Raw genomic sequence first — 72,089 nt, 5'->3', positions numbered from 1 at the left:
ATCCCACCTATAACACCATCTTATTCCAACATCTATCTTTCTCTCTCTCCCTCCCTCCCTCCGTTCCTTCCTCCGCCCCCTCTCTTTCTCTCTCTCTTTCTCTCTCTCCATCTCTCACGCACACACACATTGTTTGCGATATTTTGTTTCTCTCTCTCCCCCTCCCCCCCCCCTCTCTCTCTCTCTCTCTCTCTCTCCATTCTCTTCCAACCATAGACACATCTTCCATAACAAATCCCGTTCTTTTCCCTCTCCGTCGAGGAAAACTCTTGTCCAACATTGAGTTAAAAGCAACAACAAAATCAAAGGAATAGATTAAGAGGTTTGTGGGAATCTGACGACTAATGAGAACACTTTATTTTATAGCTCGTGATCTGATGGAGATGGATAGTTGTCGAGAGAGAGAGAGAGAGAGGAAGAGAGAGAGAGAGAGATAGAGAGAGCATTAGAGATCCTTGTTTATTTTAAAGATTTTAATCGAAGCAACATATTTCCTGGCAATAATACAAATTAGTCGTATGCACTTTCTTTCTCTTTCCTATATACATGTATCATAAATAAATATGACGACACTCAAATTGATCAGTAAGGTGTTAGGAAATGGGATCAATATCAATGATAAACAACACTTTACTCATTTGAATACAATAAGTCTATATGGGTTCATGTAACCATGCAGTTGCGCGGAAGAATGGATCCTGACTAGAGAGAGAATCGAAGAGGGGGGGGGGGGGGGGGTTACATTCATTTTCTACATATTGACTATAATTATATACTATATCCTTGATTGATAAATATTGTTCATCAACAGAATATCGTAGTGACGCTACACGAGTGTACTATGCAAGAATCCGAATCTGCATTTGAACACACACACATTTACATATATACATATTTCTATTTGTCTTTATATTGATATACTATCAAATTGGTTGAGCCCCTAATCCCCCTCTAGAACCACTAATACAACCCGCTTTACGCTCTTTTTTTCCTACGGTTCTTTTCTTTCCTCTATTCGTAGGGGCAGGGGGAAAGTCAGAGCTCCGTAAATAATTGTATGGGCATACAGGCAATACTTTGATCAACATAATTATACTTACGTTAATACATGTACAACCAATATAACCATTAGTGGTTTCCAGAAAAGCGGTAGTAGTGGTAGATCCATAATTGTCGTATTCAATAATTGGATGTGATAATCGTGTATTTGGGAAATGTTGAAGCTGTTGATTTCGTTAAAACGTTTATTACAAAATACAAATGTGTATAATCTAAATGCTATAAAAATAAATACAATACTTATAAAACATACATATCAAGTTCACTCCTTTTTTGTCATTCTCATCGGCTTAATACAGGTTCCACGTCGGGAATGGATTATAATGCACAATCTGTGATATCAAAAATATTAAGGTTACTCTATAGACCAGTTCGTACTTTAATAGCACATGTTCAAAATAATTACCCCGAATATCCTCAAATATTTTAAACACGGAGAAGTCCCACTTTAGTTGTGCATTTTAGAATAATCACTGCCAAAGTGACAAAGGTGCTTCTGAATACATTTTGTTTGCCCTCTTGAAAAGAATACGTGCTGTCGGTACATCGATGATAACATAACTTTCATGACTACGAATCCAGTAGCTTTATTTGCAGGTGCGCAGATTCTTTCTACAAACTAGTTCATTAAATTATAAGAAAACAGAGATCGGTAAAATGTGAAAACAATTCATCGATACAACAATCTCACTCATGTATTGTAAATTAGACTTCAGTGCTTATTTGGTTACTTTTTCGATGAGGGTATAGAGGAAAGGATTGATAGAGGAATTGATGGGCAGAACAAAGACCACCAACCAAGCGTAGATATTTGATGAGAGAGTGATGACACCAGCTTGGGTGAAGATCCCCATGATAATGATAGGCATCCAGCAAAAGAAGTCGGTCCCAACGATGAAAAACAGCTTGCGCGCCATCTTGATCTCAGTGGCCGACTTCTTTCCTGCCGCCTTCCTGCTCGAGCGAACGCTGAAGAAAATGGCGACGTAGCAGCAGATGATGACCAGGAAACTGACGAGGTTCACTCCCAGGTAGATGGCAATGGAAAACTGCCAGGTGGGGGACGTTCCAGAGGCAAGAAAGTTGAAGGTGGTGAGGCCGTAGCGAGTCAAAGTGTAGCTGTCCACCTCCGAGTATACGGAGGAGAACTTGCGGATGAGCGGAAGTCCCACGCAGACATCACTCAAGCCGTGTGCGTCAGATTCCAGCTGGTTCAGGAGGAGAGAGACAACACTGAGGATCAATGCCAGAAGCCACGCAATCGCCGCAAATACACGGGAGGACTTGACACCCAGACGATTCTGACTAAACGGGAACTGGATGACGATGAAGCGATCAACGCTGATCAAGGTCAACAAGAAAACCGATGCCTCGGTGCTGAGGAATGAGACAAACCCAGCGATTTGACAAGCATTGCTGGTCCGCCACTCGTTCCCGATGCCATCCCAGAAGTACGCTTCACCAATGTACAGATCCATGACAGCAATGATCAACATGTATATACCCATCAAGAAATCCGACACGGCAAGGTTGCTGATCAAGGTGGATTGAACAGAAGCAGTGGCTGTTTTCGGTTTATCCCGCAATCTTGTGAAGATGACAAACCCATTACCAAGCAAGGCACTGATGCTAAGGATCCAGATGAACACTTTGATGGTCATATTTTGGAGGAATGTCCTTCGACATGTGAAGAGCGGATGTGGCAGTTCTCGTGTTGTACACCCGAAGCTTTCTGGAATGATGCAACAGACTCGTTCGTCTCGAACAACTCTGTAAAAGACAGACGAGACGACTAATACACACTGAAGCATTAATTTTCACTGAAATAGTTGCCAAATATGACCAATAGTCTCACTGCATAATTTACGAAATGTGCTGTTACAGCAGACTCTAATAAGTGAGTTATAAAGTGACGCTTCGAAAATGTTAGTCACTGTAAATTAAAAATTAGCATGGTCTTATATTTGGCTTTCTGATCATTATTGCGTTTTACTCTGATGTGTGCAAGACGACAAAAGGCTTATCCCTCCATTCTACTACAAGTTATTGAAAATCATATTTACTATTATTCTTCCATATTTATGTAAATGCCCGCTAATTTGTAAACATAAAAGAATGCAACTTTGCTTTGATCATGCTATCATAAGGATGGACACTGTCTTGTACACCCGTCGGACACGAGGCGTCATTTCTCTTGTGATATAACCTTCACCAATCAGAGCAGTGAAGGCGGTAATTGCAATGACTGCACCATTCATCCTGTCCTAACTGTTTGCTTGTGAAGAGGTGTCGTGGTCTAGTGGATAAGTCGCCGTCCTGTGGATTGCATGGTTCGCGGCTCGAATCCCTCCGCGGTACTTAATAATTGTCCTTTGGCAAGAGATTAATCTATATTTGCCACTGTCCGCCCAGTTATTAAATGGGTACCCGATAGGATGCGAACGTTAATGTGGTTGGATTGGCATGTGTGCGCTTGTAAAATGGAGCCTGCCCGGAATAGTCCCCAGGGAGCGGAACGAGTGCTCTATCATGTTGCGGATTAGCAATTGAATACAATGACCGGGGTAATAACAATTATAAAGTAAAGCGCTTAGAAACGTTTTTTGATACTTTTTTTTATTATTACTATTATTGCTATTATCATTATTATTATTATCATTATTACCATTATCATCATTAGCATTATTATAGCAGTATTATTATTATCTTTATTATTATTTTTATTATCATATTAAAAAAAAATATTATTGCTATCATTATTATTATTATCATTATTATCATTATTATAATTATTATTATTATTATTATTATTATTATTATTATTATTATTGTTATTATTATTATTATTATTATTATTGTTATTATTATTATTATTATTATTATCTGTTAATTACTGGCACATGGATAATTAAATTTTCACCCAGTCACTGACATGGTATTAAAGTACAAGTCCACTCAAAAAATAACCCTACTTTCAATAGAAGCAAACAAATCAGATAAACCAGTCAAAAGAAGTTTGAGCAAAATCGGATAACTGATAAGAAAGTTATGAACTTTTGAAAAAATATATAAAACTATGGAACAAGTGAAATCCCTACACAAATTGCCAATTTGGTTATCAGTTTGTGACGTATTGTCCTCACTTTATATCAATTGCTTTATATAGTTTAATCCCATTAATTTCCCTTTTTAATCCTCCAAAACTTTATTTCCCCATGCCTTTGCCAAGGTTATATGATTTTTTATCATATTGCGTGCATGACATTTCACAAGATCTTTTATGAACTTTGAAGAATTGATACTATTTTCTGAATATTGTGTATATTCATAATTATTGATTTTTTATCAAAATTAACATTTTTCATGATTTAACTGAAAAAATTACCCTATATTATTGCATCCACACAAAAAACATATTACTATCAATCTAACTTGGATGCTGGTGAGAGGAAATACGATTATTGGGGATATCCCTCTTCCCTCTCCCACACTGAGCGAAATATCGGTCGGCTCGATTTTCAATTTTGAAATACCCTCCCGGAAAAATTCTTGCGTACGCCACTGCGAGGGCATCATACTTCATTGAAGTCACGCGGATCGGAACAGGATAACACTGAAAGAATCGAACAAGAACAAGTCGGTGCCAACTTCAAAACATGTAAAATGAACTCGGGATTCTGATAGCTGTAAGTCTGTACTTACAATAACTCAATCTTAGAAGGGCCAACAAATGTATTTGGCTGAAGGCGAATGCTGTCAGAAGAAAGAAGTCGCCTGAAAATAAAGCAAGAAAAGTATGATAAAGAGTTATTTTCGAGGGCTTATATTGTAGGGAAATATTCGTCACAAGTTCGCAGTTTTTTTAAATGATGATTTAATTAACCTTTTAGATACTATTTCGCTTCTTCAAAAGAATTCCCGTCCTTTCAAATAAAACGACAACCTGAATTTAAACGCTGTCATCACGTTACACATAATTAAGTGGAGGCAGCTCACATGCCTTAGATTTGTTTCTATAGCGTTGTTGATATTTTCATGGCTTTCAAATGAAGGCGATGGATACCCCAGTGCACATTTGGTCATCGAGGCTATAGACAACAAAAATGCTTTCCTATTTCAGAATATAATCTGTGACAGTGTATATAAGCTTACGATATATTTTCCGAATTTCTCATCAATTTTCCAGCATGTGCTCTAACGTAACCTATCGACAACCATTTCGCAGATTTGCCGACATCAATACATGTCACATCATCCTCTCCCGCTAGCAATTCAGTGGCGATTTAATTATTATTATTATTTTTATCAGATGGTGTCCCCCTTTTGCAAATACCCTGGATCCGTCATTTAGAAACTCCCTTGTGTTCATTTAGATGACCCAAAATACTCACACATCCCTCAACGTAGGCAAACCATTCAGAGCACCAGGTTCAATGGTAGTGATCGGATTTCCTTGGAACGACCTGGGGAGAAAAAAAGTACACGTGGTAAAAATCCATTTTTTTTTGTTGGTGATCCGACATTTGCCTCGGTGACAATTGCTCCATAATATAGTCCTTCAAAAGTTTAGAGGTAAACAGGTTGCGATTTTCTTTTTTTTTGGGGGGGGGGGGGGGGGAGGTGTTAGGTCAAGGGTTGCGTTTAGAGTTAGGGTCCAGTTTGTTCGTTCGTACGTAGAATATCAAGGAGTACATCATCTAGATATAGGAAGATCCTTATTTAGCCAACTGATTGTCCCATCATCGAGCTCTCGAAGTCCAGAAGCACCGTGAGGGGATTTGCACGTGATCCATAGTTGGATCTTTCCACAGGCACAGTTTGGCGATGGATCAGCTCCAATTTTATACATTAAATCCAGTTCAGCGACTGAAGTTAGAAACTTGTTATTGTAGGAAATTTAACGCGGAGAAATAATATTTTTCAATAGAATAAATTATGTTGTAGAATCTTTTATTAACCACAATGATTTGGAAATGAAATCATGGCGGATCGTTGAACAGTGAAGGATTAAGACAAATGACCGCCAGACTGCTAGAGTGTATTCGCAGACCGTTTTGGTATGAGAGAGCGAGGGTGAGGGAGAGAGAGAGAGAGAGAGGGAGCAAAGCTCCTAAATATCTGGACCGCCACTCTTTACTTACGCTAAGTCAAGCTTATTGAGCCCGTAGAAAATAGATGCATTAATAGACGTCAAATGATTATGGGTGATAATCCTATATAAAATGAGATAAAAGATGCAAATGAAATCAATTATTTACTGATTTAACCCTTATAAGGCGGGGGGGGGGGGCATTCCCCCTCCACGATTTTCCGATTGCTCGGGAACGCATATGGATGGTGCCCCGCCGCTCGCTGACTTTTTTCTTTCGAGTCTTGCGCATCTTCAAAAAAAAAAAAATTGAAAATCGGACCTACAGTTACAAGGTCACGTGACCTTTTGTCTTTGCATGTCAGCCCGAAAATCGCTCATTTTTGTGATTTGTGAACAAAACATACGGAAATGTCATTTTTCCTAAAAATAGATTAAACATTGGTTATTGGGTCTTGTTTAAAGTTTAGGTGGTTGTTTTGGGAGTCGAAATAGTTGAATTGTAGTAAGAAATGAAATAAAAACAACAAAAACAATAAAATACATAAGTTAAAAAAACAATGAAATACATAAGAAATTATCAAAACAATAAGCTGGCTCTTCCAATTTTTTTGGTCATATTTTTTATTCAAAATGGTCTTGGTCAAAATGAATATATGTAGAGAAAAAGAATGCTTAAATATGGATAATATATGATCTATGGGTAAAAATGTAGTTTTATGACCTTATTTGCATAAATTACCATAAATATGGAAATAAGTGAGTTAAAAAAAAATGAAATTATCATATTATTCTATACACTTCACTTGACATGCATGCAAATTTTTGCGGAGATCGGTCACTTCACGGCCGAGATCTTAAGGGGGGCCATAATGCCCCCCCCCCCGGCCGTCCTAAGACCTCAAATAGCCCGGCCCTTTTAGGGTAAAGACAAATATCGAAGAAATTTAAAGATTGATTGTCATAATTGCTGGTTGATCAACCAAAAAAGAGGGGGAAAAAGTCATTGATTTCACAAATTAACTACTGTAGAAACAGGCCTTCAGCATAATTAAACGGTATTAGTATCAAGAGGCTCCAACTTTACCTATAGCACTGTCGAACAGAGATTACAGAGACAAAGGCAGAGGTTTCTTTTTTCGAAAATCAATTTAACATTAAGTGGTTGCATTATTCAGTTATATTCCAAGAGCGTCAAGTACTGCGCCTTGATAAATTATGTGCAAACCAACACGACTATATTTAGAATTAGAATCACTGCATGCATGTGGTACAGTGGTACAGTATCTTGACTCCCGCGCAAGACAAGATGGTTCGTTTATATTCTTAAACAAGGTGTTTTCTCAATATTTATCCCACTCGACCCTTGCTGGTGAAGTTGGAAATTAATGCTGAGGTAATGATAAATGAAAGGCCCTCAGGGATAGCAGGAGTAATACCTATGAGGCCATCTTGGATAGACAAGACCTTACTATTCCTTAACAAGCTCACAATTGAGTGGAAATACACTGTTGCCAAAATAGTTGGTAAATCAATTCTTTCCTATTATCATTCATGCTTCGAAGTATACAGTTTCCCAGAACTTTATCCATCAAGAATAAACCATATTGTCACAATCATTTCATAAAAAAAAGGTAAGAGCAAATATATGGCAACAGCGTAGTAGTATGTTAACATTAATATAATCATACAATCATGTCAAATAAAATATTAATGATGAAGCTTACAAACTGTCCAATGTCTGCCCCACATCAAAAAATGCACCGGATGGGATAGTTGTCAAATCATTGAATTCAAAATTTCTGAAAGAGAAATAATAATGTAGTCATGGTAATACATTTGAGAAAAGTTCATATATACAAATGTAGCACTAATGTAGCATTAATAGTAATACCCGTTTTTAAATAAAATTGTGCATATCATATAGACAGTTAGGATGATACAGCATCATACATTCCATAAAGCAGAAAAAATATGATTAAAAAAAAAAAAACATACACACAAACAATAACAGGGAGATTGAAAATAAAGTTACTAATTTGTGGATTGGATACGTATTGATAACTGTCAACTGCAGGTTATTCGGCAAATCATTGAAGTAATGAATTATGAATCTTATTCGTACCAAATACATGGCGATGAGATTATTTATATTTTGCTAAAATACACTGGATTATGTAATTATGTTAGTTTTAAGTGCATTGAAGGGCGTTCTATTTTGTGTGATGTACACATTACTTTTTTCTTCTTCTAAATCTCGTTCACGGCATAGTGAAGACTGAAGAAAAGCCAGAGGGTGCAATATATTTTACCGTGTATAAATACGATACCAATGAAATGAAGAAGGTACAAAATCCTATAAGCCTACAAGTGCCTGTGTGGACTACGCCTTTCATTGTTGCCAGTTCAAAATATGGTTATCTGTTTATTTTATTTTTTTAAACATGAATAATCTACCTGTCTCTAAAGTATCGACCTACTTACATGAAGTAAAGGCTATCAAGACCTCTAAAGCAGCCTTCGTACAATCGAGTAATCTTGTTGAAATCCAAACTTCTACATGATGGTAAAAATAGACAGTAAAAACATTACCTTTTCATTTATTGTTAAGTAGTTTTTTTCTTCTCGAAGAGAGTTCTGAGACACATCAACATTTATTACCTGTGTCACGATTTCGGTGTTTAAGTCCAGACATCTTTCTCAAACGTATTCTGGCAGACTGAATATAGATGCTAGTTATTTTCGTGCCGATTTGTCGATCGCCACGTCGCGTCAGGGAGCTTCAGTCTGTCAGTGCATGTCTGATAAAGGTGTCATGAATTGGTCATAACAAATGTCACACAGGTAATTAAATTTCGAGGTGTCATGGAACTTTTTTCATTATTATCTTAAAGCCCGTCTGCACTAGTTTTGCCAGGAGGGATTAGACCACCCTGCTGGTGACTGACAGGTGGTTATCTAATCAACTCAGCTCTCAATTAACATAAGAAAAAGAGGATCATCGGGACCAACGGGCATCGCTAATGGGGCTTTCACATATACACTCCGGGGCCCGTACGGCGAGTAAAAACAGACATTTTGGGAATTTTCGGCCGGTGTCCGGCCGGTTGCCGTAAAGTTCCTACAGGCGCCGGGACAGTTTTTTAATCCGTACGGGCGCCATGGTGCTGAGTTGGCTGCTCCCGGCGTTTTTATCTGACCGTTAGGTCGTAGAAAGCCCGTACAGGGTCCCATGTGGGCTCTGGACGTTGCCCGGACTGCCCCTCACGATTTTAGGGGTCAATTCTCATGACAAATCTTTACGGGCGCCTTGCGGTGCTCAAGGGTTCCGTACGTGTACCCTACGGCGCCCTCACGGCCCCTCAAGAGCCCCGGGTGATATGCACAACAACAGGCGTCTGCCGTCCGGGGGCAATTTAAAATGAATATTGCCCGTGCGTGTCCCTCACGGCGGCATCTCGAAATGTACAACGCAGTTTTAAATACCGGAGGTGCGGATACCAGAGGACACATACAGAGTGAATCAGAAAAAATGTCCCACTTTTTAAAAGTTCTATTGTTTGAAGTATGAATATTTAATCATGAGGTTCATGATATGTCTTGATAGAGTTATCCTCCCAGTACATTTAGGTACCATTTTCATTTGAATCTCTGCATGCATGACTGAACATCAGACAATCTTTACAAGACTGCCAGATCTCACTTGCGCCAAGTTGCTAGGTGAGGAATAAAATAATATTTTGAACAAAGACAATCAGTTTTTTTCAATTATCCAATTAGCCAGATAGACAAAAACACACAAACACACGCACACGCACAGGCACAGACACACGCACACAAATGAGCATTCCATTCCCGACAAGGCCCACCCAAACTCTTACTTTGTGTCGGGAATTCTTCTTATCGTACGAAAAGTTGAGTGGCCGCTGTCCTCTTGGTGCGTATTGGTGGATGTTGTGCTTCATGATGATGATGATGATGATGATGATAATGATGATGATGATGATGATGAAGATTAAGATGATGACAATGATGATGATGATGACATGATGGTGGTAGTGAATGTGTACAGAAAGGGAAAGATTTATAGGGTTATGCCACTTAAACATTCAGCGATCTTGATAAAAATCAACGCTCAATCAGAAAAGGGGTAATTATGAAACAATTGTCACCATGTGTGTTGTGTGTGCGTGTGTTTGTATGTTTGTGAGTGTGTGTGCGTGTGCGCGTGTCTGACTGTCTTTGTTCAATGCACTGTTTTATTCCTCACCCAGTAACTTGGCGTAAGTGAGATCTGGCAGTTTTGTAAAGATTGCCTGATATTCAGTGATGCATGGAGAGATTCAAATGAAAATGGTACCTAAATGTACTGGGAGGATAACTCTATCAAGATATATCATGAAACCCATGATTAAATATTCATACTTCAAACAATACAACTTTTAAAAAGTGGGACATTTTTTCTGACTCACTCTGTAGTTCAGTGCACCGCACGGCACCTGGCCGGACGCCTTGAGGACCCCGTCCGGCCCCCGGCAGGGCACCTTCCGGGAGACATCGGTACACCTGCTCATCGGACGGAGCCCGTAAGGTTACCGGATAGCACTCGGCTGGCACCCTGCCGGCACCCTTACGGGCGCCTTGCATTTTACACGACCAATTTTCTCCGGGCACCCCCCGGGCGCCGCAGGGTAGGGAAAATCGTACGGGGCCCGGTTTATATGTGACCTAGGCATAAGGCATTGTTTTCTATATAGAGGAAGCAAGTAGCTACAAGTAGTGCAGTGGAGCTTTAACCATAATATACTGTTACAATTATACCTGGAACGATTTATTGTTTTTCTGAAATACAATTTTTTTTTTTATATCTCGTGACACTTTCGCCCACTATATCTTTTCAGGGCAAGCTTTCATCGACAAACGTGACAACATGAATATGATATTCTGTAGACTTACAATCCGCCTAAATTACGAAGACCTTCGAATGTCCCATTTTCAAGAACAGTCAGGCTATTGTGACCAAGCGTCCTGTAATATAAGAACACATAAAATTAAAAGATCCACTTATAGCAAAGTAAAGGGAACGCTTTACAGTCAAATTCAGAATTATGAATGAGGCCTTGAATATTCAAAGATTGATTTCTTCTCATAGTGAACTGCTGATTGTGGTGTAATTCTATACTATCACTCAAAGCTCGGTATTTCTATCTAATTACTGAGAATCAGCAGTTTTACACCAATATCTATATATATGTATATTTATGTTACACGATGTTAATGGACATTAATTGCGTAGCTACGGCGGAAAGGTGAATGGGGCAAAGAGAAGATAAGGAGGAGAAAAGGTAAAGGGTAGGATCAAGGGCGTAAATCCGAGCTTGAGCATGGGGGGAGGGGAGGGGGGACACAATTACACAGGGGCGGGTCAGCCAAGCCTGTGAATGAACAGGGGGGGGGGGACGTGTCCCCCTTGTCCCCCGGATTGACGCCCTTGGGGAGGATGAGGGATAGGACAAGAAAATTTATATGATCCCGCACCCTTCCTGAGCCCAAATTGATATCCTTCTTATTTCGGACGTTATTCACCGAACAAGGGCGCCTTCCCCATGGTTCTAGTGTCCCAAATTGGCTGAAGGCCACTGTTGAATATAGCTGAAGAGGTAAAAGTTTTATTAAAGCAAACTTACAGTTTCTGTAACCGACAAAGTCCGATAAAGACGCCTGCTGGAAGGTGGCTGAGCTGAGTGGAGCGTAGATCCCTATAAAGACGACCAAATCAAGTTCTGTACAATTTAGCAACTGGCCTATACATTGTCCTTTATAATTAAAAGTAAACAACATGATATGATAGTATAATAACATGATAATAACTATTACAATAATAATAATAGTAGGAATAATAATAATAATAATAATCATATAAATAATAATAATAATAATAATAATACAAACAATACCTAATTATAATTATTTTGTTTACACAGAAAAGCCTCATCACATATTGCTCCGGTTGTCTCATTTTCGCTCGCTGGACGTATATAGCAGACGACAATCAGCGGATTAGACGACACTTGGTAGTGAATTTGTATGTGAGATTGCTTTGCTAAATATAAAATAAAAGAACATTTTCCATATCTTTAAACTATCATTGATATCTGATAATTAAACAGTTATTAAAATAAACCTACCAAACTACATAATACAATGAAATACGTGACTTAAAGTAGGGGAGTTTGATGTTGTGCACAATTGCACCCCTTGTAAATAATAAATGCTTTTGCTTACCTCTGCAAAATGTTTGCTTATCTTCAATGGAAAAATTACGGTGGAGGGGGGGGGGGGGGTGGATGAAATGGACACAATGAACCTAGCAGAAGTGATCCATGATAATTCATGCTTCTTATCCTTCGTGTGCTTGACCTATAATCTTAAAATCGCTCGGTAAACTGAGTCCAAAGTTCGACTTGTTTCACATGTGTATTATAGGCAATGACGAGCCTGCAACCTATTTTGATCAAATACGGTGGGTGAACTTTCAAAAGTCAATGGGATATGAGGGTTCCCATGAAAGAGCTAGTGATAACGTACGTCGGGGTGGATGTGCTTTTCGTTTAAACAAAAAATGAATTTTTAACGATTTCGGGGGATAAAATTCCATAGGCTAACATGTTAGGCTGCTGACTCTGACGATAGGGGGCGTTGTGAAATGAGACTAAACGGAGCTATATGTTTGAAAGATAATATTTATTTATAAATTTCCTAGAAAAAGGGGGGCTTACAAATCTCTCAAGTTGGAAAATAACGACCTTAGTTTTCGAATCGACTTAAGTGCTACCAAGTCAGTAATCGTCTGATTTCCAGACCATTGTACCGAATGGTCGTACGTTTTGTATTGCGCAAGGATTCAATCAGTTTCATTTTTGCCATTACAAGAAGTGGGTTATTGATGTAGACAAATGCTCATGTACCCTTTTCAGCTCATTTTATGTATGTTATTACCAAAGAATAAAAAAAATCCAGTCAGTCACTCAATAGTGTCTGACAGTGAAGTCTAGCAAGGAAACGGGTTTCCTTGCATACTTTGAATATTAGGACACTGCTAACGTTTCAATTTCACAGATAGGACATACATGACATATTCGTAATTCCTGCAAAGTTCTACAGAATTTGATATTGGCTGCAATAGTTGTATTATATTCAATTCAATTCAAATTGTATTGATTGAAATCCAAACAAATAGGATGATAAGAGTAGAGGGCAACTCCAGTCCACCTGCACATCCCAAATCACTTATGCCGGTGGATGAGACCCGAGGGTTACAGTGATTAAGTTCGCTTTTCACCTCCAAGGCACAGGTGACGCCAAATACTTTCTTCAATTCAATTCAAATCAACTCTCATTTATTTCATTCTCGCTTAAAACCAACATTGATACAAAAGATACAAAATAGTTCTTAAACAAATTGAGGAAATGAAAAATCGGGAACTACATAAATAAAGCCCTTAGGCCTTGTACAAGCTTAGTTCCCAAAGCATTCATAGCTTAATGTAAAACAAAGAAGAATATATATATATATATATATATATATATTACAAAAACAAAAAAACAAACACATATAACACAAATATAAACAAAAGATAAATAACTGTACATATTTGAGATAAAGAAACTGCCCCAACCTTTTTTTGAAAGAATTAACAGACTTGCATTCAGAGATATCTTTGAAGATGGAGTTTCAAATCACAGGGAAGTTATGTCGTACTGATTTCATTACCTAATTTGTTTTTGATTTGATTTGATTTTAATTGATTTATTGGTTTCTGCATCTTTTTTCTTCTTTTCATCGTACAATTTCATGAACATAATATGGCCATTAGTGCAGAGAATCTTTAAGACGGGTATTGTGATTATGTATCATTCTGGTAATTAAGAGTGAACATCTGACAAATGTTAACAGGTAATTCATTTTGAAAGTAAAAGAAACCAAGGAGGGCAATGGAGTTATAGTACAAATCAGAAATATTGAGAGATTTCAATTGTCTAAACAGTGGGGCAGAATGGACACAATAATGACATCCCAGGCATATGCGAAGGGCTTTTTTTGCAATTTAAATAATTTATCTAATTTAGTTCGACTACAATTGCCCAATTACCCCGAACAGCAACACAATAATTTAAATATGAGAGCATGAACGAATCATATAGCAGTATTAATGCTGAAGGAGGAAGCGAGTCTGTATAATATACCAATACATTAGAGATACCTTTTGAGTGACTTTATTGACATGAGTGTCCCATCGCATATTATAATCAATATAAACACCAAGAAAATTAACACTTTTAACCTTATTTAACGGAACCTCGTTTATTTTTATAAACAAAGTGTCAAGCAAATTAGTGGAATTTGACTGACTATGGAAGAAAGTAATGTAGTTTGTTTTCTAGGATTTATCAACAATCTATTTGATTTGAACCATTTTGTTACTTTGGCTAATTCAGTGTTGATATTATTTTGTAAAGCTATGGTCACAACTCAGAGCGGCGACAGACCGATTTCTAGCCTGCTCGGTCGCCGCTGGAATTTAGGCATCGCCCCACGAATTTTGGAGAAGAAGTCGAGCAGGCTGTAGAGCCCCAGCGATGCCTGGGCGGTGCCCTGTCGATATCCCGTCGGTCGCCGGTCGATCTTAGGTTGAAACTGGGCGAATTCGGGGAGCTTCTCCGCGCGTCGTCCCGGCAGTGACCGACTAATGACCCATCGATTACCCGGCGGGCTCTTGGAGAATTCGAGCAGGCTGTAGAGCCCCAGCGATGCCTGGGCTTTGCTCTGTTGATTTCCTATCGGTCGCCGGTATATTTTTAGGTCAAAACTTGGCGAAATTGGGGAGCTTCTCCGCGCGGCGTCCTGACAGTGACCAACTGATCTCCCAGCGGCGACCGGGCGGTGACTGGGCGTCGAACGCTAGGCAGCCTTTGACCAGGGATATGTGAGTTAAACTCACGTATCCCTGCTTTGACCTAGCGGCTTCGATTTTTGACCTAAATCGCTCTACGCCGAAAGCTCGATTAGGTCAGTGCCCGGGCGGCGACCGCCCAGACACCGAGCGTATTTTGGGCGGCGAGTGAAAAATGAGCAGGCGCTGCCCGAGTTTCAACTCAGCGCTAAAACTTCAGCGGCGACCGAGCGATGCCCTAAAACGGCGTCCGCCGCTCGGTGGCCGGGCGAAATTTGCTAAAAACTCGCCTAAATTTGCTAAAAACTTCAGTTATGAGTGTTAGGGAGCGTGTCCCAATAAATAAAATCACGTGAAAATCACGTCAATATCAAGGTATCGACTTGAGGAGAGTTACGTTCTTCAAACACCTGACATTTACGTAAATGTGTTAATACGTTTATTGCACTAGGTAACTTAAAACACACGTACACCAAATCACGCAATCGTCACTGCAATATCACCATTATAATAACGTGATTATCCCTACCTTGGAGACCATGGTTTGTAAACCTAATACTCCCGTGTTTGTTTGGTTATGAAATTACATCTTCATAAACGAAATTATCGCGTCACAGAAACACGAAGCGTTAGTGATAGTTTTAGTCAAAATATCTGCGTGAAATTCACGTGAATATTACGAGGCTGACTTGAGATGAATCATGTTCTTCATTCACGTGAAATTTACGTCGAAGAGGAAGTATGTTACTGTAACCTGCGTTCAACCTAATTATTACGCAAATGTTCACAATAAATAAACCAAAATAATGACGTTCTCATCCCGTTTCTGAACATCGTGTCTTGGATCTTCCATAATTACGTCCAGGCGCGCCGGAAGCAGTTTGGGATTACAGGGGGTTTGGGGGGGGGGGTGCAAACATCCCAGAAGAGAAAGCTAGTTGCAACTGGTCCAGTTGATGAACCATTTAATGCCAACTTGTAACCCTGGAAATTGAAATGGGCTAAATGATCCAGGTGATCCAGGTCAGTTATAATTCAACTGGTCTAGCTGAGCCATTATAACCATTTGGTAAAACTTCCAACCAGTTGAACAGCAACAATACTGGTACGTCTTTTTTTCCAATGTAAAGCCATTGGTAATAAGTAGACTTACATAATTGAATTAATCGAAAAATGTTCGTATACTTGTAATTTATTGAAATTATTTTAGTTCGTATTTAATGTTTCCCTTATTCATGTTTACCTAAATGTAATTTATACGAAGTAGCGAAATGTCCTAATAACTGGTAATTTATATTTGTAGTATTTTCGAAATGAATTGCATATAACTAAATCATCAGTAATTACGAAATATGCTGTAAATTCAGATAAATTGTTTAAAAAACATAGATCTGCACGCACCCCATATTCAATATGCAAATTAATTGGTGTCAGCTGGTTCAACTCGAAATATGCCAACACTCAGTCATCAACTGGTGCAACTGGAAATATGTACACTCCAGTTATCAACTGGTGCAATGAAAATATGCCAACAGTCAGTTATCAACTGATGAACATAGAAATATGCCAACAGTCACTGGATTATCACCACGGAACTTAAATGGTAACTGTGAAACCATCAAGACACCCAAGACTAACTCATTTTCACACCTGGAAAACACGGAATACCCAGCTTATATTAATAATCCGTTTGAGTCACGAGATCATCACCGCGGAACTTATGGCAACTTTGACTACCATTTAAATAGGTGTTTTAAGACACCTAATAATGAATAATTTTTCACACCTAAAAGTCATGTATGCCCAGCTTAGATTAATATTCCGTTTGAGTCACGAGATCATCACCGCGGAACTGCTGGCAACTTTGACTACCATTTAAATAGGTGTTTTAAGACACCTAATAATGACTAATTTTTCACACCTAAAAGTCACGTATGCCCAGCTTAGATTAATAATCCGTATGAGTCACGAAATCATCACCGCGGACCTTATGGCAACTTTGACTACCATTTAAATAGGTGTTTTAAGACACCTAATAATGACTAATTTTTCACACCTAAAAGTCACGTTTGCCAAGCTTAGATTAATAATCCGTATGAGTCACGAGATCATCACCGCGGAACTTATGGAAACTTTGACTACCATTTAAATAGGTGTTTTAAGACACCTAATAATGACTAATTTTTCACACCTAAAAGTCACGGGTTCACAGCTTAGATTAGTAATCAGGTTTAATTACGTGATCAACACCAAGAAAGTTATGGTAACTTTGAAACCATTTAAAAAGGTGTTTTAAGACACCTAATAATTACTAATTTTCACACCTAAAAGTCACGTATGCCTAGCTTAGATTAATAATTCATTTGAGTCACGAGATCATCACCGCGGAACTGCTGGCAACTTTGACTACCATTTAAAAAGGTGTTTTAAAACACTTAATAATTACTAATTTTCACACCTACATATCACGTATTCACAGCTTAGATTAGTAATCAGCTTGAGCCACGTGATCATAACCAAGAAATTTATGGTAACTTTGAAACCATTTAAAGAGGTGTGTAAGACACCTCAGAATTACTAATTTAATATAACCAGAGATTCACGGACAGAACAATTAGACGATTAGCCGGTGTAAGTAACGTGATTATTACCACCAACCTTGGATAACCTGTGAAACCAATCGATAAAGGTGCTTAAAAGACCAAATAATTACGTGTTAATCGCCACCATCGGTTAACGGACAAAAAACTCGTTGCTTGGTGAAGTGGTTATTTGGTCATAAACACTTGATTTACAGAGGTACGTGGAATCACGTTACTCCAGTCGCGTGATAAACTGGTGGTTTTTAGGTTAGATGAAAACGTGAACAGGAGTACCTTTTCTGTTTAAATGAAGGCACGTGTCGATCACGTTTAAATCTAGTTCAAAAGGAACTATACTTTAAAATCACTTAAAATACACTCCCAAAAGTGGTTAATTTTTAGCGATCTGTTTATTGGGGTTAATGTAAGTGGTATCGTCAGCGACATAATGTGAATAAATTTGTCAGAGGAATAGGTAAGATCGTTAATGTAAATCAAAAACAGTAGAGAACCTTAAATAGAACCTTGTGGTACGCCGTGTGTAATAGAAGAAAAATTTGAAGAATTGTTATTATTAACTACATATTGAGATCTATTATAAAGATAACTTTAAAACCAAGATAGTGGTAAGCCCCTAGTCCCATTGTGTTCTAATTTGGACAAAAGTGATCAACAATATCAAAGGCTTTAGAAAGGTTCATGAAAATTCCAATGCAAAATTTATTGGTATGAATTGCTGACAAAACTTTACCTTGTAATTTTATCAAAACATGCGTAGTAGAGTGATTTTTTCCTAAAGCCATATTGGGAGTCCGTGAGAATTTTGGTGTTAAAACAATATAATCGGTTATAGACATATTTTTCTAACAACTTTGATATAAATGTGGGCCTATAATTATCAAAGTTATAAAGGTCATCTTTTTTAAATTCAGGGATTAGTTTAGCTATTTTTAATTCATCTGGGACTAAGCCTGTAGAAAGAGAGAGATTAAACATAAATACTTCTGGCTGTACAATACAAAATATTTTTCTTCTTCATTAAGTTAGTACTAAGATTATCGAATCCAACAGAATTACTGTTTTGTAGTGAATTACTAATCTGTATAACTTTATTTTCTGTTATAGGAAGAAATAGAAGAAATATTAAAAGAAATAGAATCGTTGATAAAACCAGTTAGATGCTCCTAAGTAGAAGTATCGTTAGGAGAAACTGACCATTCATGTGGTTATCCGTCTGCAACAGCTTATAAAATTTTGATTGAATTCAGATGCTATATGTTGTGGATCACAATCCTTTTTAGTTCCATTAAAAAAGTACTCAGGTAAACAAAATGTAGGCTTATTTAGTAATGAGTTTATAACTGACCAAGTCAGTTTAGTATCATTTTTAAATGCCTTTAATCTGTTTAAAGAATATGATTTTTCGCATGCTTTAACAGATTATTCAATTTATTTCTATATTTTTTGTATTTTCTTTCATTATCCACTGTATTGTTTTAGAGAAAGTGTTTATAATAAAGATTTTTCTTCTTTATACATCTCAATAAATACTTTGTTATCAAAGGTTTTTTCATGTCTCTCTTTATTATGTTTAGTTTTTGACAAAGGACAATTTTAGTCAAACAATTTAGTAAAACGGTTAATAACAAAGGAATATGCGTCATTAGCATTTCCATATTATGAAGATTAGTCCACTCTTCATGATAAAGATCATATTGAAAATGTCTTATATTATCATCTGAGTATTTACGAGTAAAGCGAATTGAGCCACGTTGATAAGTATTTATATTAGAGCTTTTAGAGACTAGAAAAATGGGTGAGTGGTCACTAACATCTGAACACTAACTACCTGAGTCAAAATCTGAGTCAAAGATATTTGTGAATACATTAAAGTGTAGCACTGCTTGGTGTATTACGATTTTTTTTAATAATCTGGAATATACCAAGTTCAGATTCTAATAATTATAATAATATATGTAGTAATAACGATAATGAGAACAAACAAACGAACAAACTTACAGTGTATGGGCATTGTTGAGTCCTGAGAAAGCGCCCTTCATCAGATGACGGACGGGGGCGCCATCAAGATTTCTGCAATAAATATATGATAATAATAACAATAATATTAATGATTAATAACAATAATTAGTATTAAATGTTCAAGAAGAGGGACGGTCAAACTCAGTCAAAATAATGTTTGAGTGATGAGGAAAGAAGTGAGATAATTTTTGTCATCTACAGGAGACCTTTCAAAAACATTTCATACAGACATATCGATGAACATATAAAAATAAGAAATTGTTTTCTTAAACTTTACTAGCATTCTATGACTGTTTAATTGATGTATACGTTGCGATGCCTGTCCCCTCTTCTTCATTTCTTGTCACTTCTCTCCCTCTCCCTCTTTATCAGGTGGGCTGTATCTAATACAGACCACCTTATAATTTTGTTAAAATTGCCTTTATTATTATTTATTATTTATCAGGTGGGCTGTATATCGTACAGACCACCTCATAATTTCGTTAGAATTGCCTTTATTTATTTATTATTTATTATTTATTAAATATTTTTCTTATTTCTAACCACTTTTTTGTGAACAAGATAACACGAAAATGGCTTAATCAAAATCCTTGAAATTTGGCACATATATGTAAAGACATATGAACAAAGCAGAGAATTTGTTTCAACCTTAAACTAGACTGATGACGTCATCTAGACGCCATTTTGTAAGATTTTACGAAAATCAACTCATGATCATATCTTCATAATCAAAAGGTAATTCTCATTCATATTTATCATGATTAAGGTCAATATCCGTCCGGTTAATTTCAGCTCAAATAATGCGCGCGTGCGCGTACGTCCGCGCTTCAATGCGCGCGCAAAATGTTAAAATGCTCAAAATCGTCTCAAAATCATTTTGCATACGTCTTAGGCCATTCTAAGCATTTTATAAAAAATCGCTCACACGCGCATGCGCGCGCATTTTCGCGCGTTAAAGTATTAAATACACAACATGGAATCGCCATTTTTTTTCTTTTATAATATTCCACATATATTACAAACAAATTGATACCATGTTTGTCTCTTTATGACTATTAATAACAAAATGATCGACCGTTTAACATAAATCTCCGTGCGCGCGAGCTCTTGTAATACATAGCATATATGGGCAAAAACATGCCTATACAAAATCCATTGTAGCTCTTTAGGATGCAAGGTGACCCCAATTTGTTTTCATATTTTGATAGAGTATGATTCGGAGATATTGTTTCATGTCACATTTGACCTTCAATTAAAGGTACTACAAAGTTTTGGTATGGGGTCATGAATTTGGTTCAAATTAACATATTGGAAGCATATGCGTTCCTACAATATTCATTGATCGTTGTCGCGGTTGAAATTGAGTCTAAAGTTATGAAATATTAAATAATAAACTCTTTATGTTGTATAGCTCCCTCTCAAGGTCAAGATATTAATTTAGCTATGGAACAATGTTTCTTGACTAAAATCGACCGATTAGCTATTTCCGTTTGGAAATTATATATCACAACTACATATTCTGAGATTTTCATGGTCGCAGCTACCATTGTACGGCCATAGGCGCTATTTGAAATTCATCAAAATTTACCGGGAGCACCGGTAAATTTTTATATTTAATTTTTCTCGAAAACAAAAGTGTTTTAGGGGCTAATTTTTTTAGTGCTTATAATTCATCCCCAGGGGCATCCAAATATATCAAAATTGTAAAGATTCACTATCCACCCAATTTTCAAAATTTCCCAAAACTTTGTATTACCTTTAACTCATGACGTCATCATAATGGCCTCCGAACTCAAAATTTCAATTTCCATATTATGACCTCAGCATATTTATGGAAAATTGATTGTATCTCTGTAAATAGTGATTGATTTTCTTCCAAATCTTGAAATGTTCTAGCTGAGACAATTTTCTACAAATGAAGTAATCACAATTGTTAATTTTGACAAAAGTATCATGGCGTATTTTTGTGATTAAAGGAGGCATATCAATTTTCACATTTTGCGGATTCTCTATGGGACATGATTTTTTCTCAAAACTCGATTCTACATTCCCGTCTTTCGCGAGCAATATCTACGTCGTTTTAGCTTCATTTACGCTGAACTTCGAGTATGTTGTAGCTGAGGCAAAAAGCTATTTCAAATGTACCTTATATTTTGTCTCAATTTTTTGTTGGATCAGCCCACCTATACTTGTTCCAAACAAGTATTACAAATCTAGTTTATTTTTCTTATTTCGACCCACTTTTTTGTTAGCAAGATAACTTTGAAATGGTTCAATCAAATAACTTGATAAATTTGGCACACATATGTATAGGCATATAAATAAATCAAAATAACGTTTTCAACCTTGACCTTGACTGATTACGTCATCTAGGCGCCATTTTGTGAATTTTAACTTATGATCATATCTTCATAACGGAAAGTAATTTCTTATTCATATTTTGCACGATCAAGGTCAATATCGGTCCGGTCAATTTCAGCTCAAAAAACGCGCGCGTGCGCAAAATTTCAAAATGCTCAAAAACGTCTCAGGTCATTTTAAGCATTTTATAAAAAATCGCACACCTGCGCATGCGCGCGCGTTTTCGCGCGTAACACTATTACAAAACATAGAATCGCCATTTTTTTTTCTTTCATGATATTTCTCATATTTTTTCGAGGAATTTGATACCATGTTTATCTCTTTATGACCATTAATAACAAGATGAGCTTCAATTCAAGATAAATTTCTGTGCGCGCGAGCTCTTTTAATACATAGCATATATAGGCAAAAACATGCCTATACAAAATCCATTATAGCTCTTTGGAATGCACAGTGACCTTCATAATTATATATGAGTCGGAGATATGATTCCATGTCTCATTTGGCCATTAAGTGTATCGTGACATCATCATAATGGCCTTGGAACTCAAAATACGAATTTGCATATTATGAAGTCAGCATATTTATGTAAAATTGATTGTATCTCTGTAAATGTTGATCGATTTTCTTCCAAATTTCGATATGTTGTAGCTAAGACAATTCTCTACAAGCTCAGTTATCACCATTTTTCATTTTGATCACGTCATCATAGTAAAAATTACGATTAAAGGGCACATATCATAAATTTCTTAAGTTGCGTGTTATGCCTGAGGAAGGTGAATTTCGTTCACATCATTAATCTACATGACATTGTTTTTTAACAGTATCTCGCTTATTTTTGCTCTATTTTGTGTCAAATATTAGTTGACCAGCCCATCTATACTTGTTCCAAACAAGTATTATATGTCTAGTTTCTTTTTCTTTTCTCGCTCACTTTCTCTGCGTCTGTCTGTCTCTCTGTGTCTGTCTGTCTCTCTCTTACACACATAAACACGAGCGCACAAACACACACACACACGCACACGCGCGCATCCACCCACACACATACACGCACACACTATCTCTCTCTGTCTCTACCCCCTCCATACATGATTGTTTATCCCTACAATTCCTTCAATCCCACGATCACAAAGACTTCCGAAAAGTCACTCAAAGTCAACTTTAATAGCCTCATCTATTACCTTGAAATGTGCCAATGACATAATCATATTACTCGATCCGACCTTGATTTCTGAAGGCAATATACAGGAGGGTAATCAAATTGCCTTTAATTTCATTTCTTGAAATGTCTTTGCCATCGTTTTTATTCTACTTCATTTACATAATTATAGCCTTTGGCGCTGTTGCATTCGCGTAGCCTTCATTCCAGCCGTCCGTGCATTTCACCCAAAAAGGCAACCAGTCGGGTTCGCCGCAGCGAGGTGCACTTGGTGCAGTGAGACGAGGGCTCCCGACGTACTCCTGAGACTCGCCGCAAGAACAATTAGCCGGGCAACGCAGTATCTCTGTATATAGATATATATGAGTGGTACTATAAAAATGGAGAATAGAAACGATTACAAAAAAGAATTACAAAACAGGTATTATTAATTTTATTATTTTTGACTTACAGCGTAAAGCCATATAATGACCCCCCCCCCCTAAAAAAAAAAAAGAAAAAAAAAAAGAAGAAGTTTACCTTGAAAAATCATGACTTCTTCGAACCCCAACTCTAGGCCAAAAATGAAAGAGTCAGTTTTCCACATTCTCTTTATTAGGTTAAATCGTCATATTTCAATATAGGAAAAAATAGGCATTTGTATAACTTCCTTTGGTAAGACACGAATATAGACCCTGCAATGGGTTTAAATTTGAGCAGAATGCAGGCCATTGTGTATTAACTTCTTACCACAAAACATCTCATCGTCTTCGTGTGGGCAATCAATCCTTCCATCGCATTGCAATCTGGGAAGGAGGCAAATATCAATTCCGTTGCATTGGTATGCACCGGGACTACATTCTGGGTATTATTACAGAGAAAGAGGAAAGAAAACAGAAGCGTGGTGAAATTAGGATCACTAAGTCACGGTAGGATTGATGTTGGTATTTGTTTAATCCTGCAAATCCAACAATTTTAAGTACCCCCCCCCCTCCCACCCCCTAATTTGTCAAATTCCCCTTCATTCAAAATTGCCTTAACACAACTCTGAATAGTCCTATTTTACTTTATTTCTCTTCTTTATTTTGTCCACCCTTACCTAATCATTTTCTTGCACAAACTGATTTTTTGGCACAGTTTATAAAAGGGTTAACAAAATATCCACGCATACTAGTCTTGTTTAAAGGCGAACTTTTTCATCCTTCACATCATTTATGTTTTCAATATGTTTACAAATGTTTAATCTAATGAAAACAAATTATGACCTGAAAGAAATTTCATTTTCCATGGGTTTACCAAGTTTTCGATTTCTTTGTTGGACCCAGAATCATTATCTGATCATGACTTGTGTTCAAATTCATTATGTATGCATGATGCCGAAACATAAGCATAAGAACTAAATAGATATAGAACACATATAAATAAAATACACGCTGTTATTCAACTGTTGTTTGACACATATATTTCTCGAACAATATCCCTTCTTTATTTTAGAAAGAGTTTTCCATAAATACCGTCACATCCAATTTCATCTGAGAAGTCAGGGCAGTCAACAATCCCATCACATCTTGCACTGACCCGGATGTATTGATGACCAGAGTGACAGTAGAAATCCTCTCCCGTTGTGTCAACCATTGATGTTTCTATAGATATAACCAAGCACGAACGGAATTACTAGTACATGTAGATAATACATTGATCATGTCTTTTTGTGCAGGCGCGATGGCTTAGTGGTTGAGCAATGGTCTCGTAACCGGGATGTCCCGGATTCGAAACGAAGTCGATATGCTAGTGCCCTTTGGAAAGGCGTTAATCCTCATTATCAAGTCACTTAGAAAGATCTCAAAGCCGTTGGTCCCCTGGTTGCTTATTTACAAGCAAACACATGTTTTATCAACAGTCAGGTCAAACAAAAAATAAACCCGTACGTATACGCATGGACGTATTACGGATGGACATTCATCGTTTTCTTAACGAATTCATTGTGATTGTCTCCGTCAATGTCGTCTCAATAACATTCCGTACATGTTTCTTCCCTTTGGTCTCATCATGGTCGCCGGCAAAAAGCCGGGACAGAATCAAGATAGTGATTTTATACATGTAAATCTACATGCGCAGAAGATAATTACTCGCCTAAATCAAGGAAAATAGATGTGCAGTTCTGGCTTACAATCGGAGATTGTTGTTCCGTGTACTGTACATGTATTTTTTTTGGAAAAACATGTTGATATTACCAGATAGAGGTTATTTTTGATTTTTTGGTTGTGATTTAAAATCCCGTTTCCCCCTATTTCCTCATAATATTCCAGAGTTACAACGCACAGGGCTGATACAGATCATGGCCTTCTAATTGTTTTATAAGGTCATAGGTGTGTGCGAAAGTTTGCGAATCAGTAATAATACATTTGATATCACCAAAATCGTCTGCTTTTCAACTTTGCTGCTCCCCATTGAGGATGCTTTTATTTAAGACACACTCTTACAGAGCACACCATCCAAACAAAACCCAAGAGAGGGAAACTGCTCCTTTGTAAATGACCGAAAATGCTTACGCAGTCGTTATTGTTAAAACAGCTGAATGTTCTCATTAAGATGCACATAATTAGAAGGCGGCGACTATGATTGGATCAAAGAAAGAATCACGTTGAATGTCCATCTGTATTAAGTCCATGGTATACGTGATAATTTAATTTATTTGTACTCAGCAGTGGTGAACCAGGCCGTTGGGGGGGGGGGAAGAGCAATAAGGACTTCTTACCCCTAATTGAACGGAAAGAAAAGAGAAGGAAACGGGAAAACGGGGAAAGGGGAAGGGCAGATGAAAAGTAGACACTCTATAGCTACTTCCTAATCAAAGGTCAGATTAATCGTGGTCCTCGCTCCTCAATATATGGACCAACACTACACCACTGGCGTTCAGCTCAACCTATTTAGTTTTCATTTATTCATAATTATTACTAAAAGTATCACTTTTAAAAAACACTTTGTTTTGTTTTATTTTTTGTCCCACCCATTGAGGGGGGCACTGGTTAAATTGGGGGGGGGGGGCAGCGCTACCAGACTTACTTCATGAATAACATATCATATTACAAGGTAATCGATTGAGGTATAAGGTGTGGAAGAAGCTGGTAAAATATCTTGTTCATGTCAACTCCCCTTCCCTTACTTTATCTTTTTGTTGTCTTTTGATGTGAGGGAACTAGCCTAGTGCCCCTGTAACTATACTACCGGCTACAAGCTTTCATTTCCAGTACGTATTTTAATCATTCAAAAGATATGCACCCATGCTCTTACCAGTATTATTATTATTATTATTATTATTATTTATTCGACCATAAAAACACATTCAGCATGTACAGTGTATATAGGTGTATACAGAGTGAAATAGGAAAAATACAAAGTAAGATAAAGAAGGAATAGCATGTGGGTCAGGGTGCACAAAAGCGAAATTCTTCCCTGTTGCCCGGGGGCATGTGCACCCTCACATGCCATTCCGAGACATAATAGAATATATTGCAAGGTTCACATTATATAAGTATACAAAATAATTACAAACAATCATTCAGAAAATCATGATTAAATTAAATTTCGATAAATGCATTAAGAGGATATGAAGCTGCAATGAATAGAGTGCTTTAAGATTTGTATGCAGAAAAAACTTAAAACTTAAAATAACCAGAACACAATTAACATAAATCGTCATTATTCAATTGATCCAACGGTGTCTCATTCAAAGAAATTCTAATTAAAAAGAAAAAAGAAGAGATGTGTAATTGTTCAAGGTAAATCTGACAGCAATTTCTTGTATATAACAAAAATATACATATGAATAGAGCGTAAATATTGTTTTGGGCTATACAATCAAGGAAATTATAAAACGTCATGTACCACAATAATGTACAATTTTTGCAGAAATTAAAGGTGCAAATTAAAGTATCGCAATCGTATGACGTAAACTCCATGACAAAGCCCTGGCGCTGCTCAATAACGTCACTACAGAAGCTGACCACCGTAGATCCTCCCGGTAGAATAAGTGACGTCACAGAACTGCTAGCCAATGAGAGATTCGTAGCAGTCATCCCATCAGTTGACACGTGATGAATATGCACCGTATCCCAGATATGTTCAATATCTAGTATTTTGACGTCAATCACTACCTGCGCACATATTACAATCACGTGCTTGTTAAATCATTCATTTCGCCAAGTCTAATCTTTAGGCATTTTAAAGTGAAAAACATGTACTAGATTTACACAAATTAAGGGATTGTATAGATGATATGCCCATCATTATACATCATGACCATTGCTGATAACTGCTGTACGCATGGGCGCGCGTATGAGCATAATTTTGCTGCGCTGAGGGGGGGGGGGGGGGGGGGGGGGTTAGAGATGCCTTTAGCCTGCACATTAGTTTGCCGTTCCATCATTTGATATACACTGTCGCTCATATAGTTGGAATATTTTTGTTTTACCCCAATATATGGAATTATTTTAAAAATAATTCAAAAATAATAGATCTAGATAGTAGTATACATTCTCAGATGTTATTGAATAATAATTTGCCAATGTGTGTTTTGCGTGACTGCTAAAGCATGTGTATGCTACTATGCTTATCAACTAGGGGACCTAAGCCCTTAAGTCATAAATATAAGGCCTTTAGCCTGCACATTACTTTGCCGTTCTATCATTTGATATACACTGTCGCTCATATAGTTGGAATATTTTTGTTTTACCCCAATATATGGAATTATTTTAAAAATAATTCAAAAATAATAGATCTAGATAAAAGTATACATTCTCAGATGTTATTGAATAATAAATAGCCAATGTGTGTTTTGCGTGACTGCTAAAGCATGTGTATGCTACTATGCTTATCAACTAGGGGACCTACGCCCTTAAGTCATAAATAACATTATAATGAGGATTAATGCCCCACGAAAGGGCACTAATATAGCACATCGACACGGTTTTGATCCTTGGGCCTCACAGTAACGAGGCCAATGCTTTGTTACTGAACCGTGACTGTGCGCAGCTAGGGGGGGGGGGATGGCTAGGGTAGGGGGCAGTTTCTATTAAAAAAAAACAGAAAATGCAATAAATTTTCAATAATTTATTACATTTTTCCCTGGTCCCAAACATTACAAATCCTTTGGACGGCCATGCATTAGGGCTCAAGGTATGGGCACACAGAGGATTTGTTTATGATTTATTTATTCTCTGAATTTTCGGGAGCAAAACAAAAATAATGTGCTCTTACCCCCCCCCCCCCCCCCACCCTTGCATATTCAGCGGCCGGCTGAGTCGTTGCGAAATTTTCGGCCCGACTTAAATTTGTTAACCCCCCCCCCCTTGACAAAATCCTGCGTACGCCATTGATTTCACCCCATGCCATTTTGTGCCCCCCCCCCGGAAGAAAGCAAGCCATTTATGATTGATGTTTTATGGAACAAAAAGGTGTTAAAAATCCCACATCTGGGAAGAAGAAGACAATAATGAAGTAAGAAGGTTACCCAGTTCATTCCAGCCAAAAATACAAGACTGTTCTTTCATGGGGTCCAATATTATTGTTATGATTTTATATACATATTGAGTCGTGAGAAACACGTGACTAAAAATATGAAAAATTATTGAATTGAATAGCACCTCTGTAAGAGAAAGTACGTTTACAATAATCTGTTATGGGTTTTGCCAATAATAGGTTTTGATGAGACATTAGAGCAGGCCTTCTCAACTAGTTCATTAGAAGTGCCAAAACAAAAATGGATTGAGGTTGAAGTGCCAACCTTATGTTTGGTGACTGTGTTGCGAGGGAGCGTAGCGACCGAGCCGATTCTGGATGTGGTCCAAGGGGGCGAAGCCCCCGGAAGCTAGTGGATTTTAGGGCTTTTTTAAGGCCCAGATGTGGCATTTTTAACACCTTTTTGTTCAATAAAACATCAATCATAATTCATATTGATGTGAAATAATCAGTATAATTCCTTGCTAAAATCTACACTGGAAGTTAATTTATATGTAGTTATTTTGGTGCAATAAACACAAAAATGTCAAAATCAAGTGAAAATCAAACAAACAAAATGGCTTGTTTACATTTTGGGCTCAACTTCGACTGCGACTTTTTGATATTGCTGAGTTTTTTAATTTTAAAATATAAATTTTAATTTTTCTTCTTTCTTTAATTTTTAATTTTTAATTTTTAATTATTTTTATTAATTTCTTGGAAAAGCCGCGCGCCACTCCGATTGACCGCAAGCGCCAGAAGGCCTTGTCTAGTTGTTAAAGATTTCCAGCCTAATCGAGCATGTAATTCCCTGATTAAATGACTGCAGGGACTTATTCCAAATATGATTCGAAATGCCCTGTTTTGAAGTTTCTGTAAACAGTTGACATGTTTAGCACAGGCTGCTCCATATATTATATCACCATAGTCAAAAATAGGAAGAAAAATGGCAGTAAACATCATTTTCATACTAGATAGATCAATGATATGACGCAATCGAACTAATACGCGTATGAGATTACTTATCCTAGAACACATGGCATCAATATGCAAATTCCAATTTAAACTCGGATCTAACAACATACCTAGATACTTCGTACATTAAACATGACATATATTTACCCATTTACATTCAAGTTCAGCTTGCTACATTTAGTAAACATTCCGTTTGAGCAAAATAACATGCTTACTGTTTTCTCACAATTGAGGCTCAATTTGGAGTTACACAACCAATTAAATATTCTATGAAGTTCAGAATTTAATACGGACTCTAAAGTTGAGGACGTTTCTGTGTGAGAGACAAATTACTGTTTCATCAGCATATAAGTGAACAGAGCATTTCTTTATATGTTTTACAATTTCACCAATGTAAATTATAAACATCGGGTCAAACATAGATCCTTGGGGAACCCCGTAATCTATATTCGACTTTGATGATGTAAATGAGCTAAAAATTTGGTACATATACGACGACCTTTGAAGTAACTAGGAAACCATGATAAACAATCAGTTAATACACCACCCATCATGCGAATACGCAGGCGGAGTGGGGGGGGGGGGGGTGGGGGGTTGAACCCCCTTCATTTTTGTATGTGTGTATTTTGGAGCAAACCCCACCCCACCCCCTTTGTGTGTGTGTGTGTGTGTTTTTGTATAAAAAAAAAAAATATATATATTATGCCACTCGCTGACCTTAAAAAGGTGGCCTTATCCCCACCCCCCCCCCAACGGAGCAAAATGTCAAATTTTCAAATTTCGAGACACAAAAAAAAAAAAAAAAAGTGTCCTCTTACCCCTCCCCCCCCGATTATTCAACGGCATTGCGATTTTTGGGGGACGAAAAAAAAGTGTCCTCTTACCCCCCCCCCCCCCCCCCCCCCCCCCCCCCCCCCCCCCCCCCGCTTATTCAGCGACTGGTTGAGTCGTTACAATTATTTTGTCCTGAAATTTGAACATTTTTCCGATCGATATTTTGTTCCGTTGGTGGGGGGGGGGGGGAGGGGGGGGGGGGGTCACCTTTTTTGGTCACCCATTAGCACAACAAAAACCTGAGGGGGGGGGGGGTTCCTCCAAAACACACCCACAATTTTTTTTTGAGGGGGGGGGGGGTTCAACAGTAGAGGCTTCACGTACCAGTGAAAAGTTACTTTGCTTATTTCTTTAGCCCTCCTGCATTTAATGTATGTTAAATATGCATTCAATATATTTCTTTAGTTTCGTTTATTATCTGTTTAAAATTGTATACACTTAAAGTATTGTATCAAACCATATCATGTTCATGAAAATGTATGATTAAAAAAAGAAAAAAGATGCATTAACCAATAAATCAAATCAAATCAAATCAAATAACTCGGGGGTTAAACTCGGGGAATAATTAAAATACGCCTTAACAAATACCGAACGTCGAGACACACCACCTCAATACTGACAACATAATTAGAAACGATGAAAGAGTATGCTTACCATCTGATCAGGGTCGGTCACAACGTTCCACTCTATCTGGGTGTCAGAAGGATAGATACCGGGATGGTCGGGTGAGACCAGGGTTGTGATATAGGTGCCATCGTAGTTAGTGTGTAGACCGAGCGAACCTGGTCGGAGAGAGAGGAAGAGTTGATCACATAAATCGTCAACTAATGGTTAAGTAGATTGAAATGGGTTCTTTTTGTCTTTACTCCCAGTGCATGAAATTTAAACTATAAAATGATTTTAAAATTTACCGACAGCTACTAATCCCTTTTTTATTTTCTCGTAATGTTGGATATTTTTCATCTTTCATTTGAAAATATCGAAATTTACCGGAGTACCGGTAAATTTTGATATTCAATTTTTCTCGAAAGCAGAAGTATTTTAGGGGCTAAATTTTCTAGTGCTTATAATACTTCACATGGCCTTCTAAATATTTCAAAATTGTAAAGAATCACTATCCAGCCAATTTAAAAAAAATTCCCAAAACTTTGCATCACCTTTAATGATAAGAATCGTTGGTAAGTTGATTTAAATACTTGTATTTCTTCATAGCCGCATTTAATATTTGAATAACAAAAGAAAACTATTGTCTTCGTTTTTTTAACATTTACCATGTTAAGTGGCGCAGCTATAGGTGGACATAAGGAGCCCTAAAATATACTATCCTGATCTTTAATAGTGCGAGCGAGTGAAGTGAGCTATCGGAAAAATTATTTAGTCATCAATGTACATTAGATGAAATAAAAACAAAATATATATATTTGGACATCTCTTTGCCAGAAATCACACTGATTTATCAATTTTGCGAGAAGTGAAGCAAACGAGTAGGTAAAACGACAGTTACACTTGTAGTTGTGGTATAAATTTGATTTCGATATAAAAAATACAATACATGACTTTATATTCGGGGGCCATGCTGCCCGAATCATGACGATATTCTGACAGCGAAGTGCCCCAGTATCATGATATCTTTGAAAGGGGATATTCATGGATTTCGCCGCCTGAAACTAACCCGTTTCGAGTGAGTGAGCGAGGCAAGGGAGAAAAAACAAACACTTTACTATTTCTGAAATCTTGTGTTGAACACAAGATTTCAGAGATAGTGAAGTGTATTTAAGAGGAACTTCCTCCTTAAAAAACTAAATGAGATATCTCTATAGCGGATATTTGGGCATCTTGCATTTTCTGATAGGTCATACATGAATTGGACGTCATTCCAACATATATTTGTTGATATATGTACAAATATTCGCGCGGCATCCCGATTGAAAAACGCTGTATTAGATGGTCACATTTTGAGGGGGCAGAATGACTAAAGGCAGAAGGGGGATATAACCCTTACCCGTTTACAGAGGGAAATGTTTGCATTTGAAAGTGAATCGGATACAAATACATACTCTCTCTGTCTCTTTTCCCGTTTGTCTTCTCCGTTTCCCTTTCGTCTCAGCTGTACGTTACATTAAGGACGTAGATCGGATCATCCCAAAGTATTTTCGATAATCGTCTTATGCACCTGTTACAACATATTTCTTTTAAGACATATCACGTTATCCCCACGTTCCGGATTCACATAATATAAATATCTTTGAAGAGGGTTTTCCAGCTCCTTATATTATTTCACTTTCTTTTACCTTCATCTCTGATCCCCCGATCTCGATTGCAGACACGTCCCCCACGTAGCTAGGCCACTGTACATCGCTTCAACCTGTCACTTGCCTACTTCACAAATTATAACTTTCGCTGAGTTCCTGTAGCCCCAATTATTGGGCATGAATTAACAATACAATGAGCCCAATATATTGTAAATGCACCATATAATTGTCTTTATAAAGACCTTACTATGTTATATCATTTATTTGAAGAATAATGAATCATGTGAAAAATCTCAGAATGTGAAGAGAGAGAGAGCAAGAGAGGATTAGTTTTAAAAATAAACCGTCCACACCAGTTTTATAACACAAACTTACATGTTCTAGAGTTTTTCCAGAGCGCAGTCATCTTATAATGGCTTACAACGGGTTAGAATAATAGAAAGCTGCTTATATCGGATTCATTTTTTACTCTTACCTGATGCGTTCAAAATGAAGACACACAGAAGAAAAGAAGTCAACTCCATCCTCCTCAAATCCCCGATACTCTCTTCCTTTTCCGCACCGGAGCTGCATGCACTCTTTAAAAGGAGACGGTACAGCTGATCAAAGAAGCACAGAAAAGCTCTGTGTCACGTCGTATCCTCTAAGCTTTTATACTTTTCTTTTCCAATCATAAGACTGACTTGCTGTCTCGCTATTCGTCAACGCTCTAATCGGTTCGCTTTGATTGGATATTATGTAACTTGTTCATCTTACTTGAGAGCGTTATTTAATATTCCATGCTTGTAGTAGGCGGTACGGCCAACCATCTGTCTTCGTAAATAAAAACTATTACATGTCATAAGTATCAAAAGTTACCTTCATGAAATAATTCTGGATAACTCCACTCAGCTTAAGGAAATTCGTGGAATATACTTTTATTCAAAGGTTCTTTTTTGTCAATTTTCCATTTTGCTAGATTCACGGAAGAACCGATTTTGTTTATTTTTTTTTATTGAGTCTTTTACTAACCTTAGCGCATTTGCTTTAATAGTGAGCCTAGGGTGTTGTCCTGTAACTTTATTTGAACTGCACGCAAAGTAAGTGTTTCTTCCCCTGATAATATGGTTTGCATATATTTACGAAGATTCCATGACACCAAAGATATATATTTTCACAAACATTTTCATACATTTTAATTTAATACAGAATTTTATATTTGCCTTTTCGGGAATTTCGTTTTCGCCTCTTATTTAAAACCAATTCAATTCAATTCAAATTCAAAGTTTATTCAACACTCATTATAAAGTTTAAAAAAAAATACAAATATAGAATGAAACTAGACTTTAATTCGTCACTTAGACGAATTAGGTGATACGTATGATAATGGTTTACATAACGAATAATGCATTACACGATATATTATTTTGTAAAATGCTTCTCCCATTCATATGCTTCTCCCATTATGATCTATTCATATGTCAAGATTAAATTGTGTCTCCTTGATCATCATGGATCTAGGGAAGATAGATTGAAACAATATATGACCTTTGACCCTGTGCAGTAACAAGTTACACATTTGACTCTAATTTACATCATGAAGAACACCTTTTGACGATTTTATCTTATTCAAAGAAATGAAAATGTAATTGATAAATGATTAGCATCATTATGATAATGATGATCGTGATGATCATGATTATGATCATGAGCGCGATCATGACATCTTATTGAAAAAATGAGGGTTGATTTAGATAGCATATAGTCTCAGCGACAACATACTCAAAAATCAACAAAATCCAAGCCGAAATAACGGCGATATTGCTCGCAAAAGACAGGAATGTAGACTCCAGATTTTAGAAAAAGTCATCTCCAATAGGGATTACACGCAAAAAGTAATGGATTAAGTGAAAATAGGGTAATAATAAAGTAAAAAGGGTTATTTATGACATTATTTGCGAATCTACGTGTTTAAATAATCAAAGTAGATGGTACAGTGAAGGTCAAAAGGAAAAAAAAGTGAAGAAAAAAAAGTGTTGGAGACACCCGGACTCGAACCAGGGATCTCGAGGTTGGAAGTCAAGTGCGTTACCGATATACCAAAACATCTCCCATAGCGATTACACGTAAACGGGAAATGGAATTCAGAAATCCTACTTTGCAAGTGAAATATGAGCATGATCCCGGCATCTAATCGAAAAATAAAAGGCACACTTTTGATAGCTCATTGTCTCAGCTAAAACATATCCAAAGCTCAGCGAAAACAAAGCTAAAACAACGGAGATTTTGCTCGCGAAAGACAGGAGTGTAGAATCCAGTTTTGAGAAAAAGTCATGTCCCTCAGAGAATACACGCAAAATGCGAAAAATTGACATGCCTCCTTTAATCGCAAAAATACACTATGATACTTTTGTCAAAAATAACAATTGTGAAAACTACATTTGTAGAAAATTTTCTCAGCTAGAACATATTAAAATTAAAAAGAAAATTGATCCATATTTACAGAGATACAATCAATTTTCCAAAAATATGCTGACGTCATAATATGCAAATTGAAATTTTGAGTTTGGAGGCCATTATGATGACGTCATGAGTTAATTGAGGATAAAATGAGACATGAAATCATATCTCCGACTCATAATCTATCCAAATATGAAAAAATATTAGAAGTTTCTATCTATTCTAAAGAGTTACAATGAATTTTATATAGGCATGTTTTTGCCCATGTATTGTGGATAAAGATAACGCAAATCCGCGCGTGCTGTCAACTTTGACGGACGCTCATTGCGTTAATAAAAGGTGAACAAATTATCAAAATGCTTGGAAAAATGTACCGAATATGATGACAGAACAAAATCGGCGATTCTATGTTGCAAAATGCCAGTACGCGCGAAAACGCGCGCGAATGCGCGTGTGCGTAATTTTTTTATCAAATGCTCCATATGGCCTGAAACGTATGCAAAAAAAATTTGGGATGATTTGGAGCATTTTAAATTTTTGCGCGCGCGTAAACGCGCCGACGAACGCGCACGCGCGCATTTGCGCACTTTTATTGACCTCAACTTGACCGGACGGACATTTATCTTAATCGTGATAATTATGAATGAGAAATACTTTTCCGTTATGAAGATATGATCATTAGTTGATTTTCACAAAATGGCGCCTGGATGACGTCACGATAATTTTGACTCTCTAAAAAGTCACGCAGTTCTAAGTTAGACTAAGATCTATCATCATGGCAAGTTTCATGATAATGGCTTTATTCAGTCTTGAGATATCCTGCGAACAAATTCGAGGAAGAATAATAATAAATAATAATAAATAAATAAATAATAAAAATCTTGACGAAATCAAAAGGTGATACGTCTACGTACGTATCACCTAATGATAACAACAAAAGCAAAAAAGTGATACAATTTACAATGGCAATTTATGAGTTCCTTTGTGAAAGGCAGAAAGGAGAAATTCTTAGGCCAATAGAAGTGAAATTTTTCTTAAAATGCTACTGAAATACGAAACCTAACAATAGTTTGAGAACGTCGCTATCTGAATCAAACTCCTTTTTTCAAAGTCTCACATCCATCTCTATTAAAGCCCATCAATATTAGTGAACAGGAGGGATTAGACTACCCTGCAAGGTCACTGGACGGTTGGTTATCTCATCAAAGCAGCTCTCAATTAATATAAGAAAAAAGGGATCACGGGGGACCAATGGTCACCGATTATGCATGGTTTGTTATAAAGAGGGAGCAAGTATAGCTATAAGTAGTGCAGTGTGGCTTTAAATCTTGTTGAGATATGACGCGGTAAACCGACGCATTTTTTTAAACGTGTAAATATGACAACTGCGCGCAGCAAAGGTACTGCACATAATGAGCTCTTATCATGCCACAGGGCGAATCCCCATTGTGCCAAGCCCCAAATCCCCCCGTGCCAGCTTTATTTTGAGATAATCTAATTAATGCGATGATTCTATGAATAGCGCATGCGAAACACATATCACAGTCCAATGAGCATGAACAATAACTGCTATTACGAATGCGTGTATACTGTCTTCTTGCCTTTGTAATATTTTTATCGACCGTTCTATAAAACAATAACTCTTATTTTGAACTTCGTACATTAGTTATAATGCACTGCATTTGGTTACATCACAATGAGCCGGATGCGTTATCTTTTTTCTGCGGCACAGATTGGGGTTAGGTGCGTGTTGAGCCTATGGGAAATTTTAGGGTTAGGGTTAAGGTTAGGTTTAGGGTTAAATCAAGACCTCTTTAAAAAAAAAGCCCTAATCTGTGCCGCAGAAAAAAATGACGGGAGCCGGATAGTTGACCAGACTTGTCGAGTTAATTATCCGGCTCGTTGTGACCTAACCTCCGTGCAGTGGATATCCACTACGGCACTCGCAAACAAGAATTATTTGTATAACATCAAGAATATAATTATTGATAATAATTATCTAGAATTGGTTTCTTTATCTATTTGTCTATTAAAAAAAAAAAATCTTAAACTAAAAAAAAAAATCTTGATATCAAGAACTTATTTCTTGATAGCTAAAATTCATGCTTTGCCTCAGGACACCCTTTTCAAGCAGGTGCGAATAGCTCTGAACTGGACTACAAGGCCTTCAAACAAGGCAAAAATTTAAAAATCTATCAAATAGCATGAAAAGAGGCCTCTCGTACGTGGTTCGCTAATGATTGTAGATACAATTAGGTGCTTCAGTTTGATGGATACGTAGAAGTGGCATCTAACCTCCATCTTGACACCGTCGAGAAGTGGCTTCATACTGCGATAGTTGAAGCTTTAGGCATAATACTGATTGGAATTTATTGAAGCCACGTGCTATTACTATTATATTTGTCGTTTCATTGTAATTCTTTTGTAGTTATGTAATTATTTTGTATTATGTTTTGCATGAGAAATACAATATTTTTGAATTTGAATTGAATTGAAAGCAATATTTTTCAAGTGTAAGAATATAAATAGAAGGTCAAAACAATCGATGAATCCATGCTTCTGTATTATACTCAATTGTTAATAGAAACTGTCAGCTTTTGAAACTATGTCTAACAAACTATGTCTAATCAATCAATGATTTTTTTTCACCTGATAAAAAAATTGAGTTGAGAATTCCGTCCCCACCATAAATAACTGGATATAGGTCTACCCAGCCGTTCAGTTTGATAAACTTTTGTTAGGTTTAAGCCAAACAATAAGATAATTCGTTTTTGTCTGCAAGCTCCCTCGAGCAGGACAATTGTCAAAGGCAATCATGTCATGAGACTGAAAACCCTTTTGAAATATTGTATTTCTCATGATAAAACATAATACAAAATAATTACTTAACTACAAAAGATTGACAATGAAACGACAAATATAATAGTAAAAGCACGAGGCTTCAATAAATTCCAATCATTATTATGCCTAAAGCTTCAACTATCGCAGTATGAAGCCACTTCTCGACGGTGTCAAAATGGAGGTTAGATGCCACTTCTACGTATCCATCAAACTGAAGCACCTTATTGTATCTACAATCATTAGCGAACCACGTACAAGAGGCCTTTTTTCATGCTGTTTGATAGATTTTTAAAATGTTTGCCTTGTTTGAAGGCCTTGTAGTCCAGTTCAGAGCTATTCGCACCTGCTTGAAAAGGGTGTCCTGAGGCAGAGCATGAATTTTAGCTATCAAGAAATAAGTTCTTGATATCAAGAATTTTTTTTTAGTTTTTTTTTTTTTTTTAAATAGACAAATAGATAAAGAAACCAATTCTAGATAATTATTATCAATAATTAAATTCTTGATGTTATACAAATAATTCATGTTTGCGAGTACCGTAGTGGATACCCACTGCACATAGGTTAGGTCACAACGAGCTGGATAATTAACTAGACAAGTCTGGTTAGCTATCCGGCTCGCGTCACAGATTTTTTTTTTTTTTTAAATGAGGTCTTGATTTAACCTTAACCCTAAACTTTCCCATAGGCTCAACACGCACCTAACCCCAATCTGTGCCGCAGTCCAATGCTCATTGGACTGTGCTGTGTGTTTCGCATGCGCTATTCATAGAACCATCGCATTAATAAGATTAACTCAAAATAAAGCTGGCACGGGGAATTTTGGGCTTGGCACAATGGGGATTCGCCCTGTGGTATGCATATGGAAACGTTGTATCATCCGCTCAATCTGACTTGCGTGCATAGAACAAATAAGCATTTTTCCATGAAAAAGTGAAGTTTTCTAAAATGTGCATTTCTTTCCAGCATTGGGGCGATCGGAAGTCACTCGGGTAACATTTCATAAAGTATGATATAAAAAGACCATATGCAACTTTTCTGTACTTTTGTCGGAAAAAATACATTTATCCAGCACAATGTCGTCTCTTTTTGCGTTGGAGAAGAGCAAATAGCGAGTTTCAATCACACTTTGACCGCTCTCGCAAGCTCTCACTCGTTTCACTTTGGTCAAACGACTTTTGGGCAAGTGATTAATAAAAATAGTAATCGTTAGCTTTCTTCTGGTATTAAACTTGTTTTGATTGATTGTATAATTTTGTCGGAATAAAGGAAACAAAAAGGCTCGACCAATAACTTATCAGTGTCTGAATTGACCTTTTGACCTTGAATTCCCTGATGCAGGCGCACTAATGACGTCATCTTCGCTAAATCGGCGTCTGTTATCGTAAAATGCGACACTTTCACAATGTTTATACATCTTTTTTTTTTAATTATTAGTAAGTTTTAACATATTATTTTTTTATATCAATGAAGTTTTGGGTTTTATTTAATGATTACTTTTAAAATAAGAGCCATTTTACTGTTTTAATTTACTGGATCGTACCATTAAAGTCGCAGGGTAGAAAGCTGCATTTTCCAACAGCGCCAAATTTAATTTACATTCCGACATTCTGTTAAATGGGTTCGTGTTGTTAAGAATCCACTGCTTTTTGCTCCAACAAACGTCCACATGCGGAGTCGTTTATCAACTAAATTATTCAAATTTATGGATGCTTCCTAGCTTCCCAGGTATTTGTGTTGCTGTTGAAGCATTGCATTCAAATGCTATCATTCTTTGTCCTCCAATTGCCAGAACACAAATTTCATTTTGGTTTTATAGTTTCATCGGAGTCGTTTATCAACTATATGTATTCAAATTTATGAATGCTTCCTCCCCAGGTGTTTGTGGTGTTTATGCATTTCATTCACCTGTTATTATTCTTTGTACTCCAATTGTTAGAATACAAAATGCATTTTGGTTTTATAGTTTCATGCAATAAGTAAGTCAATAAAAGAGTATGTTCTGCACAATAAAACAATGTGTGTCCCTATTGTACAATGTAATATGTCCCCTCATTTTGTAATAGTTAATTTACCCATTCACATAATGAAGCTACCTGCCCGATGAAGCCAGTGGCCTGTGACCCCTGAGCACTCAACACCGTGTGGGAGTCAGTTTGTGATCAATTTCTTTTATGAGACAAATACAAGCAAACTTTTCCATATGTAAGAGCTCATTATGTGCAGTACCTTTGCTGCGCACAGTTGTCATTGATTTACACGTTTAAAAAAATGCGTCGGTTTACCGCGTCATATCTCAACAAGACTTAAAGCCACGCTGCACTACTTATAGCTATACTTGCTCCCTCTTTATAACAAACAATGCATAATCGGTGACTATTGGTCCCCCATGATCCTTTTTTCTTATATTAATAGAGAGTTGATTTGATGAGATAACCAACCGTCCAGTGACCTTGCAGGGTAGTCTAATCCCTCCTGTTAACTAATATTGATGGGCTTTAATAGAGATGTATGTGAGCTTTTGAAAAAAGTAATTTGATTCAGATAGCGACGTTCTCAAACTATTGTTAGGTTTTGTATTTCAGTAGCAATTTAAGAAAAACTTTCACTTTTATGGCCTAAGAACTCCTCCTTTCTGCCTTTCCCAAATGAACTCATAAATTGCCATTGTAATTTGAATCACTTTTAATGGTTTTTAAATAAGAGGCGAAAATGAAATTCCCGAAAATGCAAATATAAAATTCTGTATTAAATTAAAATGTATGAAAATGTTTGTGAAAATATATTTTGGGTGTCATGGAATCTTCGTAAATATATGCTAACCATATTATCAGGGGAAGAAATACTTACTTTGCATGCAGTTCAAATAAAGTTACAGGACAACACCCTAGGCTCACAATTAAAGCAAATGCGCTAAGGTAAGTAACAGACTCAACAAAAAAATAAACCAAATCGGTTCTTTCGTGAATCTAGCAAAATGGAAAATTGACAAAAAAAGAACTTTTGAATAAAAATATATTCCACGAATTTCCTTAAGCTGAGTGGAGTTATCCAGAATTATTTCATGAAGGTAACTTTTGATACTTATGACATGTAATAGTTTATATTTACCAAGACAGATGGTTGGCCGTACCGCCTACTACAAGCATGGAATATTAAATAACGCTCTCACGTAAGATGAACAAATTACATAACATCCAATCAAAGTGAACCGGTTAGAGCGTTGACGAATAGCGAGACAGCAAGTCAGTCTTATGATTGGAAAAGAAAAGTATAAAAGCTTAGATGATATACGACGTGACACAGAGCTTCTCAGTTCTTCTTTGATCAGCTGTACCGTCTCCTTTTAAAGAGTGCATGCAGCTCCGGAGCAGAAAAGGAAGAGAGTATCGGGGATCTGAGGAGGATGGAGTTGACTTCTTTTCTTCTGTGTGTCTTCATTTTGAACGCATCAGGTAAGAGTAAACAATTTCTCCGATATAAGCAGCTTTCTATTATTTTAACCCTTTGTAAGCCATTATAAGATGACTGCGCTCTAGAAAAACTCTAGAACATGAAGTTTCAGTGTGTTATAAAACTGATGTGGACGGTTCATTTTTAAAACTAATCCTCTCTTTCTCTCTCTCTCTCTCTCTCTTCACATTCTGAGATTGTTCACATGATTCATTATTATTTAATCAAATGATATAACTATAATAGTAAGGTCTTTATACAGGCAATTACGTCGTGTATTTACAATATATTGGGCTCATTGTATTGTTAATTCATGCCCAATAATTGGGGCTACAGCAACTCAGTAAAAGTTATAATTTGTAAAGAAATGCAAGTGAAAGGTTAAAGATACTAATGTCCCATATGCAGCCAACATCAAATTCTGTAAAACTTTGCAGGAATGATGAATGGATGTGAAATTTAAACGTTAGCAGTGCCCTAATATTCAAATTATGCAAGAAAACCCGTTTACTTGCTAGACTTCACCGTCAGACACTATTGAGTGACTGACTGGCTTTTTTCTTCTTTGGTAATGACATAGGCCTACATAAAATGAGCTGTAAAGGGTAAATGAGCATTTTTGTACGTCAATAACCCACTTCTTGTAATGGCCAAAATTAAACTGATTGAATCTTTGCGCAGCATAAAACGTACGACCATTCGGTAAAATGGTCTGAAAATCAGACTATTACTTACTGGCTCTATAGAAAGTCGATTCGACAACTAATAGTCGTTATTTTCCTACTTAAAGACATTTTCAAGCCTCCCTTTTTTAAGGAAGTTCTAAAATAGTATTATCTTTCAAATGCCGTTGGAATTCTTTTGGCCTGCAAATAGGACATAGTACCTATAACGTCTTGCCAAATGACAGAGCCAGGCTGGGATTCAAACCCCCAACCGTATGATTAAAAGTTAAGCGAATGAACCGCTATAGCACGACAGTATAATGCAATCGTACAACAAAGCTTTTTACAGAAAGAAAAACAGTGTAGAAAGTAAAAGTAAAAGTAAAAGATATGATGTTAAAAATCAAGATAAGAATTTCGATGATGATTTTGAAGACGATGACGATGCTGCTGCCGCTGCTGCTGCTGCTGATGATGATAATGGTAATAATACTCATAATAATGCTGGTGATCATATTAATGATAATAACAATAATCATCAGCATCATAATCATCATCAAATTTTTGTCATCACCACCCATGCCATCCTCATCGTCATCAATCTTTATAACAATGATGATACATAATGTTGTAAATGTAGGCCACTTCGAAACACATACATACCGGATGATGTTAATACTCTAGTTTTGATGGAATCTGATGACAAATATCCAACATTACGTGAAAATAAAAGAGGGATTAGTAGCTGTCGGTAAATTTTTAAATCATTTTATAGTTTAAATTTTATGCACTGGAAATAAAGACAAAAATAACCCATTTCAATCTACTTCACCATTAGTTGACGATTTATGTTTTCAACTCTTCCTCTCTCTCCGACCAGGTTCGCTCGGCCTATACACCAATCAAGATGGCACCTATATCACAACCCTGGTCTCACCCGACCATCCCGGTATCTATCCTTCTGACACCCAGATAGAGTGGAAAGTTGTGACCGACCCTGATCAGATGGTAGGCATACTCTTTCATCGTTTCTTATCTTGTTGTCAGTATTGAGGTGGTGTGTCTCGACGATCGGTATTTGTAAGGGCGTAATTGAGTAGCTGTTTCACTGGTACGTGAAGCCTCAAGTGTCAACATCTTAATCCCATAAAGATCACTTTATATTATTTAACAAAAGACATGTCATTATGAAATCAATGACTTAATTTCGTTTCCTCATTAATATGCAAATGCACTCTCAATATTCATATATGGCTCTTACGTCGTTTATTATAGGGTTCGTTGTTCCGAAGCTTAGAAGCTTCCAACAAACAAACAAATTAGAAATAACGAACATTCTGGAAAACGACCTATAATCTACGAGCCAAGTAGGCTATGCATGAGATGACTACAGAGCCGGTGCATGAGCTTACTATGTGACGAAGATTTATTCATCAGCTAAGGAAAGGGATAGAAGAAGTTATGAAATCACAAAAATTGAGATGCCCCTTTTTAAACAGTGCACCCGCAAATGTCAAAATGAACTAAATTGAATTGAAACATACACATCTAAAAAAAAAGATTCACTGCATGACGGGTGCGGAATACAAATATGTTTTCTACAAAAGAAACAAAACGCACTTAGTTTTTAAAATACGGCAAGAAAGAAATGAAGCATGCATTCTATACCTCAGGGCCTGGTTCGTCCTGGTAGTGTCGTCACAATAAAAAATGTAGCCCACGGTGCGTTATTTTCGCCCAAACTTCATTTTCTGTTCCAGCTGTAAACAACTGGAGAAATTTGAAGAAAAGAAATATCAATTTAAAAAACTTGTCCTTATACATGAAGTAACAATGCACTAATTTCTTTTCTTCAATAATAAAGATAAAAATGAGCGGAATTTGTTATTGTATTACCCCTCCATGTACTTCATAGTAATTTTAAAACGTCATTTTGAATTTGTCATGGACTCTCCATTGTGCTGTAGACAATGTGAAATGTGCAAACATAAGTTTTTATGTGCGTCACAAAAATAATGCACACATGCCTCACCAGGTCTGTGGTTTGCATCAATTTCGGTGGTTTATCAGACACGAAAGTGACGTAGGTGTCCTGTAAGTTCAGTTCAAACTGACCCGTATCATCAGAGTCGAATATAGATTACGGGGTTCCCCAAGGATCTATATTAGACCCGATGTTTATAATTTATATTAGTGATATTGTAAAACATATAAAGAAATGCTCTGTTCACTTATATGCTGATAAAACAGTAATTTATCTCTCACACAGAAACGTTCCCAACTATAGAGTCCGTGTTAAATTATGTACTTAATAGAACAGTGGCGGAACCAGGAGGGTCCGGGGGCCCGCCCCACTCCCCCTGGCAAATAAAAAAGGGGGAAAGATTTTTTTTTTTTGCGCTAAAGAAAGCAATAACAAAAAGTGTTCCTTCCTCCCTCCAAAGCCACTTAACGAAATATCTGACGACGTAATTTCCCAATTTCCGGGGCCATAAAAAAAAAAAAAAAAAAAAAAATGCTCATCTGATTAAATGCCTTAGAACCCTGAGCTTAGCCCCCTGGATTTGACCTAGGGCCCAAGGTCAGGCACCCTGATGCTCATCTGACCGTATCAGACACGAAAGTGACGTAGGTGTCCTGTAAGTTCAGTTCAAACTGACCCGTATCTGGGTGTCAGACACTGCCCCCACAAACTATCTTTAATCAGTCGTCCGTCATTTATTGATAATGGTTCTGCGGTTGACATGTTTTGTCATTATTTTAATATTTTGTTTACATCAATGGGCTCTGCATCCATTCCCTTAATCTTCTGATAACACCTCGTTCCCTTCCTGTCGTAAAAATCAACTCCCTAACATCACAGAAGGCGCAAAGCTTATCCTGCAATATTCATGCTCTCACAGCACATATAAATGAATTGACGGCTGGACAACCTTCTTTTCTTGACAAACGCCGGGGTTAGGCTTAACAAGAGGAGACTTTGATACTATTCCAAGAAAAAGGGTTAAGTAAGGAGATAATACTGATTTATCAAACGACATTAGCGACAAAGTAAATGTAATACAAAATAAACGAAGTTTCGGCTTTAAGAAGATTTGACAAAGATTACTTGACAAGGCTTAATGCCTAACATTAAAGCAAAGTTGGATTGTAGCCGTTTGTTTTACCAAATTATACACTCGTAATGCTATATAATGCGTCAATCCTGCCCCACAAATTATTTTTGCAATATGATTTGGGGCAAATTCTACAAACTACAAGACTAATCAGATTCTTCCTTTGCAGAAAAAAGCATTACGTATTAGCACTGGCTCACACTATTCTACCATCTGTATCCAACATCCTAGAGACACTCGTTCAAATACAATTAGCTGATTATTTGAGATGGAATAATATTTTGTCCGAAACTCAATCAGGTTTTAGAAAAAAAAATCATTCGACTATTACCACCCTGTTACAAGTTACCGATGATTGGCTGACTGCTATCGACCACGGTCTGTACACTGGCGCGGTCTTATAGACTTGCTTAAGGCGTTTGACACCGTTGATCCTGATATTCTTTGCTATCTATGAGTGGTGTATCACCTGATTGTTTATCATGGTTTTCTAGTTACTTAAAAGGTCGTCGTATATGTACCCAATTTAGCTCAGCTACATCATCAGAGTCGAATATAGATTACGGGGTTCCCCAAGGATCTATATTGGACCCGATGTTTATAATTTATATTAGTGATATTGTAAAACATATAAAGAAATGCTCTGTTCACTTATATGCTGATAAAACAGTAATTTATCTCTCACACAGAAACGTTCCCAACTATAGAGTCCGTGTTAAATTATGTACTTAATAGAACAGTGGCGGAACCAGGAGGGTCCGGGGGCCAGCCCCACTCCCCCTGGCAAAAAAAAAAGGGGGAAAGATTTTTTTTTTTTTTTTTTTTTTTTTGCGCTAAAGAAAGCAATAACAAAAAGTGTTCCTTCCACCCTCCAAAGCCACTTAACGAAATATCTGACGACGTAATTTCCCAATTTCCGGGGCCATAAAAAAAAAAAAAAAAAAAAAAATTGGACATCTGATTAAATGCCTTAGAACCCTGAGCTTAGCCCCCTGGATTTGACCTAGGGCCCAAAGTCAGGCACCCTGATGCTCATCTGACCGTAATTAAATGCCTAAAACCACTTGACTTCTGGTGGCTCTGCCCCCTAGACCCCATCTAGGGCCCTAAGGCGGACGGCTGGATGCTCATCTGACGATAATTTAATGTATAAAACCCCTGAGCTTCTGGGGGCTCCGCCCCCTGCACCCAACACCAATTTGCTTCCTGCCAGTGTCACAAATAAGGTATCAAAATATGCTCATCTATACCGTAATTTATTTACCAAAACCCCTGAGCTTTCGGGGGCTCCTTCCCCTGGCCTGCCAGTGGCACAAATAAGGTATCAAAATATATGCTCATCTGACGATAATTTAATGTATAAAACCCCTGAGCTTATGGAGGCTCCGCCGCCTGGACCCGACACCAATTTGTGTCCTGCCAGTGTCACAAATTAATAAGGTATCAAAATATGCTCATCTGACAGTAATTAAATGCCCATACCCCTGAGCTTCTGGGGGCTCCATCACTTGACCCCCCGCCGACAAACGTTCAGCGGGGCCTGCATGTAAGAGTGGGGTGATGGGGATTTTTTTTGTCTACCCCCCCAAAAAAAAAAAAAAGTTTTTGCCACTTCCGGTGTCACCATTATGTACCAATATTTGGCTCGCATAATTTCAAATGTGCACCCCCTAAGAACTCTAACTACTCATATGATATTGGACACAATGAAAGAACAGTCTTGTATTTTTGGCTGGAATGAACTGGGTGACCTTCCTACTTCATTATTGTCTTCTTCTTTTGTTTTTACATTGTATATTATGTTAGTTTAAACGTTTATTTATATTATGTCGTAAATATTCTGTCTAAATAATATATCAGGTTTTTATTGTGAATTCGGAGAATAAATAAATCAAACCAAATCTAAATTTTGAATAGAGACGGCCCTCCACGAGATAAGTAATCCTTTGTTTTGGAGTGGAGTATCTGAAAATACATTGAACACAAAGTAGTTATGAGAGACTAAGTTTCTCATTGTTATAAGATAAGTCGTATCTACATGCCCGAAGCATATATTGTATTGCTGATCACTCTTGAGCTCTTCATTTCGATGAGTTTAAGAGGAAGAGCTTCAAAACGTTCCCTACAGCTAATCCTTTACATGTATTTTGGGGTGTACTAACCACCACCTGAAGTTTACACAATCATTATGTCATTTACCTTACTTTTCGGAAATCTGGTCACGTATAGCTTTAAGAACAAATTCATCATTGCGCAAATCAGCTTTGCCTGTTGTGAAACCATAGTCGTAAGTAGCAGGGGATGAGGGCTGCAGCATCCCCATCCCCCAATTTCGAAACTCTTATTATTCCTGCAACCTGCGTGTTCTAATCGGCAGCGATTAGGTCTGTACAGTAATTATCATATTTTCTGGGAAATTTTGTGTGACATATCGAATGATAGAAGGGCGGAATGATGTGCAGGCTAAAGGCATCTCCCCAACCCCCCCCCCCCCGCTCATACGCGCGCCCATGCGTGCAGCAGTTATTAGTAATGGTCATGATGTATAATGATGGGCATATCATCTATAGAATCGTTTGATTTGTAAATCTAGTACATGTATAATATCACTTTAAAATGTCTAAAGATTAGACTTGGCGAAATGAATGATTTAAACAAGCACGTGATTTTAATTTATGCGCAGGTAGTGATTGACGTCAAAATACTAGATATTGAACATATCTGGGATACGGTGCATATTCATCACGTGTCAACTGATGGGGTGACTGCTACGAACTTCTCATTGGCTAGTAGTTCTGTGACGTCACTTATCCTACCGGGAGGATCTACGGTGGTCAGCTTCTGTAGTGACGTCATCGAGCAGCGCCGGGGCTTTGTCATGGAGTTTACGTCATACGATATAGATACAAATGGTAAGAGCACGGGTGCATGTCTTTTGAATGACTAAATACCTACCGGAAATAAAACCTTGTAGCCAGTTGTATATCTACAGGGGCACTAGGCCAGTTCCCTTTCATCAATAGACAAAAATAGAGAAAGTAAGGGAAGGGGAATTGACATGAACAAGATATTTTACGACCTACTTCCATACCTTACCTCAATCGATTACCTTTTTATATCGTATGTCATTCATGAAGTAAGAATGGTGGCGCTGCCCCCCCTCCCCATTTAACTAGTGCCCCCTCAATGGGTGGGACAAAAAATAAAAATAAACAAAGTATTTTTTTAAAGTGATAATCCAAAAAAGTCATGAAAAATCATGAATAAATAAAAACTAATGGGGTTGAGCTGAACGCCATCGGTTAAGTGTTGGGTCCATATATTAAGGAACGAGGACCACGATTAACCTGACCTTTGATTAGGAAAGAGCTAAAGAGTGTCTACTTTTCATCTGTCCTTCCCCTTTCCCCGTTTTCCTGTTTCCTTCTCTTTTCTTTCCGTTCAATTAGGGGTACGAAGTACTTATGCCCCTCCCCCCCACCGGCCCGGTTCACCACTGCTGAGCACGAATAAATTAAATTCTCACTTATACACACGGGTTTATGGTTTTTTTGACCTGACCGTTGATAAAACATGTGTTTGCTCGTAAATAAGCAACCAGGGGACCAACGGCTTTGAGATCTTTCCAAGTGACTTGATAATGAGGATTAACGCCTTTCCAAAGGGCACTAGCATATCGACTTAGTTTCGGACCCGAGACATCCCGGTTACGAGACCATTGCTTAACCACTAAGCCATCGCGCCTGCACAAAAAGACATGATCAATGTATTATCTACATGTACTAGTATTTCCGTTCGTGCTTGGTTATGTCTATAGAAACACCAATGGTTGACACAACGGGGGAGGATTTCTACTGTCACTCTGGTCATCAATACATCCGGGTCAGTGCAAGATGTGATGGGATTGTTGACTGCCCTGACTTCTCAGATGAAATTGGATGTGACGGTATATATGAAAAACTCTTTCTAAAATAAAGAAGGGATATTGTTCGAGAAATATAGTTGTCAAACAACAGTTAAATAATAGCGTGTATTTTAATGATATTTGTTCTATATCTATTTAGTTCTTGTGCTTATGTTTCGGCATCATGCATACATAATGAGTTTGAACACAAGCCATGATCAGATATAGATTCTGGGTCCACAAAAGGAATCGAAAACTTGATATACCCATTGAAAATGAAATTTCTGTCAGGTCATAATTTGTTTTCACTAGATTAAAAATTTGTAACAATTTTAAACAGGACTATTATGCGTGGATATTTTGTTAACCCTTTTATAAACTGTGCAAAAAATCAATTTGTGCAAGAAAATGATTAGTGAAGGATGGACAAAATAAAGAAGAGAAATAAAGTAAAATAGGCCTATTCAGAGTTGTGTTAAAGGCAATTTTGAATGAATGGGAATTCGACAAATTAGGGGGTGGGGGAACTTAAACTTCTTGGATTTGCAGGATTAAACAAATACCAACATGAATCCTACCGTGACTTAGTGATCCTAATTTCACCACGCTTCTGTTTTCTTTCCTCTTTCTCTGTAATAATACCCAGAATGCAGTCCCGGCGCATACCAATGCAACGGAAGTGATATTTGCCTCCTTCCCAGATTGCAATGCGATGGAAGGATTGATTGCCCATACGAAGACGATGAAATGTTTTGTGGTAAGCCCGGCCCCCAACTCAGAGATCGGAATGACCGCATGCGGGTTGCCAAAATGTCCGGTAAATGGGTACTTTTCGTGCAACAAAGTCCGGCCCGAGAATTGTAAAAAAGGGGTGTATTTGACTTTTCACCCGGAGATTTCTTTAAAAAGGGGGTGTTTTTTCGTTTTTTCTCTCATCTCTTTGGACTCCTGAGAAATTATTCCGAATTTAGGGGAGTATATTGAGCATTTTCCCTGATTTAGGGGGAGGGGGGGGGGTCTTAAAGGCAGGAAAAGCCCGCGAAAAGCCCGCGAAAGGGGGGTTCGGAAATGTTGGCAGTCCTCAGATAGGGGGTGCTTTAAAAAAAAAGGGAACGAGCATATGCGTACCCTAAAAAACACTGAGTGGGGGGGGGGGGGGGCGGGGTGGTAAGATGTTAATACACAATGGCCTGCATTTTGCTAAATGTTAAACCCGTTCCAGGGTCTATATTTCTATACCAAAGAAAGTTATACAAATGCATATTTTCCTATATTGAAATATGACGATTTAACCTAATAAAAAGAATGTGGGAAACTGACTCTTTCATTTTTGTTCTAAAGTGGGGGTTCGAAGAAGTCATGAATTTTCACGGTAAACATTTTTTTTGTGTGTGTGTTTTTGTTTGGGGGGGGGGGTGGGGGGTCATTATATGGCTGTACGCTGTAAGTCAACAATAATAAAATCAATAATACCTGTTTTGTATTCTTTTCTGTAATCTCTGCTATTCTCCATTTTTGTAGTACCACTCAATATTTATCTATATACAGAGATACTGCGTTGCCCGGCTAATTGTTCTTGCGGCGAGTCTCAGCAGTACGTCGGGATCGGCCCTCCACTTACTGCACCTCGCTGCGGCGATCCCGACTGGTTGCCTTTTTGGGTGAAATGCACGGACGGATGGAATGAAGACTACGCGAATGCAACAGCGCCAAAGGCTATAATTATGTAAATGAAGTAGAATAAAACGATGGCAAAGACTTTTCAAGAAATAAAATTAAGGGCAATTTGATTACCCTCCTGTATTGCCTTCAGAAACCAAGGTCGGATCGAGTAATATATGTCATTGGCACATTTCAAGGTGATAGATGAGGCTATTAAAGTTGACTTTGAGTGACTTTTCGGAAGTCTTTGTGATCGTTGGATTGAAGGAATTGTAGGGATAAACAATCATATATGGAGGGGGAAGAGACAGAGAGAGAGATAGTGTGTGCGTGTATGTGTGTGGGTGGATGCGCGCGCACGTGTGTGTGTGTGTGTTTGTGTGCTCGCGCGTGTGTGTGTGCGTAGGAAAACGCCAGCAACCGCGGACCACTCCATAGAAAACTACCTCAAACCGCGGACGTACCTGCAATGGGGACCGTCCACGGTTGCGATACCGGTTCCGCCCTATCAAATTTACGACGTAGGGGGCGTTTGAATATTAGATGTCACAGCGTGTAGGGAACATCGACTGGATCAGTCCGATGTGTATCGCGAAATGTCACAGCGCCCCCTTTTGACTGCGCGGGAGAGGCGCTCGCTAACTGGATCATTCCATAGGAGGTACGTTCGCGGTTTGATGTAGTTTTCTATGGAGTGGTCCGCGGTTGCTGGTGATTACCTACGCACACACACACAAGTACTAAACTTGGTCCACGGTTGACGCCATTTCCCTGTAGTGGTGTGTTAGAGAGAGAGACATACAGACACAGAGAGACAGACAGACGCAGAGAAAGTGAGCGAGAAAAGAAAAAGAAATAAAGAGGGAGAGGGAGAGAAGTAACAAGAAATGAAGAAGAGGGGACAGGCATCGCAACGTAAACACCAATTAAACAGTCATAGAATGCTGGTAAAGATTAAGAAAACAATTTCTTATTTTTATATGTTCATCGATATGTCTGTATGAAATGTTTTTTAAAAATCTCACTTCTTTCCTCATCACTCAAACATTATTTTGACCGAGTTTGACCGTCCCTCCTCTTGAACGTTTAATAATAATTATTGTTATTAATTATTAATATTATTTTTATTATCATCATATATTTATTGCAGAAATCTTGATGGCGCCCCCGTCCGTCATCTGATGAAGGGCGCTTTCTCAGGACTCAACAATGCCCATACACTGTAAGTTTGTTCGTTTGTTTGTTATCATTATTGTTATTATTACATGTATTATTATAATTATTAGAATCTGAACTTGGTATATTCCAGATTATTAAAAAAACAAACTCGTATTACACCAAGCAGTGCTACCCTTTAATGTATTCACCAATATCTTTGACTCAGATTTTGACTCAGGTAGTTAGTGTTCAGGTTTTAGTGACCACTTACCCATTTTTCTAGTCTCTAAAAGCTCTAATAAAATACTTATCAACGTAGCTCAATTCGCTTTACTCGTAAATACTCAGATGATAATATAAGAAATTTTCAATATGATCTTTATCATGAAGAGTGGACTAATCTTCATAATATGGAAATGCTAATGACGCATATTCCTTTGTTATTAACCGTTTTACTAAATTGTTTGACTAAAATTGTCCTTTGTCAAAAACTAAACATAATAAAAAGAGACATGAAAAAACCTTTGATAACAAAGTATTAATTGAGATGTATAAAGAAGAAAAAACGTTATTATAAACACTTTCTCCAAAACAATACAGTGGATAATAATAGAAAATACAACAAATATAGAAATAAATTGAATAATCTGTTAAATCAAGCGAAAAATAATATTCTTTTAACAGATTAAAGGCATATAAAAATAATACTGAACTGACTTGGTCAGTTATAAACTCATTACTAAATAAGCATAAATTTTGTTACCTGAGTACTTTTTTAATGGAACTTAAAAGGATTATGATCCACAACATATAGCAACTGAATTCAATCAATATTTTATAAGCTGTTGCAGACGGATAACCACATGAATGATCAGTTTATCCTGACGATACATCTTCTTAGGAGCATCTAACTGGTTTTATCCGGGCGGAGAAGCTCCCCAATTTCGAGCAGGCTCTATACAGCCTGCTCGAATTCTCCAAGAGCCCGCCCGGTAATCGATGGGTCATTAGTCGGCCACCGCAGAGAAGCTCCCCAAATTCGCTCAGTTTCAACCTAAAATCGACCGGCGACCGACGGGATATCGACAGGGCACCGCCCAGGCATCGCTGGGGCTCTACAGCCTGCTCGACTTCTTCTCCAAATTTCGTAGGGCGATGCCTAAATTCCAGCGGCGACCGAGCAGGCTAGAAATCGGTCGGTCGCCACACTGAGTTGTGACCATAGCTTTACAAAATAATATCAATACTTAAATAGCCAAAGTAACAAAATGGTTCAAATCAAATAGATTGTTGATAAATCCTAGAAAACAAATTGTTTTGAATTGAATTGAAGAAAGTATTTGGCGTCACCTGTGCCTTGGAGGTGAAAAGCGAACTGAATCACTGTAACCCTCGGGTCTCACCCACCGGCATAAGTGATTTGGGGTGTCCAGGTGGACTGGGGTTTCCCTCTACTCTTATCATCCTATTTGTTTGGATTTCAATCAATACAATTTGAATTGAATTGAATATAATACAACTATTGCAGCCAATATTAAACTCTGTAGAACTTTGCAGGAATTATGAATATGTCATGTATGTCCTATCTGTAAAATTGAAACGTTAGCAGTGTCATAATATTCAAAGTATGCAAGGAAACCCGTTTCCTTGCTAGACTTCACTGTCAGACACTATTGAGTGACTGACTGGCTTTTTTCTTCTTTGGTAATAACATACATAAAATGAGCTGTTAAGGGTACTTGAGTATTGAATCATAATAGATCAGTTCTGATCGGTTCATTATGTCCATTTCAGCCACCCCCCACCGTAATTTGTCCATTGAAGATAAGCAAACATTTTGTAGAGGTAAGCAAAAACATGAATATTCATGATCGCCATGGACTATTCGATTATTTACAGAGGGGTGCAATCGTGCACCACATCAAACTCCTCTCCTTTAAGTCAAGTATTTCATTGTATTATGTAGTTTGGTAGGTTTATTTTAATAACTGTTTAATTATCAGATATCAATGATAGTTTAAAGATATGGAAAATGTTCTTGTATTTTATATTTAGCAAAGTAATCTCACATACAAATTCACTACCAAGTGTCGTCTAATCCGCCGATTGTCGTCTGCTATATACGTCCAGCGAGCGAAATGAGACAACCGGAGCAATATGTGATGGGGCTTTTCTGTGTAAAAAAAATAATTATCATTTTGTATTGTTTGTATTATTATTATTATTTTTATTATTATTATTATTATTATTATTATTACTACTATTATTATTATTGTAATTATTATTATCATGTTATTATACTATCATATCATGCTGTTTACTTTTAATTGAAAAGGACTATGTATAGCTAGTCGCTAAATTATACTGAACCTGATTTGGTTTGTCTTTATAGGGATCTAAGCTCCACTCAGCTCAGCCACCTTCCAGCAGGCGTCTTTATCGGACTTTGTCGGTTATGGGAACTGTGAGTTTGCTTTAATACAACTTTTACCTCTTCAGCTATATTCAACAGTGGCCTTCCGGCCAATTCGGGCACTAGATCCAGTGGGAAGGCGCCCTTGTTCGGTGAATAACGTCCGAAATAAGAAGGATATCAATTTGGCCTCAGGAAGGGTGCGGGATTATATCAATTTTCTTGTCCCATCCCTCATCCTACCCAAGGGCGTCAATCCGGGGGACAAGGGGACACCCCCCTCCCCCCGTTTATTCACAGGTATGGCTGATCCGCCCCTGTGTAATTGTGTCTCCCCCCTCTCCCCATGCTCAAGCTCGGATTTACGCCCTTGATCCTACCCTTTACCTTTTCTCCCCCTTATCTTCTCTTTGCCCCCTTCACAATTAATGTCCATTAACATCGTGTAACATAAATATACATATATATAGATATTGGTGTAAAACTGCTGATTCTCAGTAATTAGATAGAAATACCGAGCTTTGAGTGATAGTATATAATGACACGACAATCAGCAATTCAAGGCCTCATTCATAATTCTGAATTTGACTGTAAAGCGTTCCCTTTACTTTGCTATAAGTGGATCTTTTAATTTTATGTTTTCTTATATTACAGGGCGCTTGATCACAATAGCCTGACTGTTCTTGAAAATGGAACATTCGAAGGTCTTCGTAATTTAGGCGGATTGTAAGTCTACAGAATATTATACTCATTTTGTCACGTTTGTTAATAAAAGCCTGCCCTGGAACGACAGTGAGCGAAAGTGTCACGAGATATTCAGACAAAAAAGTGATTGTATTTCAGAAAAATAATGAATCGTTCCAGGTAATCATAACGATTCGCACATTGAGAATAATAAATTTATGCTGCTGAATAATTTCATCAGTATATTATGGTTAAAGCCCCACTGTACTACTTGTAGCTACTTGCTCCCTCTATATAGAAAACAATGCCTGAGCGATGCCTGTTGGTCCCCATGATCCTCTTTTTCTTAGTTAATTGAGAGCTGAGTTGATAAGATAACCACCTGTCAGTCACTAGCAAGGTGGTCTAATCCCTCCTGGCAAAACTAGTGCAGACGGGCTTTAAGATAATATTGAAAAAAATTCCATGACACATCGAAATTTAATTACCTGTGTGACATTTGTTATGACCAAGCCATGACACCTTTATCAGACATGCACTGACAGACTGACGCGACGTGGCGATCGACACAACGGCACAAAAATAACTATCATCCAGCTTCAGTCTGCCAGAACACGTTTGAGAAAGATGTCTGGACTTAGACACCGAAATCGTGACACTGGTAATAAATGTTGATGTGTCTCAGAACTCTCTTCGAGAAGAAAAAAACTACTTTACAATAAATGAAAAGGTAATTTGTATACTGTCTATTTTTACCATCATGTAGAAATTTGGCGTTCAATCAGATTACTCGATTGTACGAAGGTTGCTTTAGAGGTCTTCAGAGCCTTTTCATCATGTAAGTAGGCCGATACTTTAGAGACAGGTATATATCATTCATGTAAAAAAAAAATAACAGATAACCATATTAAGAACTGGGGGGTGTTTCACAAAGATCCTAAGTAGAACTTAACATAAGTTAGACTTCAAAATTATGGACAGCCATTGAAGCCTTAAAATAAGGCCGGGGGGGGGGGCCATTATGGCCCCCCCCCTCCACAATTTTTTCGATTGCTCGGGAACGCATATGGATGGCGCCCCGCCGCTCGCTGACTTTTTTCTTTCGAGTCTTGCGCAACTTTTAAAATAATTTTTTTGAAAATCGGACCTACGGTTACAAGGTCACGTGACCTTTTGTCTTCGCATGTCAGCCTGAAAATCGCTCATTTTCGTGATTTGTGTACAAAACGTATGGCAAAGTCATTTTTCCTAAAAACAGATCAAACATGGGTTATTGGGTCTTGTTTAAAGTTTAGGGGTTGTTTTGGGAGTCAAAATAGTTGAATTGTAGTAAAAGATAAAATAAAACAACAAAAACAATGAAATACATAAGTTAAAAAAACAATGAAATACATAAGAAATTATCAAAACAAGGGATAACATAAGAAATAAGCTGGCTCTTCCAAATTTGTTGTCGTATTATTATTCAGAATGGTCTAATGAATATATCTAGTGAAAAAGAATGCTTAAATATGAATAATATATGATTTATTGGTAAAAATGTGATTTTTATGACTTTATTTGCATAAATTACCATAAATATGCAAATGAGTGAATTTTTCAAAAAATTGAAATTGCCATATTATTCTTTACACTTCACTTGACATGCGTGCAAATTTTCGCGGCGATCGGCCGCTTCGCGGCCGAGATCTTGAGGGGGGGCCATAATGGCCCCCCCCGGCCCTACTAAGACTTCAAATAGCCCGGCCTTATTAGGGTTAAAATGAAATACATTCAAAAGCAGAAATTCAAGTATTTTAGACTTTTTTTATCACTTTTACATCAAGAACATGAAATCTCCTTGATGATAGAAAATATGAATGATTTGAATCAACATTTTATGCCTTTCAAAATAACTTTTACAAAATATTTTCAAAGTCGCTAACAGCTTTTCATAATTTTTAAGTCCAACTTAGAGTTAAGTTCTACTTAGGATCTTTGTGAAACACCTTCCTGGAAACAATAAAAGGCGTAGTCAACACAGGCACTTGTAGGCTTTCAGGATTCTGTACCTTCTTAATTTCATTGATATTGTATTTATGCACGGTAAAATATATTGCACCCTCTGGCTTGTTTTCAGTCTTCACTATGCCGTGAACGAGATTTAGAAGAAGAATAAAGTAATTTGTACATCACACAAAATAGAACGCCCTTCAATGCACTTAATGAAATTAACATAATTACATAATCCAGTATGTTTTCGCAGAATGCTTGCGAAGTATGATTCATAAGTTGAATATAAATTATATCATCGCTCTGTTCTTTGTACGAATAAGATTCATAATCCATTACTTCAATTATTTGCCGATTAACCTGCAGTTGACAGTGATCAATACTTATCCAATCCACAGTAACTTTATTTTTTATTTTCCCTGTTATTGTTTGTGTGTATGTTGTATTTGTTTTGTTATCATTATTTCTTTTGCTTCATGGAATGTATGATGCTGTTTGTATCATCCTAATCGTCTATATGATATGTACAACTTTATTAAAAAAACGGGTATTACTATTAATGTGCTACATTTGTATATATTAACTGTTCTCAAATGTATTACCATGATTACATTATTATTTCTCTTTCAGAAATTTTGAATTCAATGATTTGAAAACTATCCCATCCGGTGCATTTTTTGATGTGGGGCAGACTTTGGAACGTTTGTAAGCTTGATCATTAATATTTTATTTGACATGTATGATTATATTAATGTTAACCTACTACTACGTTGTTGCCATATATTTGTTCTTATCTTTTTTTTTCCATGAAATGATTGTGACAATATGGTTTATTCGTGATGGATAAAGTTTATATGTTCTCAGAACTTTATTGTTCAATCGTTATGACTCTTCAGATTGATCAATAAAGTTCTGAGAAAATGTAAACTTCTTATGTCATGAATGATAAGAGGAAGAGGAAAGAATTGATTTACCAACTATTTCCAATTAATTATGAGCTTGTTAAGAAAGAGTACGATCTTGATTATCCAAGATGGCACCATAGGTATTACTCCTGCTATCCCTGAGGGCCTTTCAATTATCAGTACCTCAGCATTAATTCCAACTTCACCGGCAAGGGTCGGGTGGGATAAATATTGAGAAGACACCTTGTCCAAGACTATAATCGAACCCAGGGCCTCTTGTCAAGATACTGTACCACTGTACCACATGCATGCAGTGATTCTAATTCTGAATATAGTGGTGTTGGTTTGCACATAATTTATCAAGGCGCGTTGCTTGATGCTTTTGAAATATAACTGAATATGCAACCACTTAATGAAAGTTAAATTGATTTTCGAAAAAAGAAACCTCTGCCTTTGTCTCTGAAATCTCTGTTCGACAGTTCTATAGGTAAAGTTGGAGCCTCTTGATACTAATACCATTTAATTATGCTGAAGGCCTGTTTCCATAGTAGTTAATTTGTTAAATCAATGATTTTTCCCCTTCTTTTGGGGTTGATCAATCAGCAATTTATCTTTAAATTTCTTCAAACTTTGTCTTAGATCAGTAAATAATTGATTTCATTTGCATCTTTTATCTCATTTTATATAGGGTTATCACCCATAATCATTTGACGTCTATTAATGCATCTATTTTCTACGGGCTCAATAAGCTTGACTTCGCGTAAGTAAAGAGTGGCGGTCCAGATATTTAGGAGCTTTGCTCCCTCTTTATCTCTCTCTCTCTCTCTCTCTCTCTCTCTCGCTCTTTCCCACTAAAACGGTCTGCGAAATCACTCTAGCAGTCTGGCGGTCAGTCTGTCCTAATCCTTCACTGTTCAGCGATCCGCACTGATTTTTATTTTCAAATCATTGTGGTTAATAATAATTTCTATTGAAAAATATTATTTCTCCGCATTAAATTTCTTACAATTAACAAGTTTCTAACTTCAGTCGCTGAACTGGATTTAATGCATAAAATTGGAGCTAATCCATCGTCAAACTGTGACTGTGGAAAGATCCAAACTATGGATCACGTCATCGATGCTTGTCTGTTATCTACAAATCCCTTCACGGTGCTTCTGGACTTCGAGAGCTCGATGATGGGACAATCAGTTGGCTAAATAAGAATGTACTCCTTGATATTCTTCGTTTACCTCTAAACTTTTGAAGAACTAAATTATGGAGCAATTGTCACAGAGGCAAATGTCGGATCACCAACAATTTTTTTTTTACCACTTGTACCTTCCCCCCCCCCCCCAGGTCGTTCCAAGGAAATCCCATCACTACCATTGAACCTGGTGCTCTGAATGGTTTGCCTACGTTGAGGGATGTGTGAGTATTTGGGGTCATCTAAATGAAAACAAGGTGTTTTTTTTGCAAAATGGGGACACCATCTGATAAAAATAATAATAATAATTAAATTGCTAGCCGGAGAGGATGATGTGACATGTTACACCTTATTAAAGATGTCGGCAAGTCCACCTAAATGATTGTCGATAGGTTACGTTAGAGCACATGCTGGAAAATTTATGAGAAATTCGGAAAACATATCGTAAGCTTATATACACTGTCACAGATTATATTTTGAAATAGGAAAGCATTTTTGTTGTCTATATCCTCGATGACCAAATGTGCACTGGGGTATCCATCGTCTTCATTTGAAAGCCATGAAAATATCAACAACGCTATAGAAACAAATCTTAGGCATGTGAGCTGCCTCCACTTAGTTATGTGTAACGTGATGACAGCGTTTAAATGCAGGTTGTCGTTTTATTTGAAAGGACGGGAATTCTTTTGAAGAAGCGAAATAGTATCTGAATGTTAATTAAATCATCATTTAAACAAGCTGCAAACTTGTGACGAATGGTTCCCTTCAATATAAGCCCTCGGAAATAACTCTTTATCATATTTTTCTTGCTCTATTTTCAGGCGACTTCTTTCTTCTGACAGAATTCGCCTTCAGCCAAATACATTTGTTGGCCCTTCTAAGATTGAGTTATTGTAAGTATAGACTTACAGCTATCAGAATCCCGAGTTCATTTTACATGTTTTGAAGTTAGCACCGACTTGTTCTTGTTCGATTCTTTCAGTGTTATCCTGTTCCGATCCGCGTGACTTCAATGAAGTATGATGCCCTCGCAGTGGCGTACGCAGGAATTTTTCTGGGAGGGTATTTCAAAATTGAAAATCGAGCCGACCGATATGTCGCTCAGTGTGGGAGAGGGAAGAGGGATATCCCCAAGAATCGTATTTCCTCCCACCAGCATCCAAGTTAGATTGATAGTAATATGTTTTTGTGTGGATGCACTAATATAGGGTATTTTTTTCAGTTAAATCATGAAAAATGTGAATTTTGATAACAAATCAATAATTATGAATACACAATATTCAGAAAATAGTATCAATTCTTCAAAGTTCATAAAAGATCTTGTGAAATGTCATGCAAGCAATATGATAAAAATCATATAACCTGGCAAAGGCATGGGGAAATAAAGTTTTGGGGGATTAAAAAGGGAAATTAATGGGATTAAACTATATAAAGCAATTGATATATAGTGAGGACATTACGTCACAAACTGATAACCAAATTGGCAATTTGTGTAGTGATTTCACTTGTTCCATAGTTTTATATATATTTTTTAAAAAGTTCATAACTTTCTTATTAGTTATCCAATTTTGCTCAAACATCTTTTGACTGGTTTGTCTGATTTGTCTGCTTCTATTGAAAGTAAGTTATTTTTGGAGTGGACTTGTACTTTAATACCACGTCATTGACTGGGTGAAAATTCAATTATCCATCTGCCAGTAATTAACAGATAATGATGATAATAATAATAATAATAATAATAATAATAATAATAATAATAATAATAATAATAATAATAATATTATTAATAATAATTATAATAATGATAATGATAATAATAATAATGATAGCAATAATGATTTTTTCAAAATAAGATAATAAAAATATAAATAAGGATAATAATAATACTGCTATAATAATGCTAATAATAATACTGCTATAATAATGCTAATAATGGTAATGGTAATAATGATAATAATAATAATGATAATAGCAATGATAGTAATAATGAGAAAAAGTATCAAAAAACGTTTCTAAGCGCTTTCTTTTATAATTGTTATTACCCCTGTCATTGTATTCAATTGCTAATCCGCAACATGATAGAGCACTCGTTCCGCTCCCTGGGGACTATTCCGGACAGGCATCATTTTACAAGCGCACACATGCCAATCCAACCACATTAACTTTCGCATCCTATCGGGTACCCATTTAACAACTGGGTTGACGGTGGCAAATGTAGATTAATCTCTTGCCAAAGGACATTTATTAAGTACCGCGGAGGGACTCGAGCCGTGAACCATGCAATCCACAAGACGGCGACTTATCCACTAGACCTAGACACCTCTTCACATGCAAACAGTTAGGACAGGATGAATGGTGCAGTCATTGCAATTACTGCCTTCACTGCTCTAATTGGTGAGGGTAATATCACGAGAGAAATGACGCCTCGTGTCCGACGGGTGTACAAGACAGTGTCCATCCTTATGATAGCATGATCAAAGCAAAATTGCATTCTTTTATCATGTTGTTTACAAATAAGCGGGCATTTACATAATTATGGAAGAATAATATTAAATATGATTTTAAATAACTTGTAGTAAAATGGAGTGATAAGCCTTTTGTCGTCTTGCACACATCAGAGTAAAAGGCAATATTGATCAGAAAGCCAAATATAAGTCCATACTAATTTTGAATTTACAGTGACTAAAATTGTCGATGCGAGACTTTATAATTCACTTATTACAGTCTGCTGTTACAGCACTTTTCGTAAAATGTGCAGTGAGACTATTGGTCATATTTGGCAACTATTTTAGTGAAAATTAAAGCTTCAGTGTAATGGTCATCTCGTCTGTCTTTTACAGAGTTGTTCGAGACGAACGAGTGTGTTGCATCGTTCCAGAAAGCTTCGGGTGTATAACACGAGAACTGCCACATCCGCTCTTCACGTGTCGAAGGACATTCCTCCAAAATATGACTATCAAAGTGTTCATCTGGATCCTTAGCATCAGTGCCTTGCTTGGTAATGGGTTTGTCATCTTCACAAGATTGCGGGATAAACCGACAACAGCCACTGGTACTGTTCAATCCACCTTGATCAGCAATCTGGCAGTGTCGGATTTCTTGATGGGTATATACATGTTGATCATTGCTGTCATGGATCTGTACATTGGTGAAGCGTACTTCTGGGATGGCATCGGGAACGAGTGGCGAACCAGCAATGCTTGTCAAATCGCTGGGTTTGTCTCGTTCCTCAGCACCGAGGCATCGGTTTTCTTGTTGACCTTGATCAGCGTTGATCGCTTCATCGTCATCCAGTTCCCGTTTAGTCAGAATCGTCTGGGTGTCAAGTCCTCCCGTGTATTTGCGGTGATTGCGTGGCTTCTGGCATTTATTCTCAGTGTTGGCTCTCTCCTCTTAAACCAGCTGGAATCTGACGCACACGGCCTGAGTGATGTCTGCGTGGGACTTCCGCTCATCCGGAAGTTCTCCTCGGTATACTCGGAAGTGGACAGCTACACCTTGACTCGCTACGGTGTCACCACCTTCAACTTTCTTGCCTCTGGAACGTCCCCCACCTGGCAGTTCTCCATTGCCATCTACCTTGGAGTGAACCTCGTCAGTTTCCTGGTCATCATCTGCTGCTACGTCGCCATTTTCTTCAGTGTTCGCTTCAGCAGGAAGGCGGCAGGAAAGAGTGCGAAGTCGGCCACTGAGATCAAGATGGCGCTCAAGATGTTTTTCATCGTCGGGACCGACTTCTTTTGCTGGATGCCTATCATTATCATGGGGATCTTCATCCAAGCTGGTGTCATCACTCTCTCATCCAATATCTACGCTTGGTTGGTGGTCTTTGTTCTGCCCATCAATTCCTCTATCAATCCTTTCCTCTATACCCTCATCGATAAAGTAACCAAATAAGCACTGAAGTCTTATTTACAGTACATGAGTGAGAGTGTTTTATCGATGTATTGTTTTCACATTTTACCATCTCTTTTTTCTTATAATTTAATGAACTAGTTCGTACATGTAGATAGAATCTGCGCACCTGCAAATAAAGCTACTGGATTCGTGGTCATGAAAGTTATGTAATCATCGATGTACCGACAGCACGTATTCTTTTCAAGAGGGCAAACAAAATGTATTCAGAAGCACCTTTGTCACTTTGGCAGTGATTATTCTAAAATGCACAACTAAAGTGGATCTTCTCCGTGTTTAAAATACTTGTGGATGTTCGAGGTCATTATTTTGAACGTGTGCTAAGTCTGGAAACTATTAATGGTTATATTGGTGGTACATGTATTAATGTAAGTATAATTATGTTGATCAAAGTATTGCCTGTAGCACATACAATTTTTTACGGAGCTCTGACTTGCCCCCTGCCCCTTCGAATAGAGGAAAGAAAAGAGAGTAAAGCGGGTTGTATTAGTGGTTTTAGAGGGGGCTTAGGGGCTCAACCCCCCGTGAAAAATATTAAACCCCCATAATAACCCCCCCCCCCTAAAATCAAAAACAAATATTATTGTTTATAAATTTAAGCGAGGCACGATTCGAATTCAAATTCAAATTAAAAAAAAAAAATCTTTATTGATTATGATCCAAAAAATAAGATCATTCTTAATTTGATTTTAATAACAATGGATACCAATATTCAAAATTATAGTGAAAGATAGATCATTATTGAGTGCAAAAGTCAAAATTACAAAAAACCAGAAATGGCTAAAATGAACATATAGCTCCGTTTAGTCTCATTTGAGAACGCCCCCTATCGGCAGATTCCAGCAGCCTAACATGTACGTTAGCCTATGGACTTTTACACAAATAATCGTTAAAAATTCATTTTTTGTTGAAACAAAAAGCTCATCCACCCCGACGTACGTTATCTCTAGCTCTTTCATTGGAACCATCATGTCCCATTGACTTTTGAAATTTCACCCACCGTAACTTGATCAAAATAGGTAGCAAGCTCGCCATTGCCTATATAACACATGTACAGCAAGTCAAACTTTGGACTCAATTTATCACGCGATTGTAAGGTTATAAGTCAAGCACACGAAGGATAAGAAGCATGAATTATCATAGATCAGTTCTGATTTGTTCATTATGTCCATTTCATCCACCCCCACCGTAATTGTTCCATTCAGAATAGGCAAGCATTCCGCTGAGGTAAGCAAAAACATGAATATTCATGAACACCATGGACTATTCGATTATTAACAGAGGGGTGCAATTGTGCACCACATCAAACTCCCCTACTTTCAGTCAAGTATTTCTTTGTATTATGTAGTTTGGTAGGTTTATTTTACTAACTGTTTAATTATCAGATATCAATGATAGTTTAAAGATATGGAAAAGATTCTTGTATTTTATATTTATGTGAAGTATATATTTTATATCAAGTGTCGTCTGATCCGCCGATTGCCGTCTGCTTTATACGCGAACTAGCCTACGTTTGTGCTGGCGAAAATGAGAGAACCGGAGCAATATGTGTACGACTGCATGTCCCTTCTGGAATATAATACAGAGATAAAAATAAATTAAATTACTCGTAATATTTTTTACAGCCTTTTTTTTCAAGAAGAAAAGGGGAACAATTCAATTTGATAGTATATCAATATAAAGACCAATAGAAATATGTATATTTGTAAATGTGTGTGTGTTCAAATTCAGATTCGGATTCTTGCATAGTACACTCGTGTAGCGTCACTACGATATTCTGTTGATGAACAATATTTATCAAGGATATAGTAATTATAGTCAATTTGTAGAACATGAATGCAATCCCATCCGACCCGACCCCCCTCCCAAAGAACATTCTTCCAGAATTGCGCAGGGGAGATTGGGAATGGAAACATGCATGGTATGAAGATAATCCCGACGACCCTCTTCGATTCTCTCTCTAATCAGGAGCCTTGTTAATTCACATTTCATCCACTGAGCCCCCCCCCCATGAACCCATATAGACATATTGTATTCAAATGAGTAAAGTGATGTTCATCATTGATATTGATCCCCTTTCCTAACACCTTACTGTTCAAATTTGAGTGTCTTCATATTTATTTATAATATATAGGAAAGAGGAAGAAAGTGCATACGACTAATTCGTATTATTGCCAGGAAATCTGTTGCTTCGATTAAAATCTTTAAAATAAACAAGCATCTCTGATGCTCTCTTTCTCTCTCTCTCTCCCTCTCTCCCTCTCTCTTTCTCTCTCTCTCGACAACTATCCATCTCCATCAGATCACGAGCTATAAAATAAAGTGTTCTCATTAGTCGTCAGATTCCCACAAACCTCTTAATCTATTCCTTTTATTTTGTTGTTGCTTTCAACTCAATGTTGGACAAGAGTTTTCCTCGGACGGAGAGAGAAAAGATTAGGATTTGTGATGGAAGATGTGTCTATGGTTGGAAGAGAATGGAGAGAGAGAGAGAGAGAGAAGGGAGAGAAATACGTTAGGAGGGAGAGGGAGGGAGGGAGGGGAAGGAGAGAGAAACAAATGTCGCAAACAACTTGTGTGTGTGAGATCGAAAGAGAGAGAGAGAGAGAGAGAGAGAGAGCGAGAGAACGAAAGAAACAGAGAGTGTGTGAGAGAGAGAGAGAGAGAGAGAGTGGAGAGAGAGAAAAAGAGAAAGAGGGGGACGCAGGAGAAAAATAGATGTTGGAATAAGATGGTGTGATAGGTGGGATGATGAGCACAATTTGAGGCGCATTGTTAGTGCACGAAAAACTGTAGGGTAATAGAAAATAATTTGGTTAATAACCATTTATGGTGACACTGCTATTTGAGGATGAGAATTATTTGATGAGTATGGGAATTACTAACTAAAAAATGTAACAATTAAGTTATCATGAAGAGGGACACTGAAAGCGATGATAGAATGCGAATGATAGACTCTAACGAGTGGGGAAAAAGAAAGGATGAAAACATGTTTATGGAGGAGAATAACAGAGGTATGCAAATTGTGAATACCATTCAGGCTGTATCATCAGGGAAGGCGTATATTCCTATTTGGTCTATATACGTATAGGAGGGTCATCTTAATGGCGACGCATTTTTGTTTTCTTAAGGTACCGTATACTAATATGGTTGTAAGAAGGGGCGAGAGCGGTTGTACTCAGGCGCGGATCCACGGGGAGGGGGAGGGGGGAGGGGGGGGGGGATGCGACAGACACAACCCCCCTTCCCCTTGCAACAGAAACAGTTTACAAAAAAGATGGGCCCCCATCCTTTGCAAAAAGAGTTTTAAGAAGATGGGACCCCACCCCTAGTAGTGAGCATATTTTTTAGGCCCTCGAAAAATTAAAAATTTGCACTCGGGGGGGGGGGGGGGGCATCGCCCAAAAAAGTTAAAAATCACGTGTTTTTACACTTTTTTTTCTCGATCCGCCACTGCCTCCCTTCCCCCCCCCCCGCCTGAGCGGGAAAAAACGGTAGGCGCAATTTTCAAATTTCAACCCCCCCCCCGCTCCCGCCCCCGCCCCCCATTGGAAAATCCTGTATCCGTCACTGGTTGTACCACTCCAGCTTACAGCTGATACACTGCAATTGTTTACTGAATCAACAGTCCTATCACAGAATGAAAGAGACATTTCAGAATTCTCGATCATTATTAGGCCATTAAAAATAATAAACATGTTAAGCGTGCCAGCCGCTTCCTTTTAAGGGGCCGCCTCCTTAAAAAAAAAAATTAAAGAATTGTATGTTCGTTTTTTGTTTTTTTTTCTTTTTTTGGAAAAGCACTGCTAAAATGATCTATTTCGGATTAAAAAAAAAAGGAAAAAAGCTGGCAGCCATTTTGAAAAATATGCCGACTGTCTGGGAAAATGTACCGAGCGGCCATTTTGAAGGAAAAAAAAGGCCTCCTCCTCCTTCCTATTTTTCAAAGAGGCAGGACGCTTAACATGTTTGTTTTTTAATTTGACCTTTCGTTCAGACTCAGACTGCACTATTCGAAACATGGAAATTAAAGAGCGCAATCTCAACAGATGAAATTATAGTCAATGAAATCAGTTTACGGTTATGGGCGCCATTTTAATTTACGGGTAAACAAACCATTGACCTCTAGAAGTCAGTGGTTTACGCGTAAAGTAAGATAGCGCCTATGCAAATATGATGTGAGCGCATAGCGCAGGCAGTGTCATCAAAGTTTTCAGGTGCGCATGTATGGTTGCGTCATTGCATGGGCGCTATCTTAATTTACGCGCAAGCCACTGACCTCTCGAGTTCATTGGTTTGTTTACCCGTATATTAAAATGGCGCCCATATCTGCGCATGCGCACTGTTGTTACCGTAAACTGGTGTATTATTACAAAAATACAGTTTTATTTCATGAGTGATCTGATTTTTTGGGGGTGTAATTTACAAGACTGTAAATAACAAACTTTATCAATCTTCAGTCGTTTAGACTCAACACAAACATTAGTCTTAGACCAAAAAAGAAAGAAGAGAAATACCTCGAGTTAATTGATATTTCTTCATAATTTCCAATAGGGGGCCATCTTCATGCTTCACTCCCTTGGATATAGAGCGACACAATCGGGATACAATCATTTATTTACTCGTTGGCTTTAGTTCACAAACCTATGTCACAATTTACTATATAAATTTCAGTTCTTCAGTTAGTCACTAACGGTTGAGGCTTTCTACTCAAATAACTTCTTTTGCATTGATGTGTGGGAGCCATATACAGTAAAGTCACTTTGCCAATGATATAATTGTTGATTATGGAAGTTACCATTGCCACACAGACTGAATCTTTGTATTCGGGGTGATATAACCTATTTTTTAAAGCACATTAGCACTTTTTTGTTTTATTATGAACGATTGTTACTTTCAAACACCAGTTCTCTTTCATCAGTGTTTATTGAATTAAAGCTGATATATACTCAACAATTTTTTTTTTCTCATGCAAAACATTATACAAAATAGTTACATAACTACAAAAGATTTACAATGAAACGACAAATATAATAGTAATAGCACGAGGCTTCAATAAATTCCAATCATTATTATGCCTAAAGCTCCAACTATGGCAGTATGAAACCACTTCTCGACGGTGTCAAGATGGGGGTTCGATGCCACTTCTACGTATCCATCAAACTGAAGCACCTCGTTGTATCTAGAATCATTAGCGAACCACGTACAAGAGGCCTCTTTTCATGCTATTTGATAGATTTTTAAATTTTTGCCTTGTTTGAAGGCCTTGTAGTCCAGTTCAGAGCTATTCGCACCTGCTTGAAAAGGGTGTCATGAGGCAGAGCATGAATTTTAGCTATCAAGAAATAAGTTCGTGAAATCAATAATTGTTTTTTTAGTTTAAGATTATTGTTTTAATAGATAAGATCAAGAAACCAATTCCAGATATCAATAATTAAATTCTTGATGTTATACAAATAAGTCATGTTTGCAAGTGCCGTAGTGGATATCCACTGCACGCAAGTTAGGTCACAACGAGCCGGATAATGAACTCGACAACTCTGGTTAACTATCCGGCTTATTCTGATGTAACTAAATGTACGAAGTTCAAAACAAGAGTTATTGGTTTTATAGCACGGTCGATAAAAATATTATAAAGGCAAGAAGACAGTATACAACAATTTCTGCATCCTAACTCATAGCCTGCCATAAAGCTGCATGCACGCTACCGTTTATAGTGCTTTGTACATGCGAGCAAACCATTGCTTCACTGCCTTGTGCATGCTTGCACGCATTCGTAATAACAGTTATTGTTCATGCTCTTTGGACAGTGATGTGTGTTTCGCATGCGCTATTCATAGAACCATCGTGGTAAATAGATTATCTCAAAATAAAGCTGGCAAGGGGGGTTTGGGGCTTGAAACAATGGGGATTAGCCCTGTGGCATGATAAGAGCTCATTATGTGCAGGACCTTTGCTGCGCGCAGTTGTCATTGATTTACACGTTTAAAAAAATGCGTCGGTTTACCGCGTCATTTCTCAACAAGACTTAAAGCCACACTGCACTACTTATAGCTATACTTGCTCCCTCTTTATAACAAACCATGCATAATCGGTGACCATTGGTCCCCCATGATCATTTTTTCTTATATTAATTGAGAGCTGATATGATGAGATCGTCCAACCGTCCAGCGACCTTACAGGGTAGTCTAATCCCTCCTGTTCACTAATATTGATGGGCTGTAATAGAGATGGATGTGAGCTTTTGAAAAAAGTAATTTGACTCACATAGCGACGTTCTCAAACTATTGTTAGGTTTCGTATTCTTTTTGAATTTGAATTTGAATTATTAACAACAACATAACACAATGTTACAAAATGTATTCAAGTAAATATTTAAGTAAAAATAACATGTCGTATACATATCCATGTACATGGGTTTCAAAGAAAAAGAAAATATCCATAGTTGAACCATACAAATTAAGTTAATCATATATCATGTCATATCAAAACCTGTGAATTAGCTATAACTTAATAATACGTAGAGATTTGTGGCTGGAATTGAAATTCACAGAGTTCCAATAACGTATAAGTGATTCAAATAAAGGATATTTCTAAACTTAAAAACTTAAAATGTTGTTAAAGGGAGAACCAAAAGTTAGCACGAGTGCTAGTCGGGATTGGTTCTCCGAGTTTCTAAAACTGTATGCAAAGTCATATTAACATTTATTTTGTCTTAATATCATATTATTTGATCCTTATGATTCATCTCTGCTTAGTAGTTTAATTCTGAGATTTTGACGAAATGATGATCTTGTTTTTTCTTCTCTGATATTTATGGGCAAATTATTCCACAGCTTTGCTCCAATGAAAGAAATTGAAAAAGTCCCACGTGTCTTACTACATTTAGGTAATCGTAGCATTAAACGTTCTCTCCCTCTTGTTCTATACATGTGATTCATTAAAACAAAGTAATCCATTAACGAATGTGGTAGATGTCCTTTCTGCAGATCATATACAAATGTGGATACTGAATGCTCGAACAGATTATGCACATTAATACCTGTAGACGTACAAACAGTGCCTTTGAACTTGTTCTAAATGGGGAAAATGTTATCACACGCATGGCCATTTTCTGTGCCAATAGTATGCAATTTAAATGACTTTTATAGCAACTTCCCCAAACTTCAATACCATAAAGTATGTGCGGCTGGATAAAGGATTTATACAAGAGCATTAGAATGTGCTTAGGCACATAGTTCCTCAACTTACACAGCAGTCCAATCTTCCTCCGTATACACTTATTAACGTTCTGAATTTGCTCTTTCCACATCAAAGTTTCATCAATTTGAATTCCTACGAAAGATGCTACACTGACTCTATCTATCACTTTAGTAGCATTTCAGTAGCATTTTAAGAAATACTTTCACTTCTATTGGCCTAAGAATTATAAGGGTAAGAACTCCTCCTTTCTGCATATCCCAAATGACCATTGCAATTTGTATCACTTTCTTGTTTTTGTTTTTATCATTCCATTCTGTGTATTTGTATTTTTTTTTAATTTATAAAGAGTATTAAATAAACTTTGAATGTGAATTGAATTGAATTAAGGGTTTTGAATAAGAGGCGAAAATGAAATTCCCAAAAATGCAAATATCAAAATCTGTATTAAAGTAAAATGTATGAAAATGTTTGTGAAAATATATATCTTTGGTGTCATGGAATCTATGTAAATATATGCTAACCATATTATCAGGGGAAAAACAATTACTTTGCGTGCAGTTCAAATAAAGTTACAGAACAACACCCTAGGCTCACTATTAAAGGGATCGTTTAACAATGTTAAATCTGAGATACACGGCCCTACGTGTTATCAGTGTCTGTGATATGGTGTAATATTGAAGCCCTGCAAAAATTGCGCTTCAAAATGATCAAGAAGTGCCTCAAAAAAGTAAAAATCTTTGAGTGACCGGTTTTACCATACTCGTTTTCCCCAATAGACTGTAGTGTTATGAAAACCGTCAGGCGAACGGTTTTCAAAATTTGTAATTCCAATCATAAATATCTTGATAATCAGACAGGCGATCGGCTTGTAAAAGTCATGGGGTTCCTGACTGACCTAAAGGTTTATAATTATCATTGCATCATGAGCTAAATCCTGAATTTTGTTTCAGAATCTGAGACAAAGTTACCGGATACCTTTAAAGTAAATGCGCTAAGGATAGTAACAGACTCGACAAAAAACATAAACAAAATCGGTTCTTTCGTGAATCTAGCAAAATGGAAAATTGACACAAAAAAAACTTTGAATAAAAAAAAAATTCCACTAATTTCCTTAAGCTGAGTGAATTATTTTATGAAGGTAACTTTTGGTATTTATGATATTTAATATTCGATATTTATGAAGACGGATGTTTGTCCGTACCGCCTACTACAAGCATGGAATATTAAATAACGCTCTCACGTAAGATGAACAAAATTACATAATATCCAATCAAAGCGAGCCGGTTAGAGCGTTGACGAATAGCGAGACAGCAAGTCAGTCTTATGATTAGAAAAGAAAAGTATAAAAGCTTAGATGATATACGACGTGACACAGAGCTTCTCAGTTCTTCTTTGATCAGCTGTACCGTCTCCTTTTAAAGAGTGCATGCAGCTCCGGAGCAGAAAAGGAAGAGAGTATCGGGGATCTGAGGAGGATGGAGTTGACTTCTTTTCTTCTGTGTGTCTTCATTTTGAACGCATCAGGTAAGAGTAAACAATTTCTCCGATATAAGTAGCTTTCTATTATTCTAACCCTTTGTAAGCCTTTATAAGAGGACTGCGCTCTCGAAAAACTCTACAACATGCAAGTTTGTGTTATAAAACTTGTGTGGACGGTTTATTTTTAAAACTAATCCTTTCTTGCTCTCTCTCTCTTCACATTCTGAGATTTTTCACATGATTCATTATTCTCCAAATAAATGATATAACATAGTGAGGTCTTTATCAAGACAA

At 37.3% G+C, this 72,089-nt stretch overlaps 4 protein-coding genes and 2 long non-coding RNA genes across 6 annotated transcripts; 2 read left to right on the top strand and 4 right to left on the bottom strand.

Annotated features, from left to right (window-relative positions):
* Nucleotides 1-1,778: 1,778 nt before the first annotated feature.
* Nucleotides 1,779-4,805, bottom strand: LOC115924172 (G-protein coupled receptor GRL101-like). The gene is made up of 2 exons (XM_030986036.1): nucleotides 4,762-4,805; nucleotides 1,779-2,829 (listed from the first exon to the last, which is right to left on the bottom strand). Exon 2 carries the CDS (start codon nucleotides 2,718-2,720, stop codon nucleotides 1,779-1,781), a length of 942 nt encoding a protein of 313 aa, XP_030841896.1. The 5' UTR covers nucleotides 2,721-2,829; nucleotides 4,762-4,805.
* A 641-nt stretch (nucleotides 4,806-5,446) lies between these two features.
* Nucleotides 5,447-8,067, bottom strand: LOC115924293. Its single transcript, XR_004064270.1, has 3 exons — nucleotides 7,876-8,067; nucleotides 6,201-6,272; nucleotides 5,447-5,522 (listed from the first exon to the last, which is right to left on the bottom strand). It is a non-coding gene; the product is annotated as an uncharacterized LOC115924293 (long non-coding RNA).
* Nucleotides 8,068-8,305: 238 nt separating this feature from the next.
* Nucleotides 8,306-11,960, bottom strand: LOC105440946. The gene is made up of 3 exons (XR_004064269.1): nucleotides 11,836-11,960; nucleotides 11,105-11,176; nucleotides 8,306-8,704 (listed from the first exon to the last, which is right to left on the bottom strand). It is a non-coding gene; the product is annotated as an uncharacterized LOC105440946 (long non-coding RNA).
* Nucleotides 11,961-25,862: 13,902 nt separating this feature from the next.
* On the bottom strand, nucleotides 25,863-33,606 carry LOC105443842. The gene is made up of 4 exons (XM_030986035.1): nucleotides 33,259-33,606; nucleotides 31,186-31,313; nucleotides 27,149-27,380; nucleotides 25,863-25,879 (listed from the first exon to the last, which is right to left on the bottom strand). Exons 1-4 carry the CDS (start codon nucleotides 33,305-33,307, stop codon nucleotides 25,863-25,865), a joined length of 426 nt encoding a protein of 141 aa, XP_030841895.1. The 5' UTR covers nucleotides 33,308-33,606.
* A 16,379-nt stretch (nucleotides 33,607-49,985) lies between these two features.
* On the top strand, nucleotides 49,986-55,957 carry LOC115918217 (vasorin-like). Its single transcript, XM_030986034.1, has 6 exons — nucleotides 49,986-49,995; nucleotides 50,720-50,924; nucleotides 52,011-52,082; nucleotides 54,411-54,482; nucleotides 55,086-55,157; nucleotides 55,882-55,957. Exons 1-6 carry the CDS (start codon nucleotides 49,986-49,988, stop codon nucleotides 55,955-55,957), a joined length of 507 nt encoding a protein of 168 aa, XP_030841894.1.
* Nucleotides 55,958-58,664: 2,707 nt separating this feature from the next.
* Nucleotides 58,665-63,095, top strand: LOC115924171 (G-protein coupled receptor GRL101-like). The gene is made up of 4 exons (XM_030986033.1): nucleotides 58,665-58,772; nucleotides 59,351-59,422; nucleotides 60,020-60,091; nucleotides 62,039-63,095. Exon 4 carries the CDS (start codon nucleotides 62,148-62,150, stop codon nucleotides 63,093-63,095), a length of 948 nt encoding a protein of 315 aa, XP_030841893.1. The 5' UTR covers nucleotides 58,665-58,772; nucleotides 59,351-59,422; nucleotides 60,020-60,091; nucleotides 62,039-62,147.
* Nucleotides 63,096-72,089: the final 8,994 nt, after the last annotated feature.

The sequence above is a fragment of the Strongylocentrotus purpuratus genome, unplaced genomic scaffold (assembly GCF_000002235.5).
Source record: "Strongylocentrotus purpuratus isolate Spur 01 unplaced genomic scaffold, Spur_5.0 spur5_scaffold_15, whole genome shotgun sequence".
Taxonomy (NCBI): domain Eukaryota; kingdom Metazoa; phylum Echinodermata; class Echinoidea; order Camarodonta; family Strongylocentrotidae; genus Strongylocentrotus; species Strongylocentrotus purpuratus.
Note: the sequence above shows the minus strand (reverse complement) of the source record. Positions and strands in the feature narration are given on the sequence as shown.

Bases quoted from the DNA above. Each gene is read 5' to 3' on its own strand.
- LOC115924171 (XM_030986033.1), top strand. From the start codon at position 62,148: ATGACTATCAAAGTGTTCATCTGGATCCTTAGCATCAGTGCCTTGCTT.
- LOC115918217 (XM_030986034.1), top strand. The intron at 50,925-52,010 runs GTAAATGAAGTA...TATTTATTGCAG, and splicing joins GCGCCAAAGGCTATAATTAT to AAATCTTGATGGCGCCCCCG. The intron at 54,483-55,085 runs GTGAGTTTGCTT...CTTATATTACAG, and splicing joins CTTTGTCGGTTATGGGAACT to GGCGCTTGATCACAATAGCC.
- LOC105443842 (XM_030986035.1), bottom strand. From the start codon at position 33,307: ATGGAGTTGACTTCTTTTCTTCTGTGTGTCTTCATTTTGAACGCATCA. The intron at 31,314-33,258 runs GTAAGAGTAAAA...CTCTCCGACCAG, and splicing joins CTTCATTTTGAACGCATCAG to GTTCGCTCGGTCTACACACT. The intron at 27,381-31,185 runs GTAAGCATACTC...ATATGTGCGCAG, and splicing joins TGACCGACCCTGATCAGATG to GTAGTGATTGACGTCAAAAT.
- LOC115924172 (XM_030986036.1), bottom strand. From the start codon at position 2,720: ATGACCATCAAAGTGTTCATCTGGATCCTTAGCATCAGTGCCTTGCTT.